Here is a 72,089-nt window from a genome sequence, read left to right as displayed (position 1 = left end):
GCATCTTCACATAGCCAACTTTAATATAAACAAATAAAAGAAACCTGACGTAATTATGTTAAGGTTGTATTGCAAAGTATCCAGCCACAGCTGCTAACAGAAAAGCTCAGGAGTTCCATTCTTCTTGTTAATGATCTTTTTTTCTTGCTTATAATTGCTGATCTGTTATCTAGTCCAAAAGTCAAGGCATCCCCAATGTGTAGACATTTGGGAGAGAGGTAAATATAGTAGTGTTGAGAGTAAAGCTCAAAATATTTTTTCAGCAATTAGAAATATGGTTTAGCAATGCTCTGTGCCTTATATATTTGTCAGGAAATCCCTGTGTTGGCAGAGAGTGCCAGAGTCCTGTCAGTGCAAGGCAAATAAATTAATTGTGGTATTTTTAAGGACTCCCTTTGAACTGTTACAAGTTCAAGAATAATATATGAAAAGCTACATTATTCTGTGTTAGGGGGGGCAGCAATACAGAAACAAACAAAAAGCTCTTATGGGTGAGGTCTTCATTGTTATCTGTGTAGAGAAGGAATGACCACCCATCCTATCAAAAATGCTAAATTCCACAACTGAAGTTTCATCCCACCAATTTTTTAACCTCTGTTATTAAAGTAGCAGTTTGTATTATTCTCTAGTTTCTGCTGCCCCCAGCCATTTCCCTTCTCCCACACACCCTCACCTCCACTCAGAGGCGTCAGCTTTCATGAAGAATTTCTATTGGGAACATCCTCTATTAACAGATCTTCCCAGTTCTGTGTAACTTCAGCTCTGTCATCCTTTCTCCCTTGGGCAGACACTGGTTGCTGCCACCCTGTATTACAGTTAAGCTATTCACGTTTTCATTTTTCATCTCTTCTTCCATGTTCTGCTGCCACCTTCTTCCTCCTTGGGCTCTTTTAAAAATCTGATTCCAGTTCCAAACTGATTCTGGTCTGCCTCTCGCAGTATAATGCTTAACCTTTTAATCTGTCACATCAAAATTCTCTAGCTAGTCACATTATACCATCTGGCAAACTGACAGTTCATTGACCTTTACTTAGGAATCAGTGACTTCAGACAGTCACACTGAAGACTGTTTCCTCCCATCACTGTCTGACCCTTGCCCTCTTGTTTTTGATTCAGCTTCCCAGTGTAAAAGCAATAGACATAGCTGTAAACCAGGGGTGGAAAACTTTTTGGAATCTGTGAACCACATTGCACTTCTCTAGCAACCAACTACCACCAAAATCACCAAAAACTATTCCATCCCTTTCAAGTTTTTGTTCCAGTGAAACAATTCCCACATGATGCACGTACCTCTGCAAAAGTTGACAGTGTTCTGAAAGTGTTATTTTTACCAGAAACAGTACACATGGCAGGTACCTTGGTGATAAGACTTTTGGAAGGCCTCCAAGAGTACTACTAAACCCTGAAAGAAGGTGTGTGTGTGTGTGTGTGTGTGTGTGCACACGCACGTGCGTGCGTGCATGCATGCCACACAAGGTTTTTAAAAATATATGGGAACAAAGAGATACAATATATCTTTGAGGCTCAAGTCAGAAGTAAACTGCTTACCTTTTCTTCATACATGGTTAACCACCTTTTAAAAACTGGTACATAATATATTTACTAGGCAGAACACTTAAATTTTTTTTAAAACCCATCTTTCTCATTAGGATTTACTCATTGTTTACCATTTGTGTTTTTAGTAATTATGTGAGGTTATCATGATGTTTTTTGTTTTCTGTGATCTGGCTGTTAAGTTACACAAGAGAACCCCATGACTTATATTCTGGTCCCTTAATATGATTTTAGCAGCGATACTTTTTAATGATAATCATTTTAAGGTAGGTGGCATGCTAGATTTCCACACTACACTCTTATAGCATTGATATTCCACTTTAACTGCTCTGGCTGCCTCCTGTTGCATTCTGGGATTTGCAGTCTAAGGAGGGGCATTTAGAATTCTCAGCCAGAGAGCTCTTAGGCCTCACTAGCCTCAGAATGCCACAGGAGGCACCCAGAGCAGTTAAAGTGGAACAGCAGCACTATAAGAGTATGGTGCATAATGTGGCTAGTCATAGAATCATAGAGTTGGAAGAGACAGCAAGGGCCATCCAGTCCAGCCCCCTGCCACGCAGGAAATCTAAATCAAAGTGTCCCCGACAGATGGCCATGGTGAGCAACTATGACTTACCAGATGCTATTGGACTACAGTGCCCATCAGCCCCAGAAATCATGGCCAGTTGCATGGGAATTGCACACCTAAACCACCTGGAAAGCCACTGTTACCACAATTCAAAAAAGGACATTGAGAAACTGGAGCGTGTCCAAAGGAGGGCGACTAAAATGGTGAAGGTCTGGAAACCATGCCCTATGAGGAATGCCTTAGGGAGCTGGGGATGTTTAGCCTAGAGAAAAGAAGGTTAAGAGGTGATATAATAGCCCTGTTTAAAAATTTGAAGGGATGTCATATTGAGGAAGGAGCAAGCTTGTTTTCTGCTGCTCCAGAGACTAGGACCCGGAGCAATGGATGCAAGCTCCAGGAAAAGAGATTCCACCTCAACATTAGGAGGAATTTCCTGACAGTAAGGGCTGTTCAACAGTGGAACAAACTCCCTCGGAGTGTAGTGGAGTCTCCCTCCTTGGAGGTCTTCAAATGGAGGCTGGATGGCCATCTGTTGGGGATGCTTTGATTTGGATTTCCTGCATGGCAGGGTATTGGACTGGATGACCCTTGCGGTCTCTTCCAACTCTATGATTCTATGATACCCACCCCTGCAAAGTACAGTTCTTTATTCTACACAGGTGGGTTGGACATTTTTGTGAGGGATACGTTTAGGACCCCCCCCCCCCAATGAAAATGGAGGCTTGTGCTTATCCAAGCCACATAGGCTTGAATGGGACACATGTCCACGGGTGCATACAGGCTCACACCCCATTGAAAACAACAGAGGTTGCCCCTCCGTGAATATTCAAGACCATGGATTCAAGATCTGTGCGTTAGGAGGGGCAGCTAAGCTTTCCAAAGATTTAAGGCCAGGTATATTGCATGTAGTATATCAAGAGATTTTTATTTGATACATTTTAGCTTTGGTTTTACTTTTTCAAAAGTTTAATGTTCTATCACTCCTATTTCAGGAAAAGAGTATCTGTTGCTGGCTTTCCAACAAGTAAGCAATATATTATAATATACTTCAGTGCAGATGTAACTTGAATAACAGGACACTGTTTTTATTAAAACACTATAGTAAATTATACTTGTAAGTATATTTGCCAATATTTCTGGTATTTGTCAAAAGTATTCTGTAAAAGAAACAAATATTTTGTGTGTGGCAAAGTACACCAATGTTTCTTATATTTATAACTAAAATGCAGTATTTATCTTAGCAGAAAATATTCTCTATCTCCAGGGCATTGGACAGGTTTTTTTCTTTAATCCCTCTTCCATTCACTTGTTTATAAAATCATGCTGTGTTTTTCTAAAGATGCTCTGAGTTTGTTGCATCTTCTAAATGGCTATCTTCTAAAAAAAGTTTTTGTTTCAGAACCCAAAGTGAACTCTCCATACTGATCCACTTCTTGTATATATGCTAGAGTTTCTTACATAAAGCTAGACTCATTTAAAGATAATACAAAAATAGATTTATACTATTAAGCCTAATTGATGACGAGCCAGAAAGACTCTGAACTGAAGCCAGGAATATTGCCAAGAAAGAATGAATGCAAAAAGACATTACCTGCAGCAAAAAAGACAGAGAAGCCCCAGTAAATGAGATAAAACTCATCTAGCAGTTAAGGACTGACAAGAAGCAAAAGTAAAAGGTAACAGAAATAGAGTTAGAGTCCTAAATGCAGGTATTCATGAAATTGTCCACAGGGACAAATGGAACTACTATAGTAATCAATGCAGAGAAATAGAAAATTAAAACAAAAAAGGGAGAACAAGAGACCTCTTTTAAAAGACCTGTGAAATCAAAGGGCAATTTAAATCAAGAATGGGGATGCTCTACAACCAGCCTGGGAACACATTACATGACCAAGTAGATATAAAAAGATGATGGAAACAATATTATATAAAACAGATGAAAACAGAACTACAGCGCGCCTGCACCATATGCGGGCGCGCCATACACGGCTTGAGCATACGTGCTCAAGCCGTGGGGCACGCGCAGGGAGCACGCGGGGTAGAAGGGGCGGCGCGTCCCATTCAATTGAATGGGCGCCCACGCCGCCGTGCACGAGTCCCATTGTTTCCAATGGGGCTTGAGCATAGGCAGAAATCGCCTTACGCGGAGGGATCCGGAACGGATCCCCACGTAAGGCGAGGACCCACTGTATATAAAAGAGATGAAAGGATGCCAGAGTCATTCAAGAAAGAACCATTTGAAGATGAACCTCTAGTTTTATAAAGTGAAGTAGAAGTTACTCTTAGAGCACTTGAGAGAAATAAGCCACCAAGAACAGATGGCATAGCAATAGACCTGTTTCAATCTAGAGAGAGAATCTATTTAGTTCTAACTAAAAGTCATCAGCAAATATGGAAAATAAAAGAATGGCCCACAGACTGGAAACACCCAATATACATTCCAATCCCCAAGAAAGGGGGCCAAGGAATTCTATTAAACACTGGACCATTGCATTAATTTCTCATGCAATCAAAGTGATACTCAAAATTCTATATCAAAAACTTATGGAGCAATAAATACCAGATACAAGAAAAGGAAGAGGCACTAGCAATCATATTGCAAACAAAATTTTGCAGACCAAATTATTGCACACCAAATAATTTTGGAAGACAATCAGCCTGTGTTTATAGATTATAGCAAAGCCTCAGAGTCTGTCAATCATGAAAAACTATGGATTTATCTTAAAGAAATGGGTGTGCCACAATATTTGATTGTCCTGATGCAAAACCCTTACTCATGACAAGAAGCTAGTGTTAGGACCAAATATGAAGACATTGAATGGTTTCCAATTGTGGGCAGGTCTACATTTTAACACCCTGTCTGTTTAACTTGTATGCAGAACATATCATATGCACAACAGGGTTAGACTCAGAGAAAAGAAGGATGAAAATTGGAGGAATTAACATCAGCAATTTAAGATATGCAGATGACACCAAGCTACTAAATAGAAAATAGCAAACTTGGAATGATTTAATGAAGAAATTCAAAGAAGAAAGTGCAAAAGGTGTTTACAGTTTTAAGGAAACAAAAGTAGTAATAACAAATAATGACCTCACATTTCCATAAGTTTAAAGTGTACAATAAAGACATTGAAACAGTTAAAGGTTTTCCATGTTTTGGCTCAGTCATTAATGGGAATGGAGATAGTAGTAAAAAACAATCAGAATTAGACTAGGGCTTGGAACAGCAACTATGAAGAAACTAGACCAAATCCTGAAGTGTAAAGATATGCTGCTAGCTAAGCAGCATATGTTGAACATTGTGCATTTACTGCATGCTGCAGTTCAGTACATACATGCATGAGAGTAGTTCTCACTAAAGTCAATGGGACTTACCTCCAAGTAGTAAGGTATAACTGTAAGGCAGTCTGTGTATGTTTTACTGTCTAGGAATTTGTAGTTTAACTGTTCAAAGTGCAATTTTTTTTTGGTAGTGATTGAATTGGAAGAATTTTCAGTAGTTTCATATACATATTTTCTATTTTTGAAGTAAATGAATTGTGCTAATTGTTTTGTACATCTTTCTACATCTTTTCTATTTTAAATTTTAAATAGGGTTGAATAAATAAAGCATGTACTTAATAGTTCTTTAGAACAGCAGCTTTTTTTGTCCACCTAGTTTCATCTTTAAAGATTCCAGTTCAAGACCACAAACACTACTTATATTTCATTTATGTTTATTCCTTTTAACAGGGAAAGGGTTACTGAAAAAAAATCATTTGTTCACCAGATTTATGGAGTGCTAGACCCATAAATTATGATTATTTCAGCCTTTTGGAGGTGTGTGTGTGTGTGTGTTGTTTTCACAGCCAGGAGCAGTAAAATAATCAATCATGCAATAATGTCATGGATAATTATCATGTTACTTGGTGTGCTTTGAGTTGCAGGTGTGTTCACTTTGGCTATTGGGTGCATTTAAGTTGTGATATTTACAGCTCAGGCAGTGAAATGTTTTTGGAATGTCTCCTCATTTTCAGGAAGTATTTTTATTTAGTATAATACTTAACTGGCTTTTAACCATCTGTTGTGAAGTCAAATATGTATGGCATCGTGTAGTTTAATGCTGATCCCCATTCATTAACGTCCCATATTTTAACAATGTTCATTGTAAACTAAAAATTTGCAACAGATGGTATTTTCTACAAATACATTGTATCTAATTGCTATCAAGACAATGCACACAATACTTTTAAAATAAATAGGAATTTACAACTGCTATAATTTTCTTCTTCAGCTGTCTTGGACAGATACCGCTTCTACCAAATTAATAATTTCCCTAAGATTACTAAGGTTTTCCCCCAGGGAAAATAATACATCTTCACATTTTTCTTTCTCTCACTTCCAAAAGAAAAATCTTAATGGGAGATGATGGGCCATTGGACCACCTCCTGCTCCCAGGCTGCCATCAAGGTGACAGTGACATGCAGACATTTCTTACTAGCTCAAGGACAAGTCATGTGCTTATTTGCACTTTTTTGGGATGACAAGCCACCTCCTCCACCCAGTATGTTCATTTGCTTCTCCCCCCACCCTTCTACATATTTTATGAAGATTCTAGGATTAGTCTGTTGATCAGAATTGGTTGATCTCTAGACAGATGACACCTGGCCAACCAATGAATTAAAAATGCAGAAACTGATTTCACTGGCTTAGCATATGGGACTGCACTATTAGCAAAACATTTTTTGTGGGGATGGGTTCAAAAGTCCTATTTTAGCTTTAAGATTAACATTATGTGTAACATGTGGGTAAGGCTACACTGAGTAGTCCTATCCCTGATGTCACATGTGTTGAGTGGGCCATTTCCTATAGTTGATACACATTATGCAAATTTCTGCTAGGAGAAGACCTTTTAGAGTCTTCTGTGCAATTCCAGATAGGAGCCCTTTGTGAGTACAGTGTGCCGCATCATATGCAGGCGTGCCTTATGTGGCTTCCAGCATGGGGCTTGAGCATCTGCGTTTTTCCCTTACGTGGGGGGGGGGGTCCGGAAAGGATCCCCCGTGTAAGGGAAGGGACGACTGTACATATATGAATATCCTATCCTTGCAGATCTTTGCAATGTACAGTCAAACATGAGGTGAAAGGCTTATTTGAAGTACAAAACATTAGGTGCAGGGTTGACCCAAACACATAGCCAAATTCTGAGTAGCATTCTCAAACAGAACTGAAAGCTATAGCCCTGTTTTGTTTTTGTTTTTGTTTGTGTTTTTTTTTTGGGGGGGGGAGAGGGGTAGACAGATTTTTAAATTGTTGCAGAGGTTTAAAATTCTTGCATTCGATCACATTACTAGCCAGGTCTGGGTGATGTTGTTTGACTCTACTCTTTATGGTTTTGATATTGTAAAATTTCTTTTGCTTTGAATTCAGCATGAGAGAAATCTAAGAGGGTTTCCCCAGCAGTGATATTTCCAAAATAAATTGACACTGAAATCATTAACTTTTCTTGTTTAAGGAAGCAAAATGCCTATACATGGGTGTGTTTACCCTATAGTTTAAACAGGAAGTCTGCAGACTTGCCCATTTGGCCCTGCTGTTTTTATTTCAGACAGGAACTAAGTAGCAGAGACAGTGGAGGTCCTATTTGTGCATCACTATGAAAGAGATGTGCTAACTGTAGCACTAACTGCCTCTTTGTAGGCATTTCAACACCCTTTGCCGTTTTGAAGTCTGTTGCCAGGAGCTGCAGATGTTGTGGGGTGGAGAGGGAGAATTCCAGTGAAAGACTATGATTCAGCAACCTAAGCAGTGTGCTTTTCACAGCCAAAGTAATTAGATTGGCAGCCGAATTAAAAATGTACAGTAGTTTCTTTGTTTGGGAAGTGTGGACGTTGATAACTGACGGTAGAACAACTCTCTTCCAACTCTATTATTCTATGATTCTAAGAGTGCAACCCAGAAAATAATTGAGAGTTGGATCATACTAATTTGAAAAACACCTTTTTCCTTATGTGATATTCATGAACATATGCGGCACCTCTGACAGTCACATCTAAAACCTGCAATGACTGAGTTAAACCAAAATAAATTCTGGTTAATGATTATTGGATTTGGAATATTATCATTGCATCTCCTCCTCCTCCCCTTTACACATGTTCATGCTTGTGTAGATGCAACATAGTAGCCCCCACCAACACCCCCCCCCCAGTTTCCTTCTTGTCTTTTATTTTGAGAATGACCAGAGATCCATTAGACAGTCTGAGAACTTCATGATAGTGTGCCAGGTTAAGCCGCAAATAGAACAACTGAGAATGAAGATGAGTTGATATTCTGATAGGCATAGTAGCAGCAGCAGTGAAGAAACTGAAAGAAATGTCATTATAAAACCATAATCTAGTTTTGAACATGTAGGCATTGAGAAACAGCTCTAGATTAGCAAACTAAAATGTCTGTATGCATGTTTTACATGGAGAGTGTTACAAGACTGTTTCTTGATCAGTTTATATTATTTGGTTTTATGGTTTTAATTATTAAGCTGCTTCCATTTTTCACTTGACAAGCAGGATATAAATACAGGAAATAAATAGAAACATGAAGAGAGATATTGACAGCACAAAAAATTGTGTTGAGTAGGAGGAATTGGGAATGAAGATGTTCCAACCAGTCATCTGCTTTGGCCATACCATTGTAGATTTGAAATGTAAAAGAAAAAAAAGAAGAAAAAAAGAGTTACATACAGAGCTTGGAAAAATTGCTTGTTTGTACACAGAGATTGAAGGACTCCGGCAGTTGTAGTACAAGTAGTTACTTTCTCAGACTCTGTAAAATATTAAAAATATTATTGGGAATGCCATCACATATGCCTTGTACTTTTTTCATGATCCTTTTAAGTTTTCTATCCACAGAAGAAAAAACAAAAACACCTGATGTGCTATGTTTACCCTAAGCTAAACCAGAGACTATAGTAATGAAATATTACTGCCATGTCGAATCTGGCCATCAGTTCATTTTAATTGTTTAACACTCAAAGGTCAGTAGTTCATTTCACATACCTATCTAGGCTTAGATTTTTATGACCAGTATATAAATCAGCAAAGGAAGAGGGAGAGCAATGTTATTTCACAATACTATCTTTCAGATAAAGGACTTGACAAGGAAATTATCAGGAAGTTGTGTTTGGGGACCTTTGTGGGTTTATTATATTGATCATTTAGGTCTGAAGTCTCCTTTTTTAATACCCAAGTTTCAAAGAAGGTATTGACATCTTGATGATCATTGTATGGCCAAACACTACCATTCTAGTCAGTTCATATCATTGGAAAGAATTGTATAATGGACTATCATGTCTAGATTTCAGATAGTCGTAAGACAGCTTGATGTAGCTCTCGTAGTACAAAACAGCCTTTTGTCAATTGTACCTTTCAGAAGTTTTGGTCTACAATTCCTATCATCCCCAGCCAGGACAATCAGTGGCTATTTTGGCGGGTGGTTGTGGGCATATTAATCTTAAACATCTGGAAGGCACTTGGTTGGAAAATGGCACTAATATATATATATATATATATATATATATATATATATGCACGCAAATTCAATTGCTTGATTTGGATGGATCTGTATATTGACTGTATATCTGTGGAAATGAACTGGTGGTAGGATTCATTGTGTTTAGTGACAGGAGGTTGAAATAGAGGGCAGGTCCTGAAAAGGAGAAGGGTCAAGTCTGGTCACCTTGAGCTAAAAACACCCATATAGATATAAAATACAGCTATGCTTCTCAGCCCTGTTCAAAATGGAGGATGTTTTGGAATCCCTCCTGGACAGGAGGCTGAAATGAAGGATAGATCCAGGAAAGGGAGGACCAGGTCTAGTCACCCTGAGCCAAAAACACTCATATACATATAAATCCATACTGCTTAGTCCTCATCCAAATGGAGGATGTTTTGGAATCCCTCCTTGACAGGAGGCTGGAACGGAACACAAACACACACATGATTCACCTTTGCTTTCTTCTACATTGGGCACTTGGTATCTGGGTGGGATCTGTTCCGGATCCCTCCGCAGATATCAAAATTCATGGATGCTCAAATCCCATTGTCCTCAATGGTGGTGCAGCCATGCGGCCATTGTGCAGTGAATCCAAACTATAGGAAAATAAATTCCTCCTAAAAATTAGGAAGAGCTTCTTGATGGTAAGAACTATTTGATAGTAGAATACACTGTCTTAGAATGTGGTAGAATCTCCTTTGGAAGTTTTTAATCAAAGGCTTTATGGTCCTCTGAGTGCTTCGTTTGTATATTCCTGCATGGCAGAGGATTTGACTTGATGGCTCTTGTGGTCTCTTCCAACTCTATGATTCTCTCCGTCTTGGCCCAAGAATTTGTATTTTATTGTTGTTATTCTGTATAGTTAGCATTAATGGCTTTCTCACATGGGGCTAAAAAGTTGAACTTTTACAATAAAAGTGTTTTGGGCCACTGCTTATCACATGACATTGTGTTTATCCTGCTGCTGCCTTGTATTCTGTTTGTTACTGTGGTGCACCTTTTCATTGATGGACAAAAGCCATCAATTGGTTCTCAGTCTCACATCTATTCCATTTCTGCCTTGGTGCAGTAGGTGTCTTTCATTGTAGTTCCCCTTCTCAGTCAGTCATGTGCTGTGAGTGGACATGATTCTGCTTCTCTCTCCCTCCTCCTCTCAATGATCACTGCTGCAAGTACCTTCCTGAAGCCACCTGCTTTGTACCTTCCTGAAGTCACCTGCTTTGTACACATACACACAGCAAATACTTCAAGAAGGTGTTGACAGTTGGGATTGCTTGTTCTCCCTATAGCACAGACTGCTGTGTGAATGTGCGCATAGCAGCGTCAGGCTTCAGCTTACTTGAGGCAGCACCTCCTTCCATATTATCCGCCTCGCACACTTAAGTCCTCAGGGATGAATCTACTACTGCAGCCTAAGAAGACCAGATTGGCTGCGGATACCCAGAGGGCCTTTTCATCTGCCGCTCTTAAACTCTGGAACGGCCTGCCGGAGGAGATCTGTCACATTACTACCCTGGACACTTTTAAAAAGGCTGTCAAGATGGATCTCATCAGGCAGGCCTACCCAGACTGACCTCCTGATCCACCAACATTAACATGAATAGCTGTCCTCACCCAAGAAAATGTTTTTCCTCTAGCTTGATGGGTTTTGTTATTGTATTTAATTTTTAACTTGAACTGTTACACTGGTTCTGATTGTTTAATTCTGGGAAAGAGGGGAGGGGATTACTTAATTTTATGGTTTTATATTTATATGTATTTTATTGTTATTTCTTTTTGCTGTGACATGCCTCGATCCACTGGGAGAGGCGGGCTAAAAATAAACTTTATTTATTTATTTATTTATTTATTTATTTATTTATTATTCAGGAGGATGGAGAATGAATGCTCACAGCAGCCAGCTTTGGGAGGTGGTTGGCTGCCACAACTGCTTGTGTCCCTCCTCCCAGAAGATAACATTTGGCAGTGTGGAAAACAGAGTATGCACTATGGATTGCCAGATTGCTGTTGTGCAGAAAAGTGTGATAAGATGCCAAACCAGTATGCTCCCATTCTTAAAAAGGTGTCACAATGGTTAAATGCCGGTACTGCAGCCACAACGTTGTGAGTTTGGTCCAAGGTTGACTCAGCCTTCAATCCTTTCATAGTCTGATTGAATGAGTGCCCAGCTTGTTGGGGACAATTGGCTTACAGATTGTAAACCACTTAAAGAGTGTTGAGTTCACTATTAAGCAATACAGAAATAGTAGGATTGTGGTTGGACAGCATGCTGGTGTGATAATGTCGTAAGACTTCACAGTCAGGAAACATTTGACCAGGAAACTATTGGCATTGTCTTTGCATCCAGTAAATTAAGAAAATTCACATTTCCATAGCTGTGGTGGTAATGTCAACTATCTCTTGTTGAAGGAGTTTAGAACACACAATGCTGGGTTTTGTAAGGCTTTGTCATCCACTATATGGGCCTTTTTAGAGCACTATATGGTTCTGCTGGCATATACTTGTGTGGCTCAATCCAAGAAAAGTACTGTTTGTGTGAGAATATTTCCCATCTCTAGAAGGAAAAATCATTCTGAAGGTTGGATTGAAAAGACTTGTGAGAAGAGTACTGGTGAACAATGAGATTTAATGATTGCATGCATATTTCTAAAAAAATTAGACATGACAAGAAATTAGTTTTCTTTGAACCAAATTGCTTATTGATAGTTTTGCAAAGAAATAGATGGTACAAAAGCCATAATCTGTGACATGTAGAGCAATACCTGCCATTGATCTGGAAAATACTAGCCTAAAATTAAGACACTTTATAATGATTTAAATGATTTTTTTCCAGATTATAGTCTCTTTTTAAAAAAGTTTGAAATGACATTGGTATGTTTAATTTACAGAAAAAGATAATTTAAAATTTGACATATCTTATTCATATAGTGTTTTGTTCTGCTCTGTATTTTCAATGCCTTGTAATTAGTCACTGATAAGACACATCTGGAGGGAAATACTTTTGCCAGGAGTAAACATACTGAGCACACAAACAAAACTGCAAAAAGCTATTATTAAAAGAATTTTAAATGAGAAAATGCTCTTCTGATTTGAGCTTTTAAAAATCAGTTAGGAATGCAGGAAGGTAGAAAGGAGACAAATCCCTACATCTAGTAATTTATAGACTTTCATGACTTTCTTTTATTCTTGTTTCCAGTATTTCACTAAACAGGAGGGAAAAAACTGAATTTTACAAGATGGGTTGTGATTATTAGGGGATGTTTATGAGTATGTAGTTTTGTATTTGTTTTTATTATATAAATCACCTAACTAAGAATTTACATACCCTCCCAAGTGTCCCAGTTTGGCAGAGACAGTCTCAGTTGGTCCTCCCACTTTTGCAGCTGCTTGTAAAATATCTTCCCCTTTCACTTTCCCCCTTTGTTCCTGGCTTACTTCAGTTGCTCCAAGCTGAGTTCAAAGTGCAAAAGTAGTTTGCACTCAAGTAGAGGAGTGAGTAGAAGCACAATCTTTTATTTCCTGGTAGGCTTAATCTCTCTCTCTCTCAATCTCTGGCTTTTCTTCGCGAACGAAGATTCAGGAAGGACTCATCCCGCGCTTTCTACAAGCGCACTGATGACTAAAAAGGCCAATCTGAGATAAACAAGTCTGGTTGCAGAAAGCACAGCAGAAAGTCTGCTTGGGTGATGTTTCCTGGTTGTGGTTCTTTCTGCGTTGTCGTTTCTCTTCGAGACTCGTTCGGCGTGAGTTTCAAAAAAGGCTGCAGCATTGTGGATAGTGCGTCTCCATGCCTCCCGATGCGAGGCCAGGGCGGACCATTGTTGTTTAACTTAAGCCGTCTGAGGGCTTGCACTAAGACTCTAAACTATCTAGTCCGTGAGCTGCTTTTTAGGCTTAATAATAATAATAATAATAATAATAATAATAATAATAATAATATTTATTTGTATCCCGCCTCTCCCTGTATTGGATCGAGGCGGGTAACAACAAACAAAATAACAATAAAAATACGATACAACAAGCGACAAGTAAAAACATAACAAGACATATCAAATCCCAATTCCATATCTCCCTCCCACCCTAAAATAGCGTTAAAACAACAATTCCCAACAATTTCCTTTAGGCAAAAGGAAATTATAATTGAACCAAGGCTTAGACATAACAATGTTTCAAACAGTACCTATTTTGATGAATGGTATGCCATTTAAACTGAGAGGCGCAGAGTTAGATTTAAGATTTTACAAGATAACAAGCAAAGAGGTGATCTGGACCTGCCAAATCTGAAATTGTATTTCTCTGCCTGATGTTCAGTTTGGTTAAAAGACTGGATAATGTTACAAAATAAGAAACTGTTACAGTTGGAAGCTTTTGATGTGAGGTCTCATTGGCATGGCTTTCTTTGGTATAGTAAAATCAAGATAAATGCAGACTTTAATTATCAGAAGACCATTGTTGAAAATTTAGAATAAATATACGATGTGAATTTGTTCTAAAATGTCTGTATGGGTTTCACTGCATGAGGCTTTATATATACAGTCGTCCCTTCCCTTACGCAGGGGATCCATCCAGAACCCACCCACCCCCACCCCCTGCTTAATGGAAGAACGCAGATGTTCAAGCCCCATTCAAATGAATGGGGCTCGTGCCTGTGGCAGTGTGGCAAAGGCATGCAGGGCGCATGCCATGGGAGTGCATGCCATTGTTTCCTTCCCGCACATGGCTCCCTTCCTTTTGACGTGGCTTCCAGCGTATGCTGAAAGCTTATGACACGGGTACACTGTACAAAAAAAGAGATTTATTGATTAATGAGTTAGGTATAGAAATCTTTTAGGAAAAAGATGAATATAGAATGAAATCTGTTGAACAACTGGAATCATACAGAATAAAGATTCAATTTTATTTTTTATAGACAACTCAACTTTTTATAGACAAGTTTGAGCAATTTAAAATGGGCAAGAAATCACAAAAACAGAATTTGAACTATTGTTGTGTTCAGATGGCGATCATTTAATAACTAAAATATATACGCTATTATTAAGAAAGATTGAGTTCTGACAAGATTTTTACAAGATTATGCACTGTTGGCATTTAACTCCTGGAAAAGATCTCTAAAATTGAGAAAGGCAGTTACAATGTTTGTTGGAAATGCTAATAAAAAGAGGAGTGGTGTAAAAGAGCAAAAAGAAAAAAAAAGACCTGGACACAAATACTTAAAACAATAGAAGATATTTTAAAATTGAAACTGCAATTGAAACCTGATTTTTATTTTTATTTTTTGGCTTGCACTGTTGGAAGAAGAAATGGAAATTGAAGAATGTGAAAATCATACTGCAGCCAGATTGTTGTATGCATAAGGTTGAAAGGATTCCAATTTTGGAACACTTGGAGATGAAACAGTAGAATCTTTTAAAGAAGAATAGAAATTAGTAATTGATTACTGGAAGATTAAATGGAAAACATAATTTTCTCTAGGATTTGCAAAATAGTAGATTACAGTATACTGTTAAGTAGTCGTGTCACCTACAAACAGCCACCATTATTTTTAGAATTGATTACGCAAAGATATCTTGTAGCACACAGCCAGTAAAAAAGAGTCAGCTTCCCAGAGAACTGGGGACATGACATTCAGACAACAGCACACCCTCAGTCCTCTGGGATGCCAAATGACCGACCACATATATAGTGGATCCACGGCATTTCCTAGCACAGCATTTATACACGCTGCGCTGAAGAATGCTGAAAAATATGCTGCCACCATAGCAATGACACCCTTTCCCCCGATGGAAAAAGAAGCGGCTTTCTGATGCTCCTTTTTGTGCTGGGGAAAAGCCAGGTTGGAGCGTGGCATGCGGTTGCCATGGCCCCAACCCAGTGAGCAAAGAGACAGCCAGAAACCACTCCTTCAGAGTGATCTGTTTCACCTCTAACTGAAAGAGGGAAGCTGGAGCATGAGCTTTTATAGACTTGAGTCTACTTCCTTAGATGCATCTGCTACTAGTTTCTTTCTTTCAGTTAGTCTCAAAGGTGCTACAGGATCTCTTTGCATGTTTTCCAGACTAACACAGCTATGTCTTTGAATTTTAGAATTTAATTAATTATTTTTCCCCCAAGAGAGTATAAGGGAAGTAGAGATAGTTGATGATTATAACACAACTACCAAGTTGGAAGTCACTTGTGTACCCTTGTCCTTATCAGCACATTTATTAGGAGTAGCTTGTAGTTTATAGATGTAGAGATAGTAAAAGGGTGTTTTTTTTTTGTAATGTATGTAATGTTTGTAGTGTGTGTAACCTTATATATGATTTTATAGTATAAAAACATTTTGTGTCTGAATAAAAATATTATTTAAAATGTCATAACTGAGTAGACCCACTGATCTAATTGGGACTTAACTTAGTCATGATTAACTTAAATCCCATGGGTTTCATTGTTTCTATTCTAGATGTGATTTACTATGGGTTAAGAATTAGTCTGGATCCAATTTGTGTCTAAGTCTGGCTTTTAGGCATTGTGGCTTGGGTGTGTAGAGTGATGTTTTTTGTTTGTTTGTTCTGGATTATTTTTTAAATGCACCCCCCCCCCCCCCGACTGTAGAGTGTCTGTGGCATTTGGAACATTGGCTTATGATAACACCTAACCTATATTTCACAGCAATACCTGACATAGCTCAATGATCAAATACTGGCTTTCAGAAGTAAATACTAAGATTGTTTTCCTTCTCTTCTTTGCCTTTCTATAACTCCAGCAGTGGGCAAAGTGTGGCCCTGGGAATTCATCCCACCCCTGACATACAGTGCAACCTTCAATCCCTATGAAGTTCCAGGTCCACCTTATTTTCTGGCCTTGAAAAGTATGAAAATAGATCGCACCCTCCCCTGTAATGTTTGTTTTTATCATTTCTAAAATATCTGTATGTTTTCACACAGATCAAAGCAGATGAAAAAGGCACTAGCAAAATAAATAAATAAATAAAAACCCATTTTCCTTCCATTTCCATTCTGTCTATGAGCCACTGTATGTGTGCCAAACAGGTCAATTTTAAACATGTTTTGAATAGTTCATCTCAAACATTTTGATAATTTGAAAGCCATTTTCTGGGAGAAAGTCATACACAATGAATCATACAGTTGCATCTCACGTTCATCTCTTCCAAGACAATGTGTTTTTGCAAACTGATGTATGTTAATCACTCTAACCTCTTACTGTGAGAGGAAAAAGAAAAGTTGAGTATCTGAACTAAACAGTTTTGACACATGTTATTGTTTTGCTTTGTTTAGGTGAAATGGAGATACCAGATTCTGATGATCCTTTAGGCCAAATGGATGGTCATGGCAGACCAGTTCCAACACACAAAGGTAACAGTAATAATTTATTTTTATTGTCTTTATAATTTTATCAACACCTGGTATTTAAAGCTTTTTTATGGTCTATAATTTTATTAATAATATGTAAATAGTTACCCTCTTATAGAACCATAGCATGTATCTCAAATTCAAAGGGTTTAATGTTGTTGTAAATGTATCTCTAGAAGTTATCAAGATTTGGCTTTGCTTATTAGTTCATTATGTGTCATTGCCACAAATATCCTTCCTCTGCCCAATTACATGTATGTGCAAAGAAGTAGCAGAGGGCCCTGTTTCCCTCTGGACTGACTTTTTAAATGATTCAAAATTAAAGAATGCACAAAGGACTTGGGATAAGATATTAACTCGGCTTGTATGAAAGGCAAGAAGTAAAACCCACCTTCCTGAATACCACACTTGGAAAAAGAGATGGATGTTCATGGTAATGCCAGAAGGCTTGGGGTGAGGTAGTGGCACTAGTTTTATTTCACAGTTTCTTCAAAGTAAGCAAAAAAACAAAAACATGGGAGATTCTTATTTTACCATGGCACCAAGACATGAAATGAAGTAGGGAAGTATGAAAGGCTTTTTATATAGAGAAATCTTTATACAGACCAGCAGCTATCAGAACTTTATGGATGCTGCTTCTGTTTTTTGGTGCTGAATTATATATAAATGTACTGAACAGCATTAGGAATGAAATGATCAACTAGGAGGTGTTTCCAACTGGTAACACTAGTAGACATGAGTTAAATTTGATCCTCAGTAAGCTAAATTTAATGTTCTAGAATTTCAGATAAGTAAGTGTCTTGAGTGTTTAAATACCTATAATGGAATCATAGCGTTGGAAACAAGGTAGCCATTTGTCCCAAAAAACCTGGAAAATCCCAGATTGATGGAACTAAAAAATGTTCCAGTCAGCTGGGCCAGTTGAAGCAGTAAAAACCGGATTTCTCCTTTGTTGCAAGATGATGGGTAGGTTAAAGTGTGGCAGTGGAGATGAAGCAGGAAACTCTGGAAGACTGGCACTGGCGGAAGCCTCATCCTGCCCTACAGGCTCCGGCTGCTACTGCACAGGGGTAGCATTGCATCTTATTTTTCCATTCCCTCCCCCACTTCCCCTGACAGGTCCAGAAGGCAAGGTAGGAAAGGAGGCAAGCAGAGCTGACCTTGTGTTGTGTGGTGAGTATGTTGGTTGCTCAAGCCAAGGGCTAGACAGCATAGTGGAACTTTACTTCCAAGCAGCCTCAAGAGAATAAAAGAGTTCCTTTACTCTCTTGGGGCTGCTTGGAAGCCTCCCTCTTTTCCCACCCCTCTTCCACCAGGAAAAGAGGGGAAAAGAGCTCTTAGCTCGATACTGGTAGTGAGGTTGAAACGTAATGGTAGAAAAAGTGTAATGATTGATGTGTTGAATCTGCATAATCAGAATGCAAATTAATAATATGCATAATTATAATAATATGCATATTATGCAAATTAAATGCCCAGATAAGAGGGCATTTTGCATGGCGGAGGGGGGGTGTGGACGACCGAGTCAAAGCAATCCCAGCAGATGGCCATCCAGCCTCTGTTTAAAAGCCTCCAAAGAAGGAGGTTCCACTACACTCTGAGGCAGTGTGTTTCAGACAGCTGGATGGCCTCTGAAAATATAATTGCTGTACTTTGTGTTTCCGACACTGGCATATATTCTGCTTGATCCACCATCACAGAACAATCTTTTAAAAATAACCCTTTAGTTTCCTCAGGTCTTTTTGTTTACAAGCTGTTTCTTAGCATATTTGGCACTTTGGAACTGTGGACCATTCTAACAATTATGCTTGGCTGTATGCCAGCCTTCTTGCATTCTAGAAACCTAATGTACAGCTATCCTGTTTGACTCAACCTGTGAAGTGTTTTGAACACTTTATGTACTAAGATGTTGTTTAGGAGACTTGAGTTTGCAATTCATTTTAATTTAGTGGAATATTCATGTGTTAGCTCTCATTATATTTGTCTTGTTTTGGAACTACTGTATTTTTCTTAGCAAATTTGTCCACTCTCACTGAATAATTACTACATTCCATGTGTTGAATTTGGGAGCGTTAGATTAAATACAGGGCGCCCTTCCCTTACATGGAGGATCTGTTCCAGATCCACCCACGTAAGGGAAATTCTGTGGATGCTCGAGCCCCATTTAAAACAATGGGGCTCGTGCACACGACACGGCATGGCACACCACAGGCACACACACCATTGCCTTTTTATGGCAAGTGGTTTGCAGCGTAAGCTGAAAGCTGCGTAAAGCACCCATGCATATGACGTGGGCACACTGTACACATTTGGAGACCTGCTATCATTTGTGGTGTTTGATGGGATTTATATCCTACTTTTTCTTATGTAGATCATTAAGAATGTAAATAGCCTGTAAGTAAAAACATAATATATCATGTTTATTAATAACAATGCAAAAAACCGAAGCCAAATACAACCAGTGCTCAAAGTACATTTTATGTGGGTTGATTTGGAAGAAGAATTGGCTAATAACCTACCTCACATAATTTTTATGAGAGCAAAGGAGGTCAGAAGTCATTATACTTAATGAGGACATATTCAAATATAATCAAGAAAGACCTGTAAATAGTAAGACTTTATCTCTAAAAGACACTTCAAAACCTTCAAACCATCATGCTAAATATATCCAGCCTATGGGACACACACCCATTTTTATAATTTCAAGGAGATGGTGAAACAAGGAGTTAATGAACTCCACAGAAATGTATCCTACATGGGTGATGAACTGCTTTTAGTGTACTGCATCACAAGTTTCTCAGGCATGCTGTAATGCTAGCAGACATTTTGAGAATACCCTTAATATTTGGTGAGTTGCCTTCAAAACAAGAATATGAAAATACACCCGAATTCATGATGCACCTCACATGATTCATTTTTCATCTACTGAAAGGCTTTGGGTGGCATAAATTTTGGCATATTAATGTTTCATGATTGATTGTGTCAGTAGATCCCACTTTCCACACCTCTTTTAGGATTGGTAGATTTGCTACAAGTATAAGCCTAAATCTAACCTGTCTCCCAAGACATATGTAACACTTTACTTCCTAACCACCAATGGGGATGGTGGTGGTCATAAGGATGTAACAGTCATCATATGTTAATGAAATTAGTGTCGAACACTCCCAGTCCTTAAAAAAACCTTAGATTTAAAACAAGAACAAGAGTTAATTGTTAGGGATCTAAAACACTTTCCAAAACAAATATAGACTGATAAACTCTTCCCTGCAAAAGAAGAATATTATCCTAGGATTCAGTTGGGTCAGAGACTGGTAAAGTGAATTGAAACATTTGATTAAACTTAATGGCTTGGATCCAAGAACTACATGACTAGTTTTACATGCTCAAGGCTGAAACCAAGAGCAGTCTTTACCTAATAGGAAAGTTTTTCACCACCGAAGCAAATTTCAAAAGTAATTCATGACATAGCTGAAATGCGGGTAGGACTGGAGGAGGAGTCTGCAATAAAAAAAGAACAAATCAGAAATTCTGATGGTGCCTCTAAGCCCTTGGACACTGCTCAAGTAGCTCTTTGGATGTGATCCAATGAAAGCAAGTATAAAATTTAATGATCAAAATGAGATCTGATGTAATAGAATTCCAGTGCAAGGAACATTACTAAATTTGTTGCTGCTAGGCTTAAGACTGCCTAAAGCTGCTTTCCCTACAGCCTTATACACAATGTTAAAGAATATTTAACTGATCTGATCTTATTATGAACTATGAATTAAATTTAGTAACTGCAGATGTGTTCCCTTTTCTACATCTCAAGGTTTGTTGTTGTTGTTGTTGTTGGAAGAATCAATTCTTTGTTGTACAGTATTTAGTGATTTTGCCAATATCCTGGTTTACATTCTTGCAAAATAAACAATGCAGTTGATTTTATAGATGCATAAAATCAGAAGTAGTGTTGTGAAAGCACAGCTAGCTGTTTTTAGTGGGAGGTTGTTCTGTTTTTTTGCATCCATCTGAGATAACCCAGAAAGAATTGCCGATGTTTCAAAGCAGAGGAGCAATTTAACTAGTTCTAGTCCTCAAAATGTTTTGCTTCTTTAATGTCTGTCATGTTCATATACAGTTGTTTTTTAAAGATGCAAATAAAATACAAATTCCACTTTGATAGAGAAGCTTGGCACTTTGATTTAAAATGTATATCTGTACAGTACCCTTTTATATTCATTCTGTAAAAAACAGAAAGATTTATGTGGAATTTGGATCTATTATGTGTGTGTTAAAATAATGTCTTGTTGAACAATATATCATACTGAAAAATAAGCCTTTTCTAACTCAAACCAGACTTGTTAGTACATTTTTTGCAATTACAAATGTTACAGAAAAATGTAAAGCCCACATAAATTAGTTTCAGCTTTACAGTATCACTGGAGCTGTAAATGTCATCTATTCTAACTATTACTTTTGCTTTGGGAATCAATTATTCAAACGTTCAACATTTTTTTAATGGTGTACCACACATTAATCTCAGGGCTTTGTTTCAAAATGCATGGACATCTGTGTGCCAAATGAAATGCAATGTTACTTGCCTTTTTAAAAGTAAATAGTCATAATATGAATGGCCAATCTTTTGACCAAGAGACAGGAAAAGAAAGGATTCTCAAATGGAGATATATTTTAAGGGAATTGGGTTGGAATTTTCAACTGGATTGTGGATTGGGTAAAAGGATTAAACCCAATGCCTGCTTGTAGCCCCAATCCTGCATGTGGTAGGGGGCCATGGCAACCATTTTTATAAGAAAATTGTGTGTGTGATTTGCCTTCATACAGTTAACTTCCTGTTTCATTTGCTGTTTCTAAAGGTCACGTGCACTGTACAAAAATTCAGTTTCAAGAATGCATCTGTATTTTATCATTAATCAAAAAGCGAATTTACAATCCAGTGTTCTTATTTGATGATGCATAATATTACCAATTACACTGCTGCTTGACTAAACATAATCAGATAGTTTGACTTTAGTCAAAATAACTATCTGGCACAGGACCTAGGTTCTCATTCCACTATTGAGTGAGTGCCTAAAGCAAATTTAGTGCACTTTTGAACTGCAGAGTATATGATGGGAATGTTTAGCACATGGGTTCGATTGGATTGTTTTAAAACTTCCTGTCTAGAACTTAACTGCTATAGAAAAATATGGACTTACAAAAACTGAAATCTAAACCTTGATTAGTATGAGTGATCCATATGAGACCATGAAGCTAGCAGTTGTTGAGCTTTGATTTTCCTTGTCATCCTATTGCTCTTGTCTGTTTCTTCTTGCCTTGTGATCCACATAATGAACCACATGTGCCCATTTTCCATCCGAATGGGCTTTTAAAAAATCTACCCTTTTAAAAAATTTCGACTTACATTTGCCACATTCCTGCTACCCCAAAGGCTGTTCATGCATCTCTAGAAAACAACCCAAAATGTGTACAATTAGGTGATAAAGAAAGTTCAGACCACAATCTAGAATAGGAAAGGAGAAGACTGTATAGAAAAGCAAGCCACAACTCTGTCTGTGATTAGTGTTGCCAGCATTTCAAAAAAGTTATAAGAAACTGTCAAAAGTCATGACATGCAGAGTTGATATTAGCAGGTTTGTGTTCTGCCTAAATACCAAATGAAAGTATTGATCATCATTAACTTAATCTTGTGGTTCTCTATAAAAGTAATATTTTTCTATTGGTTTTTAATGGGTTTTGGGGCTATGTGGCCATGTTCTACAGGAGTTTATTCCTGACGTTTCGCCAGCATCTTTGGCTGGCATCTTCAGCATTCTCCAGCATTCTCTGAAGATGCCAGCCATAGAAAAGTCAGGAATAAACTCTACTAGAACATGGCCACATAACCCCCCAAACCCACAAAAAACTATGGATGCCAGCTATGAAAGCCTTCAATTTCATAATATTTTCTCCACATTAATAAATTACATGATGTACAGTGCGCCCTTGCCTTACGCGGGGGATTGGTTAAGGCAAATGCTTAAGGCAAATGGTGCATATGCTAGAGCCCAATTGAAAATAATGGGGCTCGTGCATGACATGCGCACACACCATTGCAACCTCATTGTATGACGCACCTGTACATGACGCAGACGCAGTGTACTATTTTCAGTTTTTAATCAAGGTTTGTTGTTATCCACCCTCAAGTTGATCTCAACCCATGGTGACCTTATAGATGAAATATCTCTAAGATTCACTGTCCTCCACTGCTCTGCTCAGTTCCTGCAAATTCATGTCCGTGACCTCCTTAATAGAGTCCATCCATCAAACATGCAGCCTTCCTCTCTTTTTGCTTCTCTCCCTCTTTACTAGCATTATTGTTTTTTCCAGTGAGTTGTGCCTCCTCTTGATGTAGCCAAGGTACAGCAGCCTTAGTCTAGACATCTTGGCTTCCAGAGAGATTTCTGGTTTGATCTGTTCTAGCACCCATTTATTCGACATCTTGCCTGTCCATGGTATCCTCAAAACTCTTCTCCAACACCACATTTTGAATGAATTGATTTTCATCCTATCCACTTTCTTAACTGTCCAGATCTTGCATCCAAACATGGTAATAAGGAATACAATGGCTTGTATAATTCTAACTTTTGTGATCAGTTGTATGTCTTTGCTCTTGATGACCTTTTATAGTTCTTTCATAGCTGCCCTCCCCAGTCTTAGTCTTCTTATGATTTCTTGATTGCAGTCTCCACTCCGATCAGTGTTTGATCCTAGGTATGAGAACTCTTTTACTATTTCTATTTTCTCATTGTTTAGAATGAATTTGTGTAAATTCTCCATGGTCATTATTTGTTTTTTTATTTTTATTTTCAACAATAAGCCTGCCTTCATATTTTCTTCCTTGATCTTCCTTAGTAGTTACTTTCAGTCTGTGATCTTTTCTGCTAGTGGTATTGTGTTGTTTGCATACCTTAGATTGTTGATATTCCTTCCTCCTATTTTCATTCCTCCTCCTTCTGTGTTCAAGCCTGCTTTCTATATAATATGTTCTGCATACATGTTGAAAGGATCCAGCTTTGTCTGACTCCTTTGCCAATTGAAAACCATTCCGTTTCTCTGTGTTCTGTTATGACAGTAGCTTCTTTTCCTAAATAGAGATTTCTCATCTGGACTATCAGCTGTGTTGGGACTCCCATGTCTTTAAGGGCATTCAGTAGCCTTTCATGATCTATGCAGTCAAAGACTTTGCTATAGTCAATAAAGGACATGCTGATTTTATTTTGGAATTTCCTGATGCACTCCATTAGCAACTCTATGATTACAATATGGTTCCTAGTACCTCTTCCTTTCTTGAATCCTGCTTGAACCTCTGGGATTTCTCTCTCCATGTATAGTTGGAGTCTGTGTTGCAGAATTTTGAGCATAATTTTGCTTGTATGGGAGATTAGAGCTATGGTCCTATAGTTGCTGCAGTCTTTTGTGTCTCCTTTTTGGGGGGTGGGGATGTATATTGATTGTTTCCAATCTGCTGGTCATCATTTTATTTTCTGTTGACATATGTTGGTTAACACTGGTGCTGATTCTGTCAGTGTGGATTGAAGCAGTTTGACTGGTATATCATCTGTTCCTGGGGATTTATTTTTTCTCATTTCTTTATTTGCAGCTTCCACCTCTCTTTTTAAAATTTGGGATTCATCTTCACATGGCTCTTTGATCCATGTGTCATTCAGTTTGTTACACTCTGTAGCCGTTCTGTATATTGCATCCAGTGTCTTTTTATTCCTTCCTGGACTTTGATTATGTTATTTTTATTGTTAGAATATCCTGATCTTTGGTTTGAATTTCCCTTTGATTTCCCAGATCTTGTGGAATAGGTTTCTTGTTTTTCCCTTTTTGTTGGTGTCCTCTATGTCTCTGCATTGATCAGGGGCAGGCGCAGTACAACCCATTTGTATGTATTCGCAGATGACCACTTGAAGAAATACTGTTACAGGTATGCAACCTGTCCATCTCCCTTTTGTTTTGCTTCTCTTCTTTCTTTTACAGCTTGTAGCATTTTATCTGTTATCCCCCAAATATGGGTTTGGAGGGGCATCTTGTTCAGTCTATATAAAATAATTTCCCCCCAAACTTCTAATAGGGGACATCATTATAATTAGGAACAGTGCCAGTCCTATTCAGGGCAAGCTTTCCAACACGCAGATAAGGGGTGTGTGTGTATAATAAGGGATACCTGACAACCTACCTATGATATAAAATCAAGCTGTGCCATGATGTAAAGCAGAAGGTGTGGCAAAACTTTGAAGTGAACTACAGGGCAGTAATTGGTTGGCAGATGACACCCGCCCATACAACACAGAGAATTCTAGTGACTCCTACCATTTACCTCAGTGGAAAGGTATAGAATTTTTTTAGGAAGACATTATACTAACAATTAATTACAAAATAGTAACTGTCTAAGTTGGATGCTTTTATATATAACAAAGTAAAACACTCTAAATCTAAGTGTGGGGGAGACTGATTGAATAAATGTGATTTTGATATGTGTTAATTTACAGTCCAGCAACTAGTCGGACCAAGATTCTGCTGAGGAGGGGAAAAAGTCAGAAACCCAAACACAGTTCCAGTTTAACTAAACCCTAAAATAGCAATCCAACACTATAATGTATCTACTTCAAAAAGGAGGTGTGTGTGTGTGTGTGTGTATTCAGGCATAACTGTATTGGCCATGCAGCAAAACACAACAAAATCCAAAATACATGTTGTAGTGATACATTTATTAAGCCAGCCAAAAGTGCTACTATAATCATGCTAGCTTTTGAAACTCACTGGCTTCTTCATCAGGCAAAGATGTTAAAAGTCATATGGGAAAAGAAAAGTGAGGATGTTAGAGTCATGGCCAGCCTTTTGTTTGAAATGTTTGCTTGAGTTGGTGTTTAAGGTGATCTTGAGGGAAGGCTGATGCAGATGGGGGTCACACCCCTTCTTGGCCATGTGAGGACTAAGAACAACGGGAGAGAACAGTTAAGTAATAAAATTTCTGTTTCCACTGGCAGCAAGAAAGAATGCTCCCTTTGAGATTTAGACTGTCTCTGTCCTCAGCAAGGCTGTAAGCCCCTTTTTAAGTAGAGTACAATGAGACTGTCAAGAAGCAGTTCCACTGGCACATCTGGAGATAAGTTTAGGTGTTGTAAAAGGTCAAACATGCCAGTGATAGCCAAATTCAGATTGTTTTACCATCAGGATGATGAACCTTTGGCCTTTCAGATGTTTAGGACTCCTTTGATATTATAATTTGGAAATTATTTATTGTAACAACACTGGTCATGACTAGGCTTTATGAATTGTTTGATATTAATGCAGTTGACATACTGTATGTGTTATAATGCTCACAAGAGTACTTGTCAGCTACCTTTAACCCCTTTAATTTTAGAAGGTACCAAATGTGAATAATAATAATAATAATAATAATTTGTTTTATTTATATACCACTATTCCAAAGATCATAGCGGTGAACAGCAAGTAAGCCAATAAGAAAGTAAGCTAAGTTGCCCCCAACTGTCTGGGTACTCATTTTAGCGACCTCGGATGATAATATAGCAGCAATTAGCAATTGACTGATGTTCTTGAATTCATTTCACCTCAGATACTGTTGTTTATATTAAATCAATTTCTGTATGTTTAGATGATGCAGGTTTTTTTCCCTCCTTTAACTTCTTTTGTATTCTCACCTGGTTTTGTTACTTAGGATTAGACCAGCTGGCGGTTTTGTTTATTTGTTTTGCTTTTGCCTCCTGCTTCATAATAGAAGTCTGATGGGACAATGATCCACAGGGTCAGGCATACCTCTTCCCCTGCAAAAAGATTACACAAGTCTAACTCTCCTGCTGTATATAGCAAGGAGATGAATTTATAAAATGGAATTGAAAGCTTGTAATTATACACTAAGCAACATATTTGACCCATCAGGCAGACAGTGAGTGATAAGCTGCTGGAATATACTGGCTCGAGTTTAGCTGCAGAGACGCTTTTCTGCTTGGATCGTTGGCTAGGACAGTGGCTTGTTTCGGATTGTCTACAGACCTGCCAACTGCCTGGCCCAGGAAGTTGGATGGGGCCAGAGGTAGGGCACGCCAGGCTACCTATCTGGGAAAGGCCAATAAAATTGAAAAGAAATGAATTCTCAGGCAGAAAGATAGGGGGAGGCCAGAATGGTGTACAGGTGAGACACAGTGTACCCAAAGTTGCTGAGAGTAGGAATGAAAACAGCAAGGTAGCAGAACAGATTAACCTGCTAGCACCCAATTCAGATGCCCACTCTGCCTTCAGATTGATAGAGATCTTTCTCTTGCATTCCTGCACAGCAAGAGCATCTGCCCTACCATCTTAGCCAGCTAACAGGCAACATCCACATGCCTGCTACAACCAGAAATGGCTAGTAAAAATAGAGTGGTATCAGTGGGGCCCCACAAACAGTCAAGTATATGACCCACAGTTATTAGGGAGATGCATGAAATGAGGAAAATGAAGAGAAGGTGGACCTACCCTGAGGAGGAGAGAGTTGACCATGTTAATCAAGGAAGACTGGAGTCATATTTAATTAAGAGACATTAAACTCTTACCTGGGTTCAGCACAGCAGGGGAGAACTAGTTACATTAACAAATTATTTGTATTTATACTTTGTGATTGCAAGTTAATGAGGAATATCTTCATTCCTTTTGTGGTGCAAATGTAACCTGTAGTTACCTGTAGTTACTCCACAGTCATTTCTTTAAAAACAGAGATGCATTGATGACCTTTTACAGGCCAAGGCTAATGGCCTTTACTCTGTTCTCATTCTTCTCGATCTGTCTGCAGCCTTTGACACTGTTGATCACTGTCTCCTAATTGACATACTCTCTGGCCTTGGGTTCTCAGACTCTGTTCTCGACTGGTTTAGATCTTACTTGTCTGGCAGATCTTTTGCAGTAGTTGCAGGGGGTCTGACTTCTTCTCCTGTTCCCTTATCTGTTGGAGTTCCCCAGGGCTCTGTTCTGGGTCCCCTTCTGTTTTCTCTCTACACACTGTCCTTAGGAAAGCTCATCAGCTCTTTTGGTTTTTCCTACCATCTGTATGCCGATGACACCCAGCTGTATCTTTCTGCCCCTGACTTTTCGCCAAGGCTTGAACAGCAAGTCTCATCTTGCCTTACAGCTGTCTCGCAGTGGATGCGCCATCGGCGTTTGAAGCTCAACATGTCCAAGACGGAGCTTCTTGTCTTTCCTCCTAAGCCCAACCTTCAACACTCCTTTTCTGTCTCTGTGGACAACATTTCCATTCAACCAGTCCAGCAAGCCCGCAGTCTTGGCTTTATCTTTGACTCTTCTCTGTCGTGTATCCCTCAGATCCAGACCACCGCCAAGGCTTGTAGATTCTTTTTGTACAATATTGCCAAAATCCGACCATATCTCTCCGCCTCTACTGCCAAGATCCTGGTCCATGCCCTAGTGATCTCACGACTTGATTACTGTAATGTCCTCCTGGCTGGGCTTCCTCTTTCTCACCTCCGTCCTTTAATCTCTGTCCAGCATTCAGCTGCACGCATTATCACTTCCACCCACCGCTCTGACCACATTTCTCCTGTGTTGGCATCCCTTCACTGGCTCCCTCTGCCTTTCCGCATTCAGTATAAGCTCCTGCTGTCGACATTCAAAGCCCTCCATGGACTGGCCCCTCCTTACTTATCAGACCTTCTTTCTCTTCACCTTCCCACCAGGGCCCTCCGTTCTGGTAGTCAAGGGTTCCTGTCTCAGCCCAGGATTTCCTCCGCCCCATCCCGGATTCTCCCCTTTTCACTTGCTGCCCCTCACTCCTGGAACCTTCTTCCTCCACAAGCAAGAGCCATCACTTCTTTAACCAGCTTCAAAACGGAGCTGAAAACCATCCTATTCAGAGAAGCTTTCCCAGGCATCGCATAATTGTCGCTTACTATCTGATGTTCTGCTGTTGGCTGTTTATCGATCCATTTCCTGTATTCCTATGTACTGTATATGTATTATCCTACTTGTGATTATGTATTTTCTCTGGATAATGATTAACCATCCATTATGAAGCCTTGCCCTCCCTCCAGTCCATCTGCCTTGGTCCAGACCTTGGAGGTTGAGAGGAACTGCTGGACCTCTTACCCTTTCCCTCCACCACTCCCTTCTCCTTCTGTGTCATGTCTTTTTAGATTGTAAGCCTGAGGGCAGGGAACCGTCTAACTAAAAAGATTGCATGTACAGCGCTGTGTAAATTTACAGCGCTTCATAAATAAAGGTTAATAATAATAATAATAATAATCTTGGCCATTTGATGTACTTTCGTTCTATGGTGAACTGTTATTAGAACAAGATAATGTGATTCTAAAGGAGTTGGTGTGTCTCTGTTCCTCTCACAGTTATGTACTCTTGCTCTTAGTCATTTGATTCATTTTCCTCTGATAGCTATGAAACTGGAACAAGAGATTAGCCTCTGAAAGATGGTTTTCTATTGTACTGTGGATTGCCCCCCTCATTATTGCTACAAGATGCAAAAATGAGTGGTTTTTTTATGTCCCCAGAATTTGCTTCCCATGCCTCCTGGGTAATCCAGCCCTTTTGATTTCTGAGATCTGCATAAACTCAACTGCTGCATTGTGCAATTTTCCACTGTTTCTTAGTTTAAACAGACATGCGAAGACGATGTTTTCGGAATGCTTTGTTAAGAGATTTACTTTTGAGTAAAATGCAAAAGATTGCCAAAAAGCCTCCAGTTTTTATTGAACAATAAATTATGAAAGGCTGGTTCTTTTGAGGTAGAAGAATTGTGTTTTGAAAGCAGTTTTTACAGTGTATTTTTCAGGTTTTTAAATATATATATTTGCATTTTTCTTAGGTATCATTACTGAGGAATGAGGGATAGATGTGAGGATACTGTTCAGAAATATATGGATTTTTCCTCCTATCCTGTTTGGGTTTTGTTGTTGTGTTCCTTCAAGTCATTTACAACTTATGGTGATCATGGAGATTTTCTTGGCAAGATATACTAAGAGAAGGTTTGCCCTTGCCACCCACTGAAGCTGAGAGAATGTGATTTGGCCAGGGTTACCCAGGGAGTTTCTATAGTCAGTGGATATTCAAACCCTGGTCTCCAGAGTCCTAGTCCAGTTTTCAAACCTTACAGTACCCTGGCTCTCCCTGTAGTGTAGCTTAAATTGGCATTAAAAAGAAATGAATCCTGTTTGGGTTATTTCTTTTAAATGTTGAGTTAAGCTATATCTTGGCATTTTGTACAAAAGGTCAGCAGCATATAGCATTCAGGTTTGTTGAGTTTCAAGGTTCAAATAATAAAAAAATATTTTAGTTACTTTTGAAAATAGGAAACTAAAGCTATAAAATCTGTAACTGTTGTATAACTAACTGCCTTTTAGAACCTTGGAATTTTTAACTTCTGGTTTTCACAACGTGGTTTACTTAAGTATCATGAAAAAGTACATCTATCTCTGTCTTCTGTATAGTTTACGGTAACTACAAGAATGGCTTTAAATTCCTACATGTTAAGAAGTATAGCTTGAAACACATGGGCCAAATGATGTGGATTCCAGACGTGTTCAGGGCATAGCACTCAGAGGACACATGCCCCAAATGTGACCATAAACTGCACCAAGCCTGCGTCATCTGGAATGAACTGGGCCAAGAAGGAGCGGATTCTGGAAACTCTGGTCAGGACCATGGCAGCAGCCCAGATTAGGAAGGGCCTGTGGGTTTGCCACAGTACCAGTGCAAATGGTGCTGGTGTAGCCTCGCGCCCATCTATTCGGCCTATCTATTTTGGGCCTAAGTTTTGTTGAGGGTCATGGCAAGGGATAGTGCAAGTTGTAGTCTAACATACCTGGAATGCACCAGGTTGTGGAAGGTAGTCATAAATGATAAAATATGAGGTGGGAATTGTGTGACCCTCCATATGTTGCTGAATGGCAACTCCCAACAGCCCTTGTCAGCACAGCAAATGGTGAAGGATCATGGCAGTTGCTGCTGAATAATATCTGGACAGCCACACAGTTCCCACCATGCCTCATTAAAGTTAAGCACATGAGGTTCTGATCAGATGGAGTCAAATGGAAATGTATCTGAAGGAAATGTTGTGATTAAACTATTTTTAAAGAGGCACAGAAATGTTTGAGGGTTGTAATTGTGAGACTTGGGTTCATGGAATTGAATTCTTCTGCACTGAAAGCTAAAAAATTGAAATTATTTTCTGGACATTATTCATGAACAAGTGAAAGGTGGTGTATTTGAGTTCATCTTTGATCTCTTCTGAATTTTCTTCTTTTTTTTAGGTTACTTTTTGACCTTTTTGGAACCAGTGAACAATATCACCATAGTCCAGGGCCAGACAGCGATTCTCCACTGTAAAGTGGCAGGAAATCCATCCCCCAATATCAGATGGTTAAAAAATGATGCGCCAGTGGTTCAAGAACCCAAAAGGATTATTATAAGAAAAACCGAGTATGGCTCACGATTAAGGATCCAAAACCTTGACACCACAGACACTGGTTATTACCAATGTGTGGCCACAAATGGAATGAAGACAATAAATGCAACAGGAGTTCTGTTTGTAAGAATGGGTGAGTCACTTTATTTTAAAATGTGGCTTTTATAACTAGGTTTATTGCTTTATAGACTAGCTCCTACTTTTCACAATTGCAAAATGAGAAATTAATTCACTATGGTTTTTTTTTCTTTTAAGAAAATAAATTGCAGCATGAAAGAAAATCAATAAAGTCATTGCCTGAGGCTTCCTCTTCAACACAAAAACTTCTGGGTAGAACCTGATACCATTTACTAGTAATAAAGGAAAGTAGATACAGATGGAATGGTCTGTAAATATGAAGTTCAGAGAACAGCACAAATGTAAAATAAGGTTTAGTCTAAGGTATAGAAAGGCAAAGTTTCATTACTTCACATTTCACAGGGCTGATTGAACATATTGTGTTATTGCTGTTCAGAAAAATAAGTAGCTGCTCTCCACCTGGTATTCATCGTTTTGGCCCCAGTCTTTGAAAGATTGCATATGATGTCTGTGGCAACCTGCTAAAAATCAAGGCACATATTTTTCTGTAACTGTCTTTTGGCCAGGAGTGGGTAGCATAAGGCATCTGGACCACATGCAATCATAAAAGAACCTTTGATGCACCTTCTTCAAAGAGGAAAAGGAATTGTAACTCAAGGATAGATTACATACTATGCATGCAGACATTTCAATGTTCTGTCTCTGGCATCACCAATTTAAAGGGTCAAGTAGCATTCAATGGAAAAGACTTCCTGCCAGTCAGAATAGACAATATGAGATGACATGGACAGCTAGACTGCCTGGGACTACCATGCCCCAGAGAGCTAGAGGTGAACAGTGACATGAAAGCAGGGTCATTGAAACATCTCTCTTTCTCCCCACTGCTGGAGACACATGGCTGCTGCCACTTGGAACTACTGTGGCCCAAAGGGCTAGAACAGGGGTAGGCAACTTTTTTGAGCCGGGGGCCGGGTTGCTGTCCCTCAGACAACTGGGGGGCCGAAGCCAAAAAGTAAATAATTAAATAAATTTTTTTAAAAAAAAATTAAATAAATAAATAAACCGGGACAAATGTAGGACAAAATTTTCAAATGGAGGACACTTTTTTAAAAATGGAGGGCATGCAAAAAAAATTGCTGATTTTTTAAAAAATGTTAATATAAAAGCATGTTTCTGAGGCTTCTATAGACAATTGCCCGCCTCCTCCTGATAGGCCAAAGGCCCCACACCCTCACGCAAGAGGCCAAAGGCTCTGGCGGCAATCGGTGGCAGGACCGGGCTAGGGCTGGTCCCAAAGCCCCGGATGCGGCCCGCAGGCCACAGGTTGCCTACCCCTGGGCTAGAAGCAGGTAGTGATGAGACAGCAGTGGTAACATGGCATCTCCACCCCACCCATCTCCAATGGTGACATGCAGCCTCCATCATATTTTATCATTTTAGTGCAGAGAAAGGGGCTGGCTAGGGTAAAGTCACCAGTGCCACCAGTGTTGCTGCTGCCTCCATCGTTGCAAGTGAGGAACTAAAGGAGGGAAGGAAGAAGAAGAGGGTAGGACAAAAGGATGGATGGATGGACTGCTGGCAACTGATGGATTAGAGGGAAAAGAAGGAGAGGGAGACTTGAAGCGTTGGGGAAAGGAAACAACTCAGGGTCTGTATGGATTGGCATGTCGCAGCACCAATCCAGACCCTGGAGGAAGCAAAAAGAAGCCACAAAAATGGCTTCTTTTTGCTCCTTCCAAAAGGGTGTCATAGGTGCGTTGGCGTGCCATGATGACACCCCTTCAGTGCTGTGCTGTTCGGGCACTGTGCTGGAGGTGCATCATCATGGTGCACCCCGTGTGAAAGGGCACATGCCAAAATGGTGCCCTGCTGGCGCGGTTAGGGCTTGGAGCATGGACGCTCAGCCCTCACCCCACCCACAGGCCGGCCTTTTGATCCGGTCTGTACAAAACAATGGAAAGCTTGGTATAGAGTGACAAACATCTACTGGGCAGCAGCAGTAGTGGTGGGTGACACTGATGTAAGATCTCAAAGAGAACAGCAGTGACATCAGAGCTAACACATGTTAGCCCTGTGCAAAAGGAGGCAAAAGTGAACATCCTTGCAAGATGCTTTCACCAAGAAAACCCTCTGATGAGACAATCCCAAACAAAACAATAGGAAGGACTAGTACAAAACAGAGAAATAGAAAGGAGCAATAGTGGGAAATCACAACAGAGAGTTTAACAAAGGCATAGAAGAACTGAAACATGTACAGTAATGCAAAGATTTCTGAAACAACACTACACAATGGAATGTGAGAAACATGAGCCATAGGAAGCTAGACAGAGTAACAAAGGAAATCTAATGCATAAACATAGCAATACTAGGGGTGAGCACACTGAAATGGGCAGGAATGGGTCACTTTGACTCAGATTACTGCAGTTTTTTTACTCTGGAAATGAAAATACATGAAGAAATAAGGTGGCTTTCATACTATGCAGAGATATATCAAAGGCAGTCAATGGATAGAATGCAAAGTCAGACAAAATCATGTCAATAAGGCTTAATGGAAAACCTGTAAATACTACCATAAACCAAGCATGTGCACCAACCACTGAGGCAGAGGAAGAAGAAACAGAGAGATTCTATGAAGGAGTCCAGGAAGAAATTGACAATACACCCGATAGCTCAAACTAATATAGGTTACTGGAGTGCTAAAGTAGGCAGCAAGGAAGAATCAAAAACTGTAGAACAATTTGGACTAGGTATATGAAATGAAGCAGGGGAGTGACTGATAGAATTTTGTAACTCCAGCAAATTGCAAATACCCTGCAACCATGGAGGAGACTATCCACATGAATATCACCAGATGATCAATACAAAAATCAGATAGACTATATCATTCGGAGCAGAACATGGAGAAGCTCTATTCTTGCAGCCAAAACTAAACCAGGTGCAGACTGTGGTACAGATTATTAACTATATATACACACACACATATATAAGAGTAAAGCTGCAGAAAAAATCCAAAACAATACTCATACCAAAATAAGATCTGAAAATATCTCAACAGAATTTACAGACAATATAAGAAGTAGTAGATTTGTGCCATTAAGCATAATTGACTGGGAACCAGGAGCACTATGATCAAAAGCCAAGGATATAACCAAAGAAAAATATAGGAAGACACTGTCAGTGGTCAAAAAAGAGAGAAGAAACAGTGGATAACAGATGAAATGCTTCAAGTAGTTAAGAAAAGAAGAGAAACAAAAGAAAGGGGAGATAGGAACAAAACCAGAATCATGAATGCAACTGTTCAATGACTAGTGTGCAAAGATAAAGAGGACTACTATAATAAACAATGTTGAGAAATAGAAGAAAGTTTTTTAAAAGGAAGAATGACAGATGTCTTCCCCATGATCAGGAAACTCAAAGTGAAGTTCAAACCAAGAGCTGAGATGACCTATGATAAGAAGACAAACATACTAAAAGATCAAGGAAAAATAAAAAGGCATTTGATGCAAAACAAGAAGAGCTATGTAAAAGAGATGAAAAATGAATGTCACATGGAATGGATCACCATATGAAGATGAACTCCAAATTTTAGAAAGTAAGGTGAAAGCTGCAATTAGACATTTGGAAGAATAAATCCCCAGGAATGGATGATATTGCAATCTACACAGACAGAATAAACTCTAGTGTTAACTAAAATATGCCAACAAATATGGAAAACAAAATGGTGGCCAACAGAGTGCAAACGTTCAATGTACATCCCCAGCCACAGAAAAGGAGACACAAAAGACTGCAGCAACTATAGGACCATAGCATTAGTTTCACATGGAAGCAAAATTATGCTCAAAATTCTGCAATATAGATTCCAGTCATGTAAGGAGAGAGAAATCCCAGAGGTGCAAGCAGGGTTCAGGAAAGGAAAAGACACTAGGGAGCATATCACTAACATACAATGATTAATGGAGAGTACCAAGGAATTCCAGGAAAAAACCAGCATGTCCGTTATAGACTATAGACTACAGCAAAGCCTTTGATTGCATTGATCACAAAAAGCTATAGGAGGCCCTTAAATACATGGGAGTGCCATTCCATTTGATAGTCCTGCTGAGAAATCTGTATTTTGGACAAGGGGCTACTGTTAGAACAGAATATGGAGAAAAAGAATGGCTCCCATTTGGCAAAGGGTTCAGGCAAGGCTGCATTTTATCACCCTACTTTTTCATCTTGTATGCAGAAAATATCATATGAAGAGCAGGGTTAGATGCAGAAGAAGAAGGGGTGAAAATAAGAGGAAGGAACTTCAACAATCTAAGATATGCAGATAACACCATACTACTAGGGGAAAGAATAATAGACTTGGAACAATTGCTAAGGAAGGTTAAAAAAAGAAAGTGCAAATGCAAGCATGCCACTGAACATAAAGAAAACAGAAATAATGACCATAGAGGAATTACATAAATTCAACTTAAACAATGAGGAAATTGAAACAATTACGATTTCCCTCACCTTGGATCAAACATTAATCAGAATGGAGACTGCAGTCAAGAAAGAAGAAAAAAACTAGGAATGGGAAGGGCAGGGATGAAAGAACTAGATAAGATCATAAAAAGTAAAGATATATAACTGAGCACTAAAGTTAGAATCATCCAATCCATTGTATTGCTAATCACCATGTATGGATGCGAGAGCTGAACAGTGAAGAAAGTGGATAGAAAGAAAATCAGTTTATTTGAGTTGTGGTGCTGGAGAAGAGTGCTGAGGATACTGTGGACAGCCAGAGAGACAAACAAATGGGTCCTCTGGAAGCCAAGATGGTCAAATTAAGATTGTTATATTTTGGCCACATCATGAAAAGCCATGACTCATTAGAAAAGATAATGTTGGGAAAGGTAAATGGTAGTAGAAAGAGAGGAAGACTGCATGCCAGATGAATAGACTTAATCAGGGATGTCACAGGGCTGAATCTCCAAGGACTTAAGGAGAGCAGTGGAGGATAGAGGATTTGGAGATGTCTCCCTCTACAGGGTTGCCATATGAGTTGGGATTGACTCAAGGGCAGTTAACAACAACAGCCTACATCAGATACACATCTTGCAACAGGTTTTACCTAATAATGTGTGACTTCTCTTTCTCAAAGCTAGTTTTATTATACACCTTTTAATTTCTTTCTTTAGCTATGTGTTTCATCTGTTGTCTACTTCTTTCATTCAGTATTTTCTACAGAGTGCCAAAAAGAGGCGCCTCCTTGGCACCTCTCTTTGCTCTGCAGGAGCGCTGCAGCAAACAAATTGTGCGGCACTGCTGCATAGCAGAAAAGGAGTGCCCAGAAGTGGCTCATTTTTCTGGCACTGCTGCGACACAGCAAAGCGCCAGAGATGGCACGATGACATTGCAGCTGCGCCGCCCCGTTTGGAAGCGGCGCAGCTGCGACGTCATCATTACGCGCCCTGTCTGGTGGGCATACTGCAGCTGCGGCACGTCCATGACATGCTGGGGTTGCGGGGCGTGTGCATGCCCTGGCCTCAAGCAACCCTAGCACGTAATGGGTGCACCGCAAAGGGCCTGTCTGTACTGGGCCTAACATACTTAACACAGTTTCACCAAGTCTGTATAGAATAAAATAATATTTCTAACAATACTAATTATGATTTTTATCTATCCTCTATCCTCTATATCCAATAAATTGCCTGGAAAGCCATTAACTAAATATCACATTTAAAATTAAAGACTGTAATCACTGCTAATGTAGTTGCAATTTGCTTTGCTTTGCTTTTACACCCTTTTTTCCTTTGATTCATCCTTTACAGCCTTTTTACATGGGTCATACAAAATTTCTGATTTTAGCCTCCAAACCTACTTTCATTTTATACATGAAGTCCACTTAAACACGAGTATAGATGGTAACTTAAAATTCTTGTTGTATTTGGTTTAATAGGGTTCAGCAAATGAGTGTTATGAATAAAGATGACATAATGAACTGAAGAGTGAGAAGTGCTTTCTCACACTTACCAAAAAAATATTCAGATATTTTTTCAGCAAATATGATACTGATTTGTGTTTCTGAAAATAATTATGGTGTAGATCCCTTTTGGTTTGAATCCAGTACTCACTAAAGCAACTAATTGAATCAGTGCATAAATGTTGACTGACTTGGTTCAGTGGGTCTACTTTAGTTGAGACTAACAGTCGAATTTCATGTTTGAAACTGAGCAAGTCTTGATGTTTAAAATGGACCAACTTTCCCAGTAAATAAATCTGCTAATTATTTTGCTTTCTATATTTACAGGCCCAACACACAGTCCGAATCACAATTTTCAGTAAGTATTATTTCATGCTTATTTATTGGATGTGCAAAGATTTTGATGCAAAATGTTCAATAATCTGACTATTAAATATTGCCAAATTCATCTCATGTTTTCACTGAATTTTAGTAGATTTAAACCATCACTGCAGGAAAAGAGATTCCACCTCAACATTAGGAGGAACTTCCTGACAGTAAGGGCTGTTCGACAGTGGAACAAACTCCCTCGGAGTGTAGTGGAGTCTCCTTCCTTGGAGGTCTTCAAGCAGAGGCTGGATGGCCATCTGTCGAGGATGCTTTGATTGTGATTTCCTGCATGGCAGGGGGTTGGACTGGATGGCCTCTGTGGTCTCTTCCAACTCTATGATTCTATGATTGAATATGTCTTCTTAAAGAAAGAGAACAGAAGAGGCACTGCATGTTTCTGTTGTTTCAGTGTTGCCCAGTTTATTCTATTTCAACTTAGAAAATCAAATTAAATTATCTTCTGAAGATGTAGTTTTAAAATTATTATTATTATTATAATATATGTCAGAAGATCAGTTTTCATGGTCATTGTTTGGGACAATAATCAAATAGCATCTTGATCTTAATTTTCACAGATCTTTATTCTAGCTGAAGATGTTTCCAAGATATTCTGGACTTATTTTGCATACTTTTCTATCCAGATGGGAGCCAAGGTCTAAATTAAATCTATCCAACTGTTTTGGGAGTCACACAACCATAGTTGATGGGGCCACAGCCCAACATGGGTGAAGCCACCATCATTGCTATGGGATCCCAATGTATTTGCCCACCCACAGAAGTACAGTCAATGTTCTAGTCTATTTCTTTCAGCCCCACACAAACACACTAGCCATAAAAGATTTTAAATATTACTAGAGGTCTATTTAAAAAGATAATCTACTTTCAAGCCTGATTTACAGATCACACAACCTATTTATTTATTTATAATTATTTATATTCCAACTTTCTCCCAGCATAGGATTTAAGATAGCTAATTTTGTTTGGAAAATATACCATAACAGCTTGTATTATGTATTTGTGTCAAAGGTAGTCATTTCAGACAAAGCTAATTTCAGTGAAATCTTTTCCTCAACCCTCCCCAATTTTCATTTGCTATTGTTATGTGCCTTCAAGTCAGCTCTGATTTATAGTGACCCTATAATAGGGCTTTGTTGGGAAGATTTATTGATAGGAGGTTTTGTTATTGCCTTCCACTAAGGCAGAAAGACTGTGAGTTGCCCAAACTCACCCAGTGGATTCGCATAGCTATGCAGGGATTCAAACTCTGGTCTCCCACAGTACTAGTTTAATACTGAAACCACAACACCATGCTGGGTATCTCTTCTTTCACAGACATACAAATGAGTTTTGTCTTCTACTCGTTTTTATTGATACACCCTGTTGATGTCTTGGAAGATTGGCTTTTCAGAGCTGTGGAAGTGTTCACAGCTGTCTTCTCTTCCCACCCACTATCCCTGATCAGCGCTTTCTGAGACTGGTTTATTAGAAGCCATGGCAGAGGGGAAGGCAGGGGAAAGGGAATATTTCTGTAGAAAATATCCTACAGGGAATATCTGGGGGAGGGAATATTTGGGGAGCTTTGTAGGCTGGAGGTCTCCACAGTTGTTTTATATCATGGAGACTTTCTGTTTGTAAATGAAAACATAATGTTGAACATGAATCTGAGTATGAAGTCATTTCACAAGAGGGTCTGAAGGAGAACAACAGTCTTTCATTTGGGAGTGGGCAACTGTATGGGCCTGAGGCCAGTTTTTCCTCATGGATCATACACCCCCACCCCAGGAGGGTGCCAAAATACCCTTCGTTGCTTCTATTTTCTCTCTAAAATGGTAGCCAGAAAAAATACTGTGAGAGGGGTTTTAGCATGTTTTTGGGGGCCTCTACAGATGGGCAGGAAGGGGCGGCAAGACACTGACCCTTTCTGTCCCAGATCATGCCATGGCAACCGCATGCCATGGCACTTATCCGGCTTCCATAGAGCACACAATGGAGCTGGAAAAACTGGCTCCTTTTTGTGCCCTCGAAGGGGTGCCACAGCTGCTGCCATGCGACTTGATGACACTCCTTTGGTGCAGCACTGTTTGGGTGCTGCACCAAAGGGGTGTCATCGTGGCATGCGCCATCTGAACAGGCGTGCGCAAAGATAGTGGCTGGGCAGCGCGGTGAGGGCTTTGAGCATTGGGAGCTCAGCCCTCACTCTGCCCACAGGCTGGAGCCTTTCGCTGGTCTGTAAAGGGCCTTTCTCATTGTTTGAGTGCAATGTTTGTGTGAAAATCAAGCTGAATTTTTAAAAAAAGAATTTGTGATATAGAGGCTTTGGAGGCTGTGAATGTGGGTTATGTAGGTATGTATGAGCCATGAGCCATACTTTCCCCACCCCAATTTCAAGAGTCACATGTTCAGATTTTTGAGCCTTTTCTTAAAAGGTTACACTTGTTTGAGGACAGAAATATATTGGGGGAAAGAACACCATACCTACTGTGAAGCATGGGGGTGGCAACATCATGCTTTGGGGCTGTTTCTCTGCAAAGGGACCAGGACGACTGGTCCCTTTGAATGAATGGGGCTATGTATCATGAGATTTTGAGTGCAAATTTCCTTCCATCAGCAAGGGCATTGAAGATGAAACGTGGCTGGATCTTTCAGCATGACAATGAACCCAAACACAACACCCGGGCAACGAAGAAGTGGCTTCGTAAAAAGCATTTCAATGTCCTGGAGTGGCCTAGCCAGTCTCTAGATCCCAACCCCATAGAAAACCTTTGGAGGGAGTTGAAAGTTCGTGTTGCCCAGTGACAGCCCCAAAACATCACTGCTCTAGAGGAGATCTGCATGGAGGAATGGGCCAATATACCAGCAGCAGTGTGTGCCAACCTTGTGAAGACTTACAGGAAACGTTTGACCCCTGTCATTGCCAACAAAGGATATATACCAAAGTATTGAGATGAACTTTTGATATTGACCGAATACTTATTTTCCACCATAATTTGCAAATTCTTTCCAAATCAGTCTGGATTTGTTTTCTCATTTTGTCTCTCATAGTTGAGGTCTACCTATGATGTCAATTACAGGCTTCTCGCATCTTTTTAAGTGGGAGAACTTGCACAGTTGGTGGCTGTCTAAATACTTATTTGCCCCACTGTAACTGCTTGAAGAGTATAATCTGTCACCCAATTAGGGTTTTCTTTCTTTTTGGCTGCATCTTTTTGCATTCTTCCCTCACAATGTCCCTGGTTTCAGTCCAGAATTTTTTTGGCACTAAAGCAGTTACGCTTAATACTGCAAATCTATGTTTTACATTATCTTTAAATTCTACAATGAATCAGGTTGTATTTTGACACAATAATTGATTTAGTGTTCTTCTTTAGCTTTACTCTAATTTTTGATATTAGCAGTTCATGGTCTGTGCCACAATCTTTTCCTGGTCTTCTTTTTACAGAGAGGATGGAGCTTCTACATCATCTGCTTCCAGTTATGTGGTCTACTTGACTGTATTGGTCATAGCTGACATCCATGTATACAGTTGCCTCTTTGGTTGCCTGAAGAAAGTGTTCACAGCAAACAAACTTTTAGCTTTAAACCAACCACTGTTTCATTTCTTGCATTTCATTCCTGCTTCATTTTTTGACCCTAGCCAAATTCTCCAACAATTCTTGATTGTATTCTTTTTCCTACTTTTGTGTCCCAATTGCTTCTTATTACCAACATTCCTTGTTTTGCTGTGTGATCAATTTTCTCCTGGAGTCCAGTTCAGAAGCTGTAAATTTCTTCCCCTTCTGCCTCTTTAGCATTGCCCCTGTGGATTATCATTATATTGATGGGGTTTCTTTGAAATCTTATTATTTTGGCCAGACTTTGCATTGCATCGTGTGACTGTTTTTACTACATCTTGTAGCCACCTGGAATCCCGTTTTGGGAGAAAGATGGGATATATATACAATAAATATATAAATAAATAAAACACCTCTCCTCACTACTTACGTCACCCCACTTCTTAGATTTTCATTTCCTGAGTAAAAGGCTGTGGGATTACCAGTATCAAAATGTTTCATTCCTGTCCACACCCTGATACTGCAATGTTTATACATTCCATTTCTTGTTTTATCATGTTTAGCTTTCTGTGATTCATGTTTCTCATATTCCATGTTCCTATAATATGTGTTGTGTAGCTTTGGACTCTCTTTTTACTTCTGAGCACATCAGCAGCTGAACTTCCTTGCAGTTGGAGTCCAGTTGTGTCATTAGCCACAGTGCTACTCATACTTGTTCTCTGCTCTTCCCTAGTAGCTCATTGACTGCCTTCTGACCTGGGAGTCTCATCTTCTGGCACTAGCTCTTCTTTCATTTTGGACTGTTTCATCATAGAACTCTCAAAGTGAAAGGCTTCCTGAGGGATTTACCTTTGCCTTCCTCTGTGCAGTACTGGCCAAACAGCTAGACTACAGTATTTCCTTTTGGTGTTGATTTTCTCCATTTTGTTTTATCTTTGCAAGGACCTTAGGGCTACAGATGGTTAGAAATCTGTCCCGCAGCATTTTTTTTTTCTACAGAGTTTTTCTGAGCTAACAAGACTTAGTAGAAAATAAAAAGAGCAATTTTTTGGTCTGCTGTAGCCATAAAAAGAAGAATAACGATTCCTGAAAGAAAGAAAAAACATGAGTTGTTTATATTCCACAAATTATACAAGCATCTGTCATCCTTAGTTCTAAGTAGAAGCAGCTTTTAAAGATTTTATGGCATAATTTTATGTTCCCAATGCAGATTAGACTGATATGTGCTTTCCAATTGAAGACAATATACCTATTATGTTTATATGCCCCCTGGCTCACTCATCTGACACTGTGTACCTCATAGATGTGTTAGGTCGTTAACATGCATCGTGTTCTGCCTGTCTTTCTTCTGACATCTAGCTTATTTGATACAAATAAAGGCTTCTTTGTTCGTCGGGTATTTTGGAAAGTTTTATCAGGGTACTGTTGATACATTACATCTCACATTTCAGTAACCCATGAGTCTAATGGCAAAGAGGACGTTACATCTCATAAATATACAAATATTGCTTTATAACTATAAATTTGCATTCTAGTTAATGAGTGAATTTTTTTTTTAATCTCATTAAGAAAATCATCATAAGCATTTCTTACTTAGGTTGCATCTGCAGTGTAAAAATAATGCAATTTGATACCACTTTAACTGTCATGGCTTCATCCTGTTGAATCCTGGGATTCCTGGTGCCAGGTTAAAACATTTTTGAGCTGCCAGGCCTTTCCAAACTGTTGAGGTTGGGCTCTTAATGCTGTATTGTGCTGGCTTTGAAGTTTTTTTAGGGGTCTGCATATAATTTTTGATTTGTTGTTTTAATGGATTTTAATATTGTTAATTTTTTTAAATATATGATTGCTTAATTGTATGTTTTATACTTTGATTTAACTTTTGCAGTGTTTTTAATCTGTGTTATTTTATAATGTCATTAGCCACCTTGAGTCCCATTATTGGGAGAAAGGCAAGATATAAAACAATAAAATAATAATATTAATAAGACACCGACATCATCAACAACAATAATAGTTTGTTCTGACACAAGCACTCTCTGACAAAGAAAGCTAAATATCTCACAAAAGTACAAATCCCAGAATTCCATAGCATTCAGCCATGGCAGTTGAAGCAGCATCAAACTGTATTATTTCTGCAGTGCAGATGTAGTCTCAGTCCCTAATTCATAAAACAAGCATCACCTTTGCCAAAGCTATTTATCACTGCTTGTGATTAGGCAGTTCTGCTGTTCCTATGTGTTGTAGGTATAATATATTTATGAATAAGCAAAATAAGTATGAACTGCAAATAAATAAATCGGTATTCCTTAAAGTCAACACCTCCTCTTTCTAAGGCATTAAAACTTACTCATTTTTTATGTGTAAAATATATCATACTTTAATTATTACTGCTATAAAGACAATATAAAACTGCAATTTTTCCTTGCATTTTTGTTGATTAGTATTCATTTGGTGGTACTGTGACCTCTTGTTCAGGGCAGTTGGTAACACTAAAAAGATTCTGGTCTAAATCCAGTTGTTAGTTCCAGCTAGAGTAAACCCATTGAATCAGTGGAAATTTGGTGAGCCAACAGTTATATAATTTCTATCAGTTCTATTAGTCTAATATAGTTTGGACTACCAAATGGCATTAAGACTACATTTGATAGGAAAGAGATTCCACAACTCAAATCGGAAACATTGGTGCAGTTCAAGATGTTGGAACCAAACCATGTTTTTCCATCAAGACTATGCACTGGGCTTGTATACTTGTTCTTTCCCCGCTTCCCCACTCATAGTCCAGATTGGGCAAACAATGGGTTAACACATTGTTACAGTTTGCTAACAAACAAGATTTAGAAACATGTGTCAAATCCTGAAGAATTTGGCATGGTGAAAAGTTAGCATTCCATGTTTTAATGGAACCCAGCCATAAATACCAGCTTGAAGAAAGCTAAAACATGCTAGCTGAAAAAATACCTGGTTAGAATGCTCCTTTCTGCCCGCTAAGATAGGGACAGTCTTCCATGATGTTGCAGTGGCTGATCTCAGTGATGTTTCATGGAAAGGCCTATGGTGATGTCATTGAGCATGATACATAATTATGTGGAACCTGTAATTTAAATATAAAACAAAAAGTCTTGCAAATTAAGGGGGAAAGTTCCCTGGCCAGAACATTTTTCAAGCTCTACTTTGAATGAGAACAACAAAACTTTCCCATCTTTGCTTTTAACACTCTCCCAAGAAGCTTTAATAACACATGGAAGTTGTGATCCACCTGAAGAAAATTTTCCAAGCAAAAATAGTGGCACAGTTTAAAATGCCAAGAATTTAAAACATTTCATTTGTGTGTTTAAGGTGGGGGCATAGGAGAAAAGGTTTTAGAAACAGAGTAGAAGAAAGAATAAGAAAATTATTATGATGGTTGTTGTTATAATTGGAAAAAGTGGAGATAGAAGGAGAAAGATAAAAAGATGGAATGATGGAGAAAGAGAGAAGGAAAATATAGCTAGGAGGGGCCAGGCTGACTTTGGTGAGTCTATAGCAGCCCCACTGAAATGCCCTGCAGCAGCGTACAACAGCAATACAGTGCTTTAAAAAAACATTTTAAGAGCAGTATTCTTACTCGGAGATTCATCCCCTTTTCCTGTGGCCTAGAGAAGAAGGCATGATATCAGAGAACCCCACTACATACTAGGTTTCCAGAGACTAGGATTTTTAACGTGGAAAAGCATTGATATGAGTAGTCCTACTTGCATTCTGAAGTAGTTTGAAGACAACTCTGAATGTAACATTAAGTGAACGCTGTGAATAGATTTTAAAACTGTAGTATAATACACTGGTAGTTCTGAATTGGATGTCTCCCATTTTGAGGTATAATGTGTGATGTGAAGTTGCTCCAAGAGACTATTTTGTTGGTCTTGTCAGTTAACTACTAAGGCCATTTGCACAAGTGGCATAAATCTGGATTTTACAGCTGAAATTCTGTTAGGCTTGCTTAAACATAGTTAGAGAAACTATTGCGCTTTCTCCTAGAATGCATAAACATGTTTTATAAAGCAGCCAATCATTCTGCAAGCTTGGTATCCACTGGGCTTTGGTTCCAGGACTCCCTGTGGATATCAAAATCCGTGGATGTTCATGTCCCATTATATACAGTGGCCCAGTAAAATGGCACCCCTTACATAAAATGGCAAAACCAAGGTGGGTTACAAACAGCTGGGTTGTGGTGGTCTCCCACCGCCGCCACTTGCAGCATCCGGGAGCCGCAGCTGCCACACCGCGAGGCTCCCAGACGCTCCGAGGAAGGAGCGCGGAAATCACACTCCTTCCTGGGCCCCGGAAGTGGCACCGCAAAGCGCAAGGTGCGCTTTTGCGGCATCACTTCCGCCGCAACACGTCTGGACACTATGCATCCAAGACGTCAAAATGGCGGTGGCCATGTGGAGTGACTGCTGCCATTTTGTGCGTGCAAAGCGCGTACTAGGGTTAGGGGGTGCGGAAGCACCGCCCCTTCCTAACCCTAGTATGCGCTCTGAGCATACTTTCTGGCGGTTTGTAACCCGCCATAGTTTGCTATTTGGAATTTATATACAATCGCCCCTCCTTTTTCATGGGAAATCTTTTCCGGATTTCCTTGCGAAAATGGAGTTTCGCCTATATTCAAGCCCCATTGGCTTGAATATAGGTGTGGGTGTACACCGCATGCACACAACCCATTCATTCTCCCTCCATTCTTCACTCACACATAAGCAAGGGATGCAAGTCCAAAGCCTCGAGAATGGAGGGGGGGATTCTATTTGTTTAATATTTTCAAGCTGTGGATGCTTGAATCCGTGGATAAAGAATCTGTGGATAAGGAGGACTGACTGTATTTTGTTTCTTAGGGTCCACATAGACAAGTCAAAATAAAGCTGCTTTGGGTCACTTTGGAGATATGCTGTTTAAATGATGCATGCGTCCTAGGAGGCCGGAAGCCGCGCCAAAGCCACACTGCAGTCCTAAGCTTTGGCGCAGCTTCTGGCCTCTTAAGATGCGTGTGTCATTTAAACAGCATACCTCCAGAGTGACCTGAAGCAGCTTTATTTTGGCCTGTCTGTTTGAGTCTTTAGTTGATAAGTGGAGAGGTAATTGAATGTTTTGCAAGGTATGATCTTATGAAATGTATATACCATGTAACTACTCTGGTATATATTGATAGCATGGTAAAACTGTATAACATCCAGACCTCTAAATCCAATGGCTCCCATTTTGATCCCTTGTTATCAACACTCACAAGAGACATACTTCAGGCAAAAAGACACCAGCATTATCCTTCATGATAATTCTTTAAAAACTGTATTTCTCAATAATTGCATTCAACTCTTTCTTAAAAGTAAGATTATTAAATGAACACCACAGAACTTTAGTTTTCAAGAGCAAACTCTTAAGCTTTGTGAAGGGATAGACATAAATATAAATAACAGCAGGACTATTTCATCATCATTGTGATAAAAGCAATCCCAACTCTGTCCAGTTAATTAGGCAATATTTAAATTGGCCTTTAAATGTCAGTATATGCAAGTGCCAACATTGTCTCACTGCTTCAAACTATATTTAGCTTTCTAATTTTCTTTATCTGATAAGGGTACAAAGCCCATTCTAAGTTGAATCTTAGTCAAGTTTTAAAGTAGTGTTGCCATCATGCTGATTTAGAAAATAGTTTGCACAGCAAAGATAAGAGGAATTCCTTCTTATTCCATTTCACCTCTGATCTGCAACTGAGTCATTTTCATCAGGCTTCTGAAAAGTATATGGAAGTTTTACATGACACCAGAAACCTTTTGTGAAGTGAAAGCAAGGCAGTTGTTGTTCTGTATGTTTGCCTTTTTGTTGTCTGGATTATTCTTCATGATTGGTAGTTTATTTATTTTAAAATTTATTCAGTGCCAGCCAAGGGAAGGGGGGAATATCTCTTAACAGATAGACACAGTGAAGGAACTTTTTAATAAGTGTGTGGGGGTGGGAATACAGTGGTCTAAATCCCATTGCTGGTACCAACAAGAGTAGACCTGTTGCTGAATTTACCCATTCAGAGTAGGCCCATTCAAAACTCTTATATAAACTCCATTGATTTAACAAGTATACTCTCATTGGGACCAGCAATTGGGTTTAGACCAGTAATTCCATGTCAGAGAAGAACATTTTATTGTATTTAGATATGTTTTATTAAATTTCATACAATTTTCTATGTATGTATATATACATCCATTTTGTCCCTTGGTCATTTTCAAACCAACTTGGCTGACTTAAAGCATAAAATTATCATCACAATGCTTGTTTTTTACATTATTGGTAATCTGATCCTATGTGTCATTCCATAACTACTATACCAAGGAGCACAGCTGTGAAACCTGTTTTGGACGTTTTCAGCAAAGACAAACATCACACCAGTTTTTTTTATTTATTTTAAGGGACTATGTCAATTAAGAAATCCAAGTGAAATTCTGTCTTCTCCTCTCCCTCTCCTGCTCCATTTCTTTGGACCTCCATTTTCTAGTAAGATTTCGGACAAGACAAATATGAGGCTGTATTTTAAGAACAAGAGACGTCTGACTGTAGGAAGTTGCTGATTCAGCAAGTAAGGAAAATGCAGTGATGACTTGCTCAAAACACATTTACAAACTGTCTTGAGACTCATTTACTATCATATTATTAAACTATAAGGAAGCAGCTGACTCATATAGCTTATCTTACCATGAACTCTGTACACCTCTTAGATGGGGAAAAAAGCCTACCATTTTTCACCACATAAAGTCTAAATGTATGAACCCCTCAGCTGACATCATTTTCTCCCTGCTTTATTCCATATCCCTTCAAAATCATCACCTTTATTCCCAATTTGCTGTTCCCTTTCCCACAATCAGAATACAGCAGAATCTGGTTCTTTTCAAATGAGAAGGCCCCATGCTAAGGATACTTCTCTCTTGCCAGTGGCATGGTGGACCCTGTGCCCTCAGGGTTGACGCACTGAGACATTTCAGTTCATAGACATGAATGACACCTGGTCACTTCTGTTCCTTCCTTCTGACCATAGGGGTGGAGTGGAGATTTCCCTCACAACATCTTTTTATCAGCTCTCATAGTATTTTGTGGTGCCTCTTGAATTAAAGTTGAGACCAGTTAATTAGCTCTACTAGAGACCTACTTCTAGTGGAAATATGGATAACTAGAAGTGGTTTGTTGATACAGATCTCAGCAGTGACCCAGCAGTTGCTCCTAGACTCTGGAACGACTTCCCAGACAAGATCCGTCAGATTACCACCTTGGAAACCTTTAAGAAGGCTATTAAGACGGATCTCTTCTGGCAGGCTTTTCCAAACTAGAACACCTCCATTTACCTGCCTTTCCCCCCGTCCACTTTTTCTCCTCTTTTCTCCATCCTCATTACCATCCTATCTGGACCCCGCTATAAACTTCCTACAAATCTCCTACTTATTTTAGTTGTTATTTTATACTATTGTTTTAATGTCCTTCTGGTTTAATCTCCTTTTACTATTACTATGTTTTTATACTGGGGGGGGAGGCTAGGGTTTTTTTTTTAGAATTTTTAACTGTATCTTGTTTTATTGTTGTAATCTGCTTGGATTCTGAGTGATTAAGCGGAATAATAATAATAATAATAATAATAATTAGATCAAAGCAGATGTGATAATCTTTGGATTTTTGTCTGGATGAGCACTTTGAAATTTACAATTGGAGCCCTTTCTCTTGCAGGCATGATGCCAAAATAAGATTTTTTTTTGTGCTAATAGGAGTGTGCAGCCTTATATTAGCAGTAAATTTGCAACATCTTTTACAGGGCCCGACTCATTGTTAGTCTCAAATAGATGAGCCTCAGTTAATAGATACAGACAGTATGGTGTATTGGAGAGCAGGGTTTGAATCTGCTCTGCCATGGAAACACATTTAATGACCTTGGGAAAGTCATAATATCTCAGACTTAAGGGAAGGGAGTTGCAAACCACCCCAAATAACTCTTTCCAGTCCCATCCCCCTGCCCAGTAACAGGATCACCATAATTCAGATTTGACTCAAGAATGTAAGAGCAACAAAGTTATTAAGTGGGTTTTACATAAGTATTGCCTCATCATTCAACAGTTGATTCAGTGATTGTACTCTGTTTGATAGGATTCAGGCCAGTTCCATCCCATAGGCCTCTGAATGAATCCTCAGTCAGCTTTGAAAAGACACAAGGCTCTCTCAGGCTCTTTTTGAACTTAAGTGACCAGGACATCAGCACTGACAAGACAAAAAATAGGGTCCACTTCCAATTTCACAGGTGCCCTGCATGAACTTGGCAGCACGAGCCAGTTCCCAAAAGGGATACAGCTTTACTGAACTCAGTTAAAGGTTTATCCATAGTATTAGAACTATGAAACTTCTAAAATCAGTGTAACTTTCTATAGCAACTGCATTAAGTTATCTGCATTAAATTGATTTTTAAAAGTAGGAGGGAGTTCAACCCAGACAAGAACTCAACATAAGAATGAAGGCCCACAACAGAAAGTAACTTTGGTGTTAAGTTGAATTTCAAGAAATTGAAGGGAGGGTGAAAGGAAGTTAAACATTGGCTTCATTCTGCTTATCTAAAACATAGTTCAGATTTATGCCATATTTTTAGTAAATCTTGGCATGGACTGTTTTGATGTTCACTACAGGAAATGAAGAATTGGAGAAGGATAAGGAAGAAGAACAACTGCTTTCCTAATTGCATAGCATGTTATTTGAAGCCAGCAATGTATTATGAGGTGTAACATGACACATAGTAATGTTTTGGTTGAACAGTTTTGTAATAGAATAACCTGTCACATCCCATTATCTTTAGCATAGGATTTCTAGGATAATTCTTGTTTTCACTTTCGAGAGCCTCCTTCCATCACCAGAACTAAAATCTTCATTGGAGTCTTTCCTATTTCCAAAACAATGCATCAGTAGAAACCAAGGGATGAGAACTGTGTCTGGAGCAATTAGAAATATCAAATTTACTGCCAATTTGTCATAATTTAACTTCTTCTTTTTTTAAAAAAATAATTCTTTTAATTCATCAGGGCTAAGTAGACATCTGCAGATGTACTTATAAAGCTCCCAATTTGTCTCTTGCAGGGAAGATTACCATGAAGATGGGTTTTGTCAGCCGTACCGGGGAATTGCATGTGCTCGGATCATTGGAAACAGGACTATTTATGTGGATTCCCTCCAAATGCAAGGGGAAATTGAAAACCGAATTACTGGTAAGGCTGCATGCCTCTCTTCTTGTCAGAAATGTTATATTTTATGGAAAAAATTGAAATCCAGTTGGACAAACAACAATGTGTACAGGACAGCTTTTCAAAGTGTTTCTGTGTTGGTGAAGCTTTTCCCCTTTCCTGTTTGGGTTGAAGAATGGAGATTTTAATGAAATGAACACAGCAGTTTATTTAACAATGTGCCAATCCAAGTGTCCAGCATTCAGGATGAGCAATGACACCAAACCAAACATACGTCTTATCATTTACAACAGTTTTCAAAAATCTAACCAGCAGCAGCATATGACAACATATATCAAATCACAGGGTCTAATATATTTGAATATATGAGAGAGAGAGAGAGAGAGAGAGAGATTTTAGAAAATGTTTAAATATCAGTTATTATGTCATAATGGAGAATTATCAAGCAAGCACAAAGTGAAAACTTCATGTTGAGCCATTCAGTTTCATTTCAGTCTGTTATTTTTATTAGTAGAAAGCACCAATCTGTCAATGGTAGGGTCAAAATATTTTGGAAATGCTTAAAATACTTTTCCTTGCGATTCCGAAGAGCTTAATAACTGCAGCTTTTGTTTTTTGAGAATACTTGTTCTTCACCTTGGTTCTATCTTATTTTTGCTTTAAGGTTAAGCTCAAACCTTTCCTTGTCACATGTTAAAAGTGAGTTGAAATGATGTGCTTTCCCCCTATTAGGGAGTAATTTTTTTGCAGTACTTACAGTGGAATCCCTATGAATTTGAAGTGTGATGAATGTGTTGCAACTCAGTGGTTGTGGAATACAGAATTAACATAGATTTATATACACATTAAAAAGAAACAAATTTGAAGATTTTTTCAAGGTCAGAATGTTTTAACTGAATTTCCCTGTTTACAGTTAGATACGTACCTAAGTAGTGTTTCCCAACCTGACCCTGTCCTCCAGTCTTAAGTTATCAGGTAGTCTGCTCTCCTGTCAATTGGGACACAGCAGTCTGATGTTTCTACCCACTTCCTGTAAGCAATCTTTAGTGTGACAATCGGAACCAGGATTCCTGTCAAAACTCCTCCTACGCTGGAGATCATTTGAGGGAAGGTGGGAATGTCAATTTACTGCACCCCAGTTGAAGGTGAACAGAACTCCATTGCTAGCAGTGAATGCTGCCCAGTAAGTCAGAACTGGGGGATCTTTATAATCCCTAGGTATGCCCTACACTATTGAATATGTAAATGTGGATCTATTACAAATAGGTAACTCTAGTTTGTTTATGTGTATGTGCCTTCAAGTTGCTTCTCAATTTATGGCAACCCCATGAATTTCATAATGTTTTCTTAGGCAAGTAATAATCAGGTGGTTTTGCCACTTCTTTCCTTTGAAATATAACCTGCAGCATCTGGTATTTGTTGGTGGTCTTCCATCCAAGTATTAACCAGGGCTGACCCTGCTTACCTTCCAAGATCAGATGGGATGGAGCATTAGGCTATTAGCATTATTAGTAAGTTTTCTTACTTTAATATCCTTATAAAACCAATGAGTTCATAGATGCAGCAGTTCAAATTAGATTGAACACTCTGGTTGTGTGTTCTGTAGGCCACTTGCCCCTGTGGAAAAGGCTATTTGGGGACTGCAAACCTAGTAGCATGTACAACTGGACATTTTGTAGGATTGAAACAGTTATACTTTGCTTTGAGAATATAAAAACAAACAAGCTTCATTTATATACTGCTTCATACCTCCTAAGCAGTGTCTAAGCAGTTTACAACTGTAAGCTAATTTGCCCCCAACAATCTAGGTACAGTACTCATTTTAGGTGTTCACTCCTTTGGGAAAAATTGTTCCTAGGATCTTTCAGACTAACAGTTCGTGGTAGGTTAAAGGTGTGTGAAAAATAAACTTGAGACAGCAAAACTAGAATAGGAGAACTAGAACTTTTTTTTGTTAGAAGAAATAATTCTTTAGGTATGAATCAAACTAAGTTTCTGTCTGCTAATTCTGTCTGTACAGAATTGGAATGGAAAGTAGTGACATCTACTGTCCAAATAGGAAATTTCCTTCAAAAGTTACCTCAAATTATGGCATTAACATTCTTCATTATGAACTACAAAGCAGCTGTACTGTGTCTTTTTATTTGTTTGTTTTTACAGTACAAACAGTTCAGAGATTACTTGGTCCGAATCATTCATTTGTATTGTTTTTGTTGATGTTTGACAATCCGTCCTCCAGGGTTTTCTGTGCATAAAACAGTATGTTCTGTTTTTCTTATTCAGAAAATGCTAATTTTTTTGCACAAAATAGTGTGAATTTTTGCAGAATAAGCCTCTAACTGCAAAGATTCTCATCGGTCCAAGTTTCTCGTTAAGGGTTTCAAACACTTAACAAGCAAATTTTCCAAAATGACAGTTTTCCAAAAAAATTTGGACATGCTTTCTGTCCTTAACTACGGTTATCTGGTGAAGCAGGCTTATCTGTTTTGCCACTTCGTCTCCATTTGCTGTTCATATATGCCTTGTAAGTGATTCTGGATTCTATTGTTGGCCAGCATACATAGCTATATGACAGGATTCTGTGGAGTAGAATCTCACTCTTTTCCAGCTTCCTAGTTTACTGCAGACATACTGCTGCAATTCATACTGAAAGTCTGTGTTTTTCCAGCCCTCCTTCACCAGCTTCCTAGTGAAAGTGCTGCTAAAAAAGTCTAGCTGGACAGAGGATAGGGAAGAAAAGAGGGGCAGATATTTTAAAAGCCTGTAAAAAAGAGCTTTATTGTTGGAGGCTTTGTTAACTGAATTATGCCTGTATATCTGTCCAATCAATATACATATAGCTTCATTATACATAATAATTTCACATTGTTTTGATCTCATTGGGTTGCACATCCACATCTAGGCAGCTATGATAGGAAGCAGGAAACTTGAAGGAACTGGTCTGTATTGAGCAGCAAACTTCCTGAATCATTGGAAGTGGTTTCTGTGATTTGTTACAGGGATTTTGCCCAAAAGGAAGTTGTGCGCTTTTTATTTAAGTAATCTACCAGTTAGTGCAGTCACAACAGTGTCAGTACTACAGAGAGTAAGAAATTCTATCTCCATTACAACCCTCACTTTACTGTCTTAATTTGAATGCTTCTCTTGCAATTTTGACATCTTAATTTCTGCTACAAGAAAACATAGCTGCTTATTTAGCAGCTGCCCAATGTCCGGAGATTACTTCAGGACAGATGTACTACAAATGTCTTTTGTTTCATCTGCCTGAGGCTATTATTTTCTTCACACAAAATAACCTATTAATCCTGGCTCATCCTCAGATGTGTGCACACTTTTCTGAAGATGGGTGAACTGAGTAATACAGATACAGCCAAGAGTCAATCACATGAAGGAATATGTGAGGTCAAAGGTGGGCTGAAGACTGTCCAGGTGTGGGCGATGCTTATTGCCAGAGAATTCCTTGTATTGATTTCCCACACCTGAGCCAAGTGAATTTGATCCATTGTTGCTAAGGAGGTAAATCCTCACAACAGTTTATCCCAGTATAAAAGACCTGGGTTCTTTTATGCCCCATTCTAACCATTTCTTTTGAGGTAGGTCCAGTATCTTCACTTATCTCAGCCTTGCTCTTATCTACATTCTTCTAAGAGCCAGCTTGCTCAAGGATATTTTGCTATTGATTAAAGTGGGTTTAGTAATTCATTATACTTGAGTAAATTACTGAGGTCTTCAGCAAACATCAGCCTCTTTCTGCTGTGCTCCTACTGTTCTCTTTAACCCAGCCATGGCTGTTGTGAACAGAAAATGGCATAATTCTGATGCAGCAATTAACTGAAAACTCATTGTATACTCCCTTCTGGAAATCTTGAGAATTATACTGTATTAGTTATGCTTATACATGCAATAACCTTTCCTATGCAGAATTGCTTTAAAAATAGTTCTTTGGGGTGACAAGCTTTTGGGCCTCTCCTCAGTATGCAACTCAGTATGCAACTCTAAACCACTAAGGCAAAACCATTTCAGGCTCATGGGAAGAACCATGCTTAATAATAATAATAATAATAATAATAATAATAATAATAATAATTTGTTTTATTTATATACCGCTATTCCAAAGATCATAGTGGTGAACAGCAAGTAAGCTAATTAGCAAGTAAGCTAATTTGCCCCCAACAGTCTGGGTACTCATTTTAGCGACCTCGGAAGGATGCAAGCCTGAGTCGAGCTTGGGCCCTTTTGCTGGTCTTGAACTCGCAACCTTGTGGTTTTGAGTGAATGGCTGCAGTACAGGCATTTAACCACTGCGCCACCAGGGCTCCTTAGAGTCCAAGATTCTCCTGCAGCAGGGCTTTATTCTGTCCCAAAATGCAAAAGGAAAGGCAGGGAGTGCTGAATTTCAATGGGCCCAATCTAGTGTGTCCAGGCTTGGGGTGTCAAATGGCTAAATGGAGCCACACACTCCTGGAACAGATTTCTATTCCTTCAGAGTTTTTTCAATCTGGTTGAAATTGAAGTCTGACTTTTCAGAAGCCATAAATTGGGACGAAGGTGAAAGTAGTTCCATAGTACCTAATATAGCTGTTAATAGTGACTGAGAGAGAGTGGACCACAATACTATACAGCAACTTCATGGCTTCCTAACATTTCTGAGCCTTTCTGACAGACTGATTTTATGACTCAATTTGATTGGATGGACAATTCAGAAATTATTTGTCCTGAATCCTACCATCTTGTATCACTGCAGTCTCTAGTCCTGTGAAGGCTATGATGGTATTCCTGAGGCCCAAATTAGATTTGATGGCAATAGTTCTGTATATTTAAATACAGATCTTCTCCACTCATATAAAAAGTATATTCAAGGATAGAACAGACACGGCCAAATTTAAGGAGAAAGAGAGGCAGGCAGAGACCCAAAAAACTTTATTTGATTTGCACCCTGCAAGCATTTTTCTTAGAGATCTGGCCTCAACTACAGTGACCTCCTGTATACTCCCTAGGCACTGCCCAGGGAGAGGGATGATCTGCCCCAAATAGTGGTGGCAGCGGGGACAGTTTATATTCCGTGCCAATACATCTCCATCATATTGGATAGACTGCACTTTCTACATCAGTCTAAACCTGTATTCATAAATTGCCTATATCTTTGTTGCATTCCTGCCTATATTCCTGGCTGCAACAGCCACTGAGCCTTCTAGAACCTTCTCTCCTCTGGACATGTTCCAGCTTCTCAACATCCTTTTTGAATTGTGGTGCCCAGAACTGGACACAGTATTCTAGGTAAGGCATGACCAAAACAAAATACAGTGGCACTATTACTTCCCTCGACACTATACTTCCATTGATACAGCCTAGAATCGCAGTAGCTTTTTTAACTACCGCATCACACTATTAACTCATGTTCAACTTGTAGTCTACTGGGACTCCTACATCTCTTTCACAAATAACTGCTGTTAAGTCATGTGTCCCCCATCCTATATCTGTGCATTTCAGTTTTTATTCCATACTTTATTTCAGTCTGGGCTATTGGTAAAGCATCTTCTGTAAAACCTAGAATCTCTCTGGAAATCTTCATTCTCCTTTACAGAGTAGTTTCTTACTTACTAGTTCTGGCTTTCTAGTCATTGTGTTATGTGTTTTGTATTCATTAGACTTGACACCTTGGCTGACTTGATATCTTGGCTGAGGAATTAGTCTTTTCTGTTGAGAAAATGCATACAAGTTCCCTCATGGATGGCTGAGATTGTGACACCTTTGCTTTCTGATGATTCAATGTACACAAACTTGGTTTTATGCACAAAACTGTTAAAATATTATATCTAAAATTCAGGCTCATGTGTATAAGGTGTGTAGAGATGAAATTCATGTTTAGACTTGGGCCCCATCTCCAGTATGTTTCATTGTGTATATGCAAATACTCCATAGTGTATATGCAAATCTGAAAAAATCCCAAGCATTTGGGATAAGGGAGACTCAATGTGCATTTATCCTACATCATGATAATAATAATAAAAAATCTTAGTCCAGATCAGATTTCACTGAGTTTAGTCCTGGGGTTTGTTCCAAGAACTAGGACTCAGATGTGAAACGTATAAGGTAATACTATAGAACAGCATTTCCTTAGATTCATTGTGCCATTGTGCCTTAGTAAGCAGAACCTACCCCAATGCAATGTGTGATTTGATTGAAGTATTGCCACGATAAAGGGTGTGATGTCCAGACAGGTTTGAGTGTCTCTTCTTGGAACTGGTGGGATAAATTAAAACTCCCTTTTAAAAACTGCAGCTTGCCATGCAGTTGAAAGGGAAAGGCTGAGGATAATGCTACAGAAGAAGATTGAGTGAAGAATATTTCCAGATCTGCAGTTTGGGACTTGGATCGATACAGTTCCACAAAGTAGGAAAAATAAGTGGTTGATCTCAAAGGATGGATGTTTGGGGTCTGTGTTGATTGGATTCCCTTTTTCCAAGCTGTTACTGTCCAGTCTCAGGTACATACACACAAACACACACAGACCAATCACAAAGGGGCTCTTGTGAAAATGAGTGAGTAGAATGGCAAATCATAGACCAGATTAAAACTAGTTACGCTGCTACCACTTCCAAGAAGGGACACGAGAAATCATAACCTCATGAACATGCAGAGATTTCTGCATTCTTAAACCTTCACAGCTCTGTAAGGGTCAGAATTTATTTGGATGAAGGCTTTAAATTCTAGTCAGTTGGTGTGTAAGTGCATATATACCCTGCTGGACTTGCTGAGTACAATGTTGTTGTTATTTTCACCAAGTATTTATTTATTTATTTATTTTAGTATGATAGCAACATGCATGTGTAGCATCAGTTTTCTGTTCAAGAGTTGTTACCTTTTATTAATGCCTTTAGTTTGGTAACTTGCTTTGAAAATCTTTCAAATTTATAAAATCTGTAATAATGTATTGTATTATACCCCTGTTATTATGTAAACTAAGTCTTAATTTACTTAAACTAAGCCTTCCTTTTTTTCCAGCTGCTTTTACTATGATTGGCACATCCACCCATTTATCAGATCAGTGTTCCCAGTTTGCCATCCCATCTTTCTGTCACTTTGTGTTCCCCCTATGTGATGAACGGTCGCGGACGCCTAAGCCCAGAGAGCTGTGTCGGGATGAGTGTGAAGTTCTGGAGAATGACCTCTGTCAGCAGGAGTACAACATTGCAAGGTCTAATCCACTCATTCTGATGCAGCTCCAGCCGCCTAAGTGTGAGGACCTGCCATTGTCAGATACCTTGGAGGCTGCCAACTGTATTAGAATTGGAATCCCAGTAGAGCGGCTCAACAGATGTAAGTTTTCATTCCTGTTTTTTTGTTCTTTCTCCCTCCCCCCCACCAGCCGCTCCCATACACAAACACTTTGTATTTACTCTGATAGAATGCATGGCTTGTGTAGGGCTGCCTGTCATATAATATTTTTAGTTATTCAGACCCCTCTTGTTTTATTTTCTTAATTTTAGTTTTGTTTCATTTATATCCAGCTTTCTCTTGGAATGGAATTCATCTAGGTTTTTAGACCATTGAAAGTACCATCCAGAGCAATCCCCACTGGCATATAACCCCTAACTGTGCTCCTCAGGGCAAAAAAAGGTTACTCCACCTTGCCTTAAATTTGGGATGGCGAAGAATCAGTTCATGGGCTGTATGTGGCCCTCACCCATTTTTATCAGCCCTGGAATCTCATTTTTTGTTAAAACAGAAAATTGTACTCCTGGAAGCAGAGTGTTCATTTGAAATAAGGACCTCAGCCTCTGAGCATTTATTTTTGATTCTTTTAAAATAAGTTTGTTTCAAAACTGAAAATGAATTTGCAGCCTCTTTGTTTTAGTGGGTGAGGTAGTATGGCCCTTGGTGGATCTAGGGTTATGGGAGATTGTGCCACGGGCGCTCTGAATTTAACTACTTCGCTCAAAACCATACTTTCAGTTCTTTGTTTCACATTCAAGTGAAAAAATATTGCATATGTATTACACTGAAGTGGGCTCTGGCCACAATTGAATCACTATGTATGCGACATCATTTATGTGTTAATCTCTAAGGCAACTGTTAGCAACTTCAGCAACTCTGAAGACCTTGTCACACTTCAAAGACACTGCAAAACTGTGTAAATATCCAGAGTGAAAATCACACATACGCTCACATACTAACACTAGAAGACAATTGTTTCTCATGGGAGTTAAAGTAGTTCTCCTTTTTGAACTATAAAAGGGTTTAAATCATGATGAGGTTTTGAACCATGATGAGACTTGGGATCCGATTCAGTCTGGGACTACAGAAGGGCATATAGCCCGTTGGCTAAACACCAGCCACCTCTGATTTAATGTGTCACAAGAATCTATTATTTTATTTTATTTTTTTGAGAAAACATTAGACCTCAGGAGTATATAAAATGCTGTTCCATGTTTATGTTTAGAGTGCTTGATCCTCTGGTGTTTTGTTGTTGGGGTGTTTCTTTTTGGCTTTGGAAATCGATGGCTGTATCCACACTGCAGAAATAATCCAGTTTGACACCATTTTAACTGCCATGGCTCAGTGCTGTGGAATTCTAGAAATCATAGTTTTTTTTGTGGCACCAGTGCTCTCTGACAGGGAAGGCTAAATGTCTACAAAACTACAGTTCTTAGAATTCCATAGCATTGAGCCATGGTAGTTTAAATGATGTCAAACTGAATTATTTATGCAATGTGGATGCAGCCTAAGTTAGCAAGTATAAGAAGAGAGTGTTTTGAGAGCAATTAGAGAGCAGTTTGGAAAAAGGAATATACTGAATTGGGTGCAGAAGTCAAAATGGAAGTGAAATCTTGCTACCCTGATGAAAAATAGACAAAGGCCTGTTCCAGACTGCCAAAATAAAGCTGCTTCGAGTCTCTTTGGAGGTATGCTGTTTAAATGATGCATGCGTCCTAAGAATCCGGAAGCTGCACCAAAGCTGCGCTCCAGTGCTTAGGAATGGAGTGTGGCTTTGGCGCGACCTCCGGACTCTTAGGACCCATGCATCATTTAAACAGCATACCTCCAAAGAGACCTGAAACAGCTTTATTTTGGCAGTCTGTAGCAGGCCAAAGTTTTGACATCATTATTTTCCATACTTTCCCCAAACTTTCTCAAAAATATAGTGGGATATGGAACCAACAACAGCAAATGTTCCAAGCTAGTGGATTTGTTTTCTTCTATAGAGGAATACATATGAAAATCTTTAATGTCCAAATCCAGTTTTTGATATTGATTTTGTAAGTGAAATCAGTGAACTTAACACTCCACTTTTACCCATTCCTAGCTGTAAATTTCTTCTAAGAAATCAGTGTGGCTTGAGGATGCCTGTTCCTCTGACGTACAAAAACTTCTGGGCTGCACTGGACTTTTCCCATTTGTCAGCTGCTTGAAGCTTACCTGGGAATGCTCCATGGCAGTGAGAAAGAAAAACGCAGATGTCAAATTTCTCTCCTCCAACGTCTGCTGTATGATGTAAACTATAAGGGTTCCTGCCAAAAGAATGCAGATTCTTCCCCAAGTATCTGAACAACTGCCAGACCTCCCTGGTAGGAAAGGTTGCCCTTGCGCATATTAACTACTTTCAGTTTCACTGTTTTCATTAATATGCAATGTATACACAATAGTGTGGCTTAACCTTTACACTGTTGTAAAAAGTACCTGAAGTGTTAAAGATTCACAGTGGAGTAAACCAGGTGGGGAAATGATAGGTTGACAATGCTTGGAAATAGTCTCTCTACTCCAGATTGGTGTACCAAGGCGGCAAACCAGCACAGGTCCCTTTGTGCAACTGGTGTGGTATATAATAAGATATGTAAATGTGGTAATGGAAGCACAGTTACAAGTTTAGAGAAGAGCACATGTAGAGCACATTGCAGAAATTGAATCATGAGGTTACCAGAGTGTGTACCACAATTTCTAGGTTCCCTGGTTTCAGGAAATGATGCAGCTGGCATATCAGCCAAAGCTGATAACAAGCGCTCCTGACCGTTGCATTTACCTGATTTGTCATCTGGAGCGATGAGTCTAGGGGCAGTCCCAGAATGCGAACACGGTCCTTTAAGGGGAGTATGACCCTGTCTAGGACCGGTTGGTGTATCTCAGTACCTGGATTAGGGGCCCCTACTGTGAGCACCTCCGTTTTGTCCAGATTCAGCCCTGGTGGCGCAGTGGTTAAATGCCTGTACTGCAGCCATTCACTCAAAACCACAAGGTTGCGAGTTCAAGACCAGCAAAAGGGCCCAAGCTCAACTCAGGCTTGCATCCTTCCGAGGTCACTAAAATGAGTACCCAGACTGTTGGGGGCAAATTAGCTTACTTGCTGTTCACTGCTATGATCTTTGGAATAGCGGTATATAAATAAAACAAATTATTATTATTATTATTATTATTATTATTATTATTATTATTATTAGTCTATTTTCCTCATCCAGTCCATTACCACTTTAAGACATTCATTGAGAGGAGAGACACCATCTGAAGTCAAAGCTGAAGACCAAGACATGGAGAAATATATCTGGGTGTCATCAACCATCTGATGCCATCTGAAGTCAAAGCTGAAGACCAAGTCATCAACATACTTATAACACTCTGCCCCATGTCTCCAGATGATCTCTCCCAGCGGCTTCATATACAGTGTGTGTGTGTGTATTGAATTCCATCGGGGACAGGATGGTGGAATTGAGGAATGGCACAATTAAACTCTTTTTTTGAGGAGTGCCTGTCCCCGATCATCACGCTCTGGAATCTGCCCAAGAGGAAGGAACAGAACCATTGCGATGCAATGCTCCAATTCCTAATCCTCTCAAGCGATCCAGAAGGATGTCATGGTCTATTGTATCAAAAGCCGCTGAGAGGTCTAATAGCACCAACAGGGTCACAGTACCCCTGTTGATGCTTAGATGAAAGTCATCAGTCAAGGCAACCATGGCAATCTCAACTCCATATCCTGTCCTAAAGCTGGTTTGAAATGGATCTAGATAATCAGTTTCATCCAAGACAACCTGGAGCTGAAGGGCAATGGCCCTCTCGATCACTTTGCTCAGAAATGGCAGATGAATATTGGCCTATAGTTGTTCCTGTCCAGAGGCTCAAGAGAAGGTTTTTTTCAGGAGCAGCCTAATGACCTCCTCTTTCAAACAATATGGAATTTGCCCTTCCCTAAGGGATACATTGATGATGTCTCTCAGAAACAACTTCAAGGCATCTCCCCCACCCCCTTGATGGCAAGCCATGACGGGCAAGGATCAAGGGTGGGACACTACTAAGAAACTTGTCTACGCCATCGGTACTCACAGACTCAAATCGATCCAGTAAAATCTCATTTACAGAATTTCTGGGCACCTCATCAGTCAGTTCTGCTGTAATACCGGCATCCAAGTTGGCTCTTATGTGAGAGATTTTATCTGCAAAATAGCTGTTCAGCGTTTCACAACATGCTGTTGTTGGATTGAGTAAAGGGTTTTGACAAGGTGGCACCTGGGTCAGTTCCCTTACCACCCTAAACATTTATGCCGGATGGGAATTTGCAGATACAATACATGCAGAGGAGAAAGATTTCTTCGCTGCACATATTGCCTCTCCATAGGAACAAAGACATTTCTGATGGCAAGTCTTATCAGTTAAGAGTTGAGTTTTCCGCCAGTTGTGCTCTAGTTGTTGTCCAGCCCACTTCATTTTCCTGAGCGCTGCGGTGTACCAAGGCTGTCGTTCAAAATATTCAAAAGTTCAACGTTAAAATAGAATGAAACTATTAACAGTATTTTTTTAAAAATTAAACAGAGACTTTAAAAATGATAAAAAAAACATTTCAAAAACAATACAGTACCCTCTTTGAATCCCCTTTCCTTATAAACCTTCAGTTCTAAAAAACGTATCAGAACCATTTAAAAAAAAAATGGCCTGCCAGTGGGAGGACAACAAGGACAGGGTCATTTTATGCTCCCTAGGAAGAGAGTTCCAGGTCAGCCACCTAGGTCAGCCACCTAGAAAGCCAAGAACCAATTTACCTGTGCAGGCAGAATTAGTGTCCTAATCTGTGAACATGAGAAAGCAGAGTGGGGTTGAGTACAGTAGCTCTGTCTCCTTCCATAGCCATTCTTGGCACCCACCACCAATCTGTGAGAAGAAGGCTGTTCTGTCTGTGGAGGTACTTCTTGCAATTGAGAACTTCTGAATTACCAGACTGCCTCTATAAACAGAGTTCTTGCTGTTGCAGAGAGTCCATTCTCAGTGCCCAGATGGAGAACACTGCCAGAAGTGGAGCTAGCATGTTCATCCCCATCCTCATGGGTGGGGGCCTTAAAGAGGCCTATTTATTGTACAATAAATGTGATTGATTTCTGCTTCCATATTCATCCATTTGATGGGAAAGTCATACATTCTGTGTCATACTAGTTTGTTTCTGCTATTCAGACTTTCTCCATATCTTTCAGTTTTGGCTCAGTTAATCTTGCATACAGTCAGAAGGATGATCTGCAAAACAGGGCTTAAATCATGTTGAAGTAGATGAGTTTGCTTTAAAAATGGTTGATACATAGGGTAATGAACTACTTCATTTTGCTGACTTGTTTTTGTCTCACAATCTTTGATCAGTCCAAAAATAGATTTTACTGGGTATAATAAAGTATTTTTCAAGGGGAAAATGTGTGTGCTGGGGAGATGGCCTCTTCCAATTAACCTTGGATCTTTTGTAAAATTACTTCTTGCAGACCACCAGTGTTACAATGGCTCTGGAGTCGATTATCGAGGGACTATCAGTGTCACTAAGTCAGGCCACAATTGTCAGTACTGGGATTCTCAACATCCTCATTCCCATGACTTGACAAGCACAGAGTTTCCAGAGCTTGGAGGGGGACACGCATACTGTCGCAACCCTGGAAACCAAATGGAAGGTCCCTGGTGTTTTACTCAAAACAAAAACGTACGCATGGAACTGTGTGAAGTTCCTTCTTGTAGTATGTATTAATTTTTTTCCCTGCTTTTAGAGTGTTTGTAGTAAAAACATCTGTAAAGTAAATCATTATTAAAGGTATTTTTGTTATGCTTACGTAAGAAAAATAATCCAAACTGCTGTCTTATAAAACATTGTTTGTTCATTGAGTTTGAAGACATGGACATTTAAGTGTCTGAAAACTAGTCAACTGGTTTCTTTTTTTTTATCCTTTTGTCATCAGTGGCTAGTAGTCCAAGTGGGATGGGGAGTGAGCTGTTCACCCCACTACCTTTTTGAGGTGATAATCCCCTGTCTCCTGCTTGGACCTCTAGACCTGAGACAAAGTACTGGGAAACAGATGTGAATTTACATTATGGGCCAGAAGCTTGTCTAATGACCTTTCTGAGTGAAAGCAGCAATTATTCAGCCTTTACAAGTGTAACCTTGCATCTTATGCATGAGCAGAATCATTTCAGCTGGCCATCTATCCAGCAAAGCAAAGTCTTGTGAGCTGCATAGTCTAATGCAAAGTCCAAGTTAAAAGTAGGACTGTGAAACCTTTCCTAGGAGAGGAAACTTGACTTAGAACTGTGCTTGGAAATCACAGAACACAGCCTCCTCTTTTGCTCTGTTTGTTTATACATGGTATGGATGGATATGCTTTGGCATTTTGCCTTCTAACGCAACAGCACTCTACACTGTATGTATTTGTTGGGCTCTGTGTTTTTTAATTATTGCTAGACACCCTGAATCTATCCTGAAGCCTGTGGTGGGATCTAAATTGAAAAAATAAATAGAACTTGCAGGGTAAAAAATTATAGAGACACTTGTATCTTTGAGGGGAAAGCCCACATCACTTTGGAAGTTCCTGGCCTAGGTTTTGCAGACACTGCAGCAGTTCAAATGTAATGCACACCTTCTTTTAGAGTAACAGAAGTGAGCTTCAGTCATCCCAGGGCTCAAGCATTTACCTTCTACCATCTCTTCCTCCAGTGCAGCTGCAAGTTCAGAAGCATTTACTTCTATTTTTAAACAAAGTATTAAAAAACATTGTTACATACAACAAGGGTAAAAATAGTTCGTGTATGCCATGGTTTCTTGGAACAATCAGTTCAAAGAAACCAATATTCTTGGCCCCCTTTTTGTGGCTTGTCTTTATTAATATTGGAATTGATGCTGGTTTATTGTCATTGCTGCTATTGGTTATGGCATAGTTTTTGTTTATGTCCTTCTATTTTAACCTACTTTTCCTGTGAGCTACTTTAATTGATTTTACCTAAAAGCTGGGATATAACTATTAAAGGAAATTAAACAGGATTCACTCCAGGCAGGACTCTGCCATACACACATCACTTTGCTGAACAGATAGGTCAATCAGTATTCTATTCTTTTAATCAGGTATCATAAGTACAATACCTCAATTTCCCACTTTTGCAATTTAGGATAAAAGATGAATTTGGATTTAGTGAGTAACAGCAATCACTGTTAAGTTACTGGGTCAAAGTGCATTCAAGATAAATGCATAGAGACCTGTCATTTCTAGACATGTTATTTGTGTTAATTTATTGTATAGGCAAATGAGTGCTGGAGATACTCCAGGGAAACCTGCCTCATTCAGTTCAATGGGGGATGAGTTTTCAGTGCATCTATGAAGCTTTTGCCTTCTCCTTTGAAGTAAATGGAATAGTCCTTGAGGGCACAGCTATTTGATGTGTATTAGCATCCTGTAGCTTCAGCAAGTCCAGTGCTTCTCAATTATTTTCTGTCATGCCCCCTCTAGGAAGAAGAAAACATTTCACGCCCCCCGCACGACTGTAAATAGTATCATTTGTCTATAAAATTGTTATAAGTACACCTCTGCATAACAGAGCCTCGCGCCCCCCTTTACGGAGCCTCGCGCCCCCCCTGGGGGGCCCGCCCCATTATTTGAGAAAGGCTGAGCAAGTCCAATTTGAGTAGACAAGTATAGGATTACAGTGTCAAAGTGGTTTGTGTATATATGACCATTGAGTATCAATTCTTGGTACTAAGTGGTCATATGCACATAAATAGCTTTGACAGGGTAATCCTATACCTGTCTATTCAGATCTGAGTTTCTGCAGCCACAGCATACTAAGAGTTGGTGCTCACTGGTTGTATCTGTACATTTTGTATATTTTTTTTTAAAAAAAAATCAAGTCTTTTGGACCAGTGATTCTCAGGCTTTCTCATATGTGGAACCAGCAGTTATCCCCCCCCCCGGGCTATTTTGACCAGTACTGTTTTGGACCAGTACTACATATAAAGTTGGTGATGAATATAATTTTCTTTTAACATCATTATTCCTGCATGTGCACAGACTCATGCTTAAATTTTATCTCATAGAGCTAACTGTTGCCATTGTTTTGTATCACTTTTTGATGTTTAAAACACCACCTGAAAACATTATATACTTTTCATCCTAACAGGTCCACGTGACAGCAGTAAAATGGGGATTCTCTACATTCTGGTTCCCAGCATAGCAATCCCCTTGGTTATTGCCTGCCTTTTCTTCTTAGTCTGCATGTGCAGAAATAAGCAGAAGGCTTCTGCTACTACTCCACAACGTCGCCAGCTGATGGCGTCTCCTAGCCAGGACATGGAAATGCCTCTCATTAATCAACACAAACAGGTACCAGTCTTTTTTAAAAAACAAAACAAAACAAAACACCATCTTAATCAGACCTATCCAGTGGTTTCGGAGTCTACAGTTATGAGTTGATAAAATCAAGATCTGTCAGACAGTCTCCCAGTAAATGTCTACCTTTTACTGCATTCTACAGTGATTGGCCTCAGCCAGTGCAAAAAGATACAAAACCACTGAAAGCCCTGTAAAACAAACCAAACGGATTTGAATGGTTTTAATTAACTTGAGTACCCATGTACATGCATGATAGTCTATTAAACTTAATGACTTCAGAGGCCAGGGCCTGTGGTTGTAAGAGGAGGTACTTATTTACCCTAGGTAAATTTTGGATCATTTTGTAATACAGCAGGCCCTCCCTGTTCTGGATCCCCCGCATAATGGGAAATCCGCGTATGCTCGTGCCCTATTAAAAACAATGTGATGTGTGCTCGTGGCTCAGGGAAGCAGACGCGCCATGAGCAGGTGCACATTAATTTGACTGGTTCGCAGCTTCCGCATAAGCTGGAAGCTGCATATAATACACCTGGGTATGGCACGGGCGCACTGTATAAGGATGTCATTTTTATCAGAATATGACAGAAAAAAGCATATATAGCTTGGGTTTAGGTAATTTGAAGGACTTTATTTTTGCCATATGTCCCACCACCCTCACAGGAACATCAAGGTGTAGCACAGGAGAGGACCTTCTGTGGCTCTCCCAGGCTCTGGCACTCCTTCCTTGTTTTCCTTCTGCCAGCTGGTGAAGACTTTTTCGTTTCTATAAGCCATTAGGAACTGTCTGCATATAGGGAAAAGTCTTCTAATAATTTGCAATATTGTTATGCTTGTTGCTTTTTAATGGGTATCTTTTAAAAATATTTTTAATTCTGTGGATAGTTTAATTACATTTTAACTTTTGTATGTTTTCTAGCGATACAAACTTTCACCTGATACCTGTTTTAATTTTTGTAAGCTGTTTTAAGACCCAGGACTGGTAGTAAAGTCTGGATGTAAATAGTTAAAACAAAAGCTGTTGAGGTGATGGCCTTAAAACCCTAGCATTGCAAAGTACCTCACAGGTCATCTAGATAAACCCCCAGCAGGACAGGAAATCTCTACACTCACCAGATAAGTGGCAATCTTATCTACTCATTAAAAAGTCTGACAGTTTCTTTGTTTTGCCACATTTTTATTTGTTTCTTATGGCGATGGCAGTTAACAACAACAACAAATGTGAGGTTCCGCCACCCCCCCCCAAAAAAAATTAACAAGATACTTCTAAGAATCAGTTAACATGAGTTGAAAGTACATTTTGATTCAAAGCCTGCAGAAATCTTTTTAAGTTTTTTTTAAATTTCCCTTTAAATTATTGGGTTTTAAAATGTTTAAAAAACCTAAGAAATGTATCTTGAAGTAGATTTAAATATCACAAAGAATGTATGACATGAGATTTCCCCTCTTTTTTATTTTCAGGCTAAACTAAAAGAGATCAATCTGTCCACCGTGAGGTTTATGGAAGAGCTCGGTGAAGAGAAGTTTGGAAAAGTTTATAAGGGTCACCTGTTTGGGACAACACCAGCGGAGCAGACACAAACAGTTGCCATCAAAACACTCAAGGATAAAGCAGACCTAGCCCTCCGTGAAGAATTTAAACATGAAGCAATGATGAGATCAAGATTACAGCACCCAAATGTAGTTTGTTTACTGGGGATAGTGACCAAAGAACAGCCTGTCAGCATGATTTTTAGCTATTGTTCACACAGCGATCTTCATGAGTTCCTGGTGATGAGATCTCCTCACTCTGATGTTGGCAGCACTGATGATGACAAGACTGTGAAGTCTACATTGGAGCCAGCTGATTTTTTTCATATTGTGACACAGATAGCAGCAGGAATGGAATATCTTTCAAGCCACCATGTTGTCCACAAGGATTTGGCCACTAGAAACGTACTGGTGTTTGACAAACTTAATGTGAAAATATCTGATTTAGGTCTTTTCAGGGAAGTTTACTCTGCTGACTACTATAAACTAATGGGAAACAATCCTCTCCCCATACGTTGGATGTCTCCTGAGGCAATCATGTATGGCAAGTTTTCCATTGATTCGGACATCTGGTCCTATGGAGTGCTGTTGTGGGAGATCTTCAGCTATGGCTTGCAGCCTTACTGTGGCTATTCCAACCAAGATGTCATTGAAATGATCAGAAATAGGCAAGTTTTGCCATGTCCTGATGACTGCCCAGCATGGATGTACTCACTGATGTTAGAGTGCTGGAATGAATTTCCTAACAGAAGACCAAGATTTAAAGACATCCACAACAGATTGAGAACATGGGGGAACCTGTCTAATTATAACAGTTCTGCACAGACCTCTGGTGCAAGCAACACCACACAGACAAGTTCTCTGAGTACAAGCCCTGTTAGTAATGTCAGCAACACTAGGTATGTTGGGCCAAAGCAGAAAACACAAGCTTTCCCTCAACCACAATTCATTCAAATGAAAGGACAGATAAGGCCTATGGTCCCACCTCCTCAGCTCTACATCCCTGTAAATGGTTATCAGCCAATGCCAGCATATGGAGCCTATTTACCAAATTTTTATTCTGTCCAGATCCCAATGCAAATGGCTCCTCAGCAGATGGCTCCTCAGATGATCCCAAAACCTGGATCCCACCATAGTGGGAGTGGTTCCACAAGTACAGGATATGTAACAACAGCACCCTCCAATGCTTCTGTGGCTGACAGGGCAGCTCTCCTTCCTGAAGGGACAGAGGATGCACATCATATGACAGAAGATGTTGCTCAGAGTCTGGTCCAAGAGGAGGAGGAAGAGGAAGGCTCAGTGCCTGAGACAGAATTATTGGGTGATAATGACACTCTTCAGATGGATGAGGCAGAGTTTCAGACAGAAGCCTGATGATGGTGCCTTATTTTTTAAAAAGCACACACACACATACACACATATAATTGAACATCTCTTCAGTATGCTGGAACCGGTAGTCTTTCTTATGTGTAATCAATGCTTTTCTTTGGACTGCTATACACAGCTACTGATCCAAAGTCAGAAACGATGTGACAATAATGACATGTCATATGTATAGACTTTCCTTTTCAGCAGATATTTGTGAAACATGAAGAATTGCTGTTTTTAAATCTAGGATTGATTACAGTTCTTGCAGGGAAGCTGCTTTGATAATATACTGTTGCTGTGCAACATATAGTGGAAATTCATTGCACATCATGTATATCTTGAACTCTGATTGTAATATTTTTTTTATGAATTTGGGTTAAAGCAGTAACCAAAAAAGAGAGCTGAACTATGCTTCCTCACAGGCTTGTTCTGTCTGTGATGAGGTGTCCAAGGTATAATGGACATCTTGTTAATCTCATTGATAAAGTAAATTTGTAAGGTGAGGTTGTTGTTCCAGATCTGAAATACAGCTAGAATCCAGGAGAGAGAGCAGAATGACTTGTATGTCTTTGTCGCAGATGTTTTTCCTGTTAAATTCCCACATGGATGAAAGGAAGCGCAACCTAGGTTCTAGCAGGAAAAATAGACAGTGCCCCAAAGAAGTGACAGGGTAAGCTATGCACTAACTTTTAACAAATCACATTTTTTTGCCTGCAGGTGGCCAAATTCGGGGGGGGGGGGCTCAGAAACTCTTCAGGACATCCTACTGGTTGCATTGATCAACAAGGATGTTGAAGTCATTGTTATTATAGTTAAGATGGTGCTACAAAAATACACACACCCCTTCTTAGTTTTTAAAAATATTTTTAGTGATTGTAGACCTTTAAAGACCAAAATAAGCAATATTGTACAGAGTGTCTATGTATCTGTGTCTTCAATGCTTTTTATGAGAAGAATCATGTACAGACTTATAAATGTAATTTATGTTTTGATACATTTTATATGGGATTTTTTTCATGGCAACGTTTGGATTTTGAAAAGAATGCCTATATAATTTAACCGTTTACATTACAATTTGTAATATTTTATTGGATTGGAATTTGTATGATTTGGTTATTTTGGCAAAACAGGTCCACACATTTCATAGCCATAACTGTAATACAAATACTCCCTGAGTTCTGTTACAGTGTTGCTACACTTGCATTATATTCCTAGTCTATAAATCCAGTGCATGAGACTATCCTGGCAAAGTAGCAACGCACATTTTGTTAACAAAGACTACACTGTAAAAATGATAACTCACAGATTTCTTTTTCTTCCTTTCTAATCATGTAAACTGTACTTTTGCTATGTATGTTTGGATTCACTTGAGATGTACCATTATGAGCAGCAGCCCACATTAGTGACTGGAGCTATTTTACTGGTTTCCAGTTTCTCTCTTGAAATTGGTTATGCACTGGTTGGTAAACAATGGAAATTTCTCTTACTTGTTAATATAAATGCGAGTTGGAGACTGTTAGAAAACCATACAAATAAATTTGAAGTTTATTTACTTTTTAAAGTGTGTAATGAAGTTTTAATACTGTAACATGGATTAATTTAAAAAGGTACTCTTTTTCCAGCAGCGTGGGGAGGGAATCCTTCCAGCTGGGGTCTGGCTCCTTCCGTTCTCAGTTAAAGGTAGGGCAATTCAACTGTCAATCAAAAACCCTCCACCCAGAAGAGCCAGTCTTATTTTCCCAGTTCCATTTTGTCTTGGCTGGAAACAGGAGAGGGCATAAGCAACAAAGTAAGCATCATGTCTCATACTCTTCCACAGGACTCTGTCCTGGGCCCAGCACCATTCAGTATCTTTATCAATGACTTGATGATAGAATAAAAGGTGTGTTTATCAAATTTGCAGATGACACCAAATTAGGAGGGATAACCAATATCTTAGAAGAAAGGATCAGAATTCAAAATGACTTTAACAGATTAGAAAGCTTGGCCAAAACTAACAAAATGAATTTCAACAGTGAGAAATGTAAGATACTACACTTGAACAGTAAAAATGAAATCCACAGATCTAGAAAAGGTGATATCTGGCTTGACAGCAGTGTATGCAAATGAGATCTAGGAGTCTTAGTGAACCATAAATTGTACATGAGTCAGCTGTGTGATGTGGCAGCTAGAAAAGCTAATACAGATTCTAGGCTGCATCAATAGGATGTAGTGTCTAGATTCAGCATCTACATCCCCATAGCTGGATTGGTTTCAGGCTCATTATTCCCTTGAGATGGAAATGATATACTTCAGAGTCCAGAGGATAAAAGTGGACATATTTTTGTGGAGGGCTCATGATGTCTTGGCTCTTGCCATCAGAGCTGCTTCAGTAACATCTCTTTTGCAAGGGCAGTTTTGTTGGCATAAGGATTTGATTTCTCTGGCTCTCAAGAAACAGACTAAGCTCCAGTAGGGTTTTAATAAATAAGTAATGTTTGTTTGTTTGTTTGTTTGTTTATATCCCGCCTCTCCCTTCCGAGATCTAGGCAGGTAACAACAGTCCAGTAAAACAGATATACACACAATAATAAAATTTCCCTAACCCTCTTAACTCTCCCTCCTTCTGCTAAAATTACACATAAACATCAAGATACTATACAATATCCCCAGTGTAGTGTACTTAGTTACAAATTTTGTAACTAAGGATTGACACAGGTCGAATTATTCAAGAGACCATCAGGCGAGGTGGTGAAAGAGTGAATGGATCAATTTGATTAATTCAGCTGGAGGTTAGAGTGGAAAGGCCCACCGGAAGACATCCATCTTTATCGCCTTTTTAAATGCCTCCAAAGATGTAATATGGCAGATTTCTTCCAGCAGGTCATCCCATATTTTAGGAGTGGCAGCTGAAAAGGTCCGCTGGGAAGTCGCAACCAGTCTGGTTTT

General features: G+C 39.2%; 1 protein-coding gene across 1 annotated transcript; it reads left to right on the top strand.

Annotated features, from left to right (window-relative positions):
• Positions 1–16,911: 16,911 nt before the first annotated feature.
• Positions 16,912–70,689, top strand: ROR2 (receptor tyrosine kinase like orphan receptor 2). The gene is made up of 8 exons (XM_042454710.1): positions 16,912–17,004; positions 31,317–31,604; positions 37,830–37,860; positions 50,549–50,676; positions 57,658–57,972; positions 63,384–63,629; positions 66,055–66,257; positions 67,725–70,689. Exons 1-8 carry the CDS (start codon positions 16,932–16,934, stop codon positions 69,165–69,167), a joined length of 2,727 nt encoding a protein of 908 aa, XP_042310644.1. The 5' UTR covers positions 16,912–16,931; the 3' UTR covers positions 69,168–70,689.
• The last annotated feature ends 1,400 nt before the right edge of the window (positions 70,690–72,089 follow it).

The sequence above is a fragment of the Sceloporus undulatus genome, chromosome 2, assembly GCF_019175285.1.
Source record: "Sceloporus undulatus isolate JIND9_A2432 ecotype Alabama chromosome 2, SceUnd_v1.1, whole genome shotgun sequence".
NCBI classification, from domain to species: Eukaryota; Metazoa; Chordata; class Lepidosauria; order Squamata; family Phrynosomatidae; genus Sceloporus; species Sceloporus undulatus.
This window is presented reverse-complemented; position numbering and strand designations above follow the sequence as displayed.

What these genes read in the sequence shown, in the direction of transcription:
- ROR2 (XM_042454710.1), top strand. Translation starts at nt 16,932, where the DNA reads ATGGAGATACCAGATTCTGATGATCCTTTAGGCCAAATGGATGGTCAT. An exon ending in AGTCCGAATCACAATTTTCA is followed by an intron (nt 37,861 to 50,548) that starts GTAAGTATTATT and finishes TGTCTCTTGCAG; the next exon opens with GGAAGATTACCATGAAGATG. An exon ending in TCATTAATCAACACAAACAG is followed by an intron (nt 66,258 to 67,724) that starts GTACCAGTCTTT and finishes TTTTATTTTCAG; the next exon opens with GCTAAACTAAAAGAGATCAA.